At 31.4% G+C, this 72,089-nt stretch overlaps 1 protein-coding gene and 1 long non-coding RNA gene across 3 annotated transcripts; one reads left to right on the top strand and one right to left on the bottom strand.

The window, feature by feature from the left end:
• The first annotated feature begins 34,658 nt into the window (after positions 1-34,658).
• LOC124420117 (ras-related protein Rab-2A-like) lies at positions 34,659-35,454 on the top strand. The gene has a single exon (XM_046952081.1). It carries the CDS (start codon positions 34,717-34,719, stop codon positions 35,353-35,355), a length of 639 nt encoding a protein of 212 aa, XP_046808037.1. The 5' UTR covers positions 34,659-34,716; the 3' UTR covers positions 35,356-35,454.
• Positions 35,455-36,834: 1,380 nt separating this feature from the next.
• LOC124420324 lies at positions 36,835-55,197 on the bottom strand. 2 transcript variants are annotated; one of them, XR_006941118.1, is made up of 3 exons: positions 55,143-55,197; positions 54,606-55,087; positions 36,835-37,084 (listed from the first exon to the last, which is right to left on the bottom strand). It is a non-coding gene; the product is annotated as an uncharacterized LOC124420324 (long non-coding RNA). The 2 variants fall into 2 exon arrangements; XR_006941117.1 differs by lacking the exon at positions 36,835-37,084 and having other exon boundaries at positions 54,471-55,087.
• Between the last annotated feature and the right edge of the window lie 16,892 nt (positions 55,198-72,089).

The raw sequence follows: 72,089 nt of genomic DNA, 5'->3' as shown, positions 1-72,089 counted from the left end.
GTGATTCCTTTGTGATAATAAAAACGAGAGAAAACGGTCAGAGTATTAGTACACTTCGACCTAATTACTCTGGTTTCCTAAACCAAACCAGTTTGTCGCACAAATATAGGATATGGATGTCGATCTCCAAAAGATCCGCTAAATCATACAAGAAGAAGACTCATACTATGATTTGCTAGAGGGGGACAATGACAAAGGAAGTGTGTTGTAATCTTTTCTTCCTCTTTTTCACTGGGTTATTTAAGTCTGCTTGCATGGAGCCGGAAAAGCCAGAAGCCAGTCACCAGCGCCGTTATCTATGTGGGTCAAATGATGCCCACATTATCTTTGTCAGTCTTCAAGTCGACCTTCTGCATTGCACAAGCTCATATAGTTTTCCCTGTATAGATCGTTTGCAGGTTGAAAGCCTTATGCTGATGAAAGAGTCGATATGCTTTCTTGCAACTGAGAACAACTTGGCAAGAAAGTCCACAATAGATTTACCAGGTTATTCGTTATGCCCTGGAATTCAGAACAGTTCTATTGTGAAATGTTTCTCCATCTCAATAAGAGATGCCCGGCATTCTAGGACTAAGTTTGATGTTGTAAAGACACCACTAAGAACCTTAAGGGCTGTCTGGCTATCGGTATATACTCGAATATTAACACCGTATATATTTGGTAAAACCTGAGCTAGTTTGCAGCCCGTTTTGTTTCCATCACATTTGAATCATGTTTGATAGTCACTGAAAAGTTTCTAACAAAAGATGGTTTGGCAATGCAGTAGTTAATATAATAAGGAGTTTCTCTCAGACAATTGAGAAATAAAGGTTAAACATGATTGTTTTTAACTCCTAGGTTTGTTGCCGTATTTAGGGAGGTCTTGAAATGTCTTCAAAATTCATTCGTCTATTGCATTGGGTCTATGAATTAAAAATTCGATCTTTATATTAAACATTGGTAAATATGACCTCTTCCTATATTTCCGGCAACAGATGGATTTCGCAGTCAGCAAAGACGTTTTCGTATACTCAGTTGCAATATATGTTTAAGGTTTTATCAAGTGTATTACAATTTTCTGTCATGGGTCATGTTACCATGACTAAATTTTCGTTTTGATTTTATTGCAATACGGAGGATCAGATGTGGTACAAATACCTCTAGTCATTAAACTTTTCATTATAAAATGTATCTTCGTTCTTTCCTTGGAATGATTTATTATGGTGTCTAATCAGAGAGCCAAGTGTTCTAGGACCAAGTGACCGCAGGACTCTGCGTATCTGGTCATTATTTAGGTTCCTTCGAAATTCACGTAACCAATCTCAAAACTGCGAAAAGAGTATGTTGGAATCTCTATCCAGTGCAGTTGCCATTTCAACAGATGACACTGGGTGATAAGCTGCATTCCTGAACCCGTTGAGTATACGTATTGTACCCTTCCCGTAGTAGGACGCCTATATATGTTAGGGTCTGTTACTCCGTAGATCACATCTTTATGATCTGAGAATAAAGGTGATGAAAATTAAAGAAAAATTTTGGGATTTTTCAATACAACTCTCATTGTCGAAATCTAAATTTTATCCACATCCGTCGTATAAAAGTTAACAAACGTGACAACGGATTGTTTACGTTATTGTTTTGTTTTATATATTATAAACACTTTGGTGTCAATTTGGTACCAGGCGTGTATATATCTTTTTCCCTCTGTGTACGATGTGATAAAATGAGACCTGAGGAAATCAACGATTGTACCGATTTTCTTTTTTATAGTTTTGAAAAATATTATTATCATTACTTTCGCTTTTTATTTTCCGAATTTCTTTGTGCCTAAGATGTCATTTCAACTCGATAAACTAATGTCAGGATTTTGATATAAGGAAATACTAAAATTTTCCAGTGATTACACTTTTAATATCCGTCGTTCCAGCCACCAGACATCAAACATTAATACATCATTTAAGCAATTATAAACTTTGTATACTTAATGTTGTATCCCAAACACTAGGATGCAGATGTATAAACGCGGATCTGTATTATTTGTTGTTTCTACACAATTGCGTAAAGCAAAACACAATTAAAGTGGTAGACACTTCACGCAGAACTACAATGTAAAACGCATCCGTGTTTAAACAATGCGCTATAAAACCCTCTGAGTTAAATCATCCGTGCCCAGTTAAAAATTTACGCAATCGAAATCAAAGTTTATCCAATTTTCTGTTTATTTTACTCGTATGAGTATTTTGTTTGGGTTTTCGCTATATATTTTTTTCTTTAATTAAATTTAATTGAGGTAAATAAAACCAAAAAGCAAAAGGTGTGTTAATTGCACATAAAACTCAAATACATTCATTTATTTTGTTCGCTTGCTCATTCGTTTATTCCTTCAATAATAGTTTGTGTGATTTGTTTGTCTGTCTGTCCATCCATTCGACCGTCCGTCTGTCATAAGTTTAAATGTAATTTTCTTTAGGCTGTGTATAGTAAACAGTACAGGGAACGTTGTAAGTACATGAGTGTGCTGCACAGTGGGTTAAAAAAAAACAAATTTATATTATTAATTACTTTTATTGAAAATATTTAATAATATTTTCTATTGATTTTTAAGTTTAACACTATTTATACTAAAAGAGATAATGAACAATACTTTGGCAACTTTTCACCATCGAGTGACAGCATTAAATTTTTAAGTTGTTACATTAAAGTTTTACATTATTTTAAATGTCTCCCACTGTACACTGTAAAAAAACAAATACATTAGTAGTCGCATACAACAAAAAAAAACTCTTTGACAAGCAAAACCACAATCGAGTGGAGAGCTGGAAACCAGTCACAGTGTATGAAAAAAATTTAATTCAAAACAAAGTATTGTAAAAAATGATTACTTAGGCAGTTTTCTAGCTTAAAGTATCATTTTACCAGAAATATATGTATGTTGTATGTGCATATATATCTATATAATGTTGACTGTTTTATTTGTTTAATGTTAAAGTTTTATTTTCTTTGCCTAGTAAGTAATATGTAAGCTTGTTGCTGTAGTTGTTGCTGTAGTTGTTGCACAGTTAACAGTAGTAGTACGACGAGCAACATGAAGTCTTGTTGCATTGCAAGAGTTTGTGCGATTGTAGTGTTGCACTTTTAGATTTAAATAGCTGAACATAAAGTGCCAGTGGCAGGCAACATTACAGAAAAGATGACGCTAAAAGGTAGTTTTGACAAAAAATCATTAATATAAACTTGTATAAAGATTTTGGATTATAATTGACTTATTTTGCCTCGATATGGCAGCGATCGGGAAAATTTTTTAAAAGGAGCACGACAGCTGACTAGCGAACACGAGAGCTGGGTTTAAGAAATGCTTTTGTGTGTAAAACGAAATGACTTTTTAAATTTCCTATTAGTAAAGACTTATTGTTAAGTAATCGTGGTAAGTATTTGCCAGTAATGTTATATTCCATTAAAATCAGTATTCTGAAAAACTTTATAGCTTAGAAAGCTCTTCGTGTAGTTTGCAAAGCTCGGTAATAGTTTTTCATTTCTAAATTGGAAATTAATCAGGGAATTTTTAATGCAAACTTTACATCCAAATAATAAATTCTTATTTTTTGGAAGAAATCTGGTCGCTCCTCTAGAAATTTTATCTAGCTACGATAATGCTGTTAAAACGCCCCAAAGTCTCGGAATAAAAACAAAACACAAACCAAACTAAATGCTATGGGTTTGTACTAGTTTTTGATTATGTATATATATTTTTGTGGCAATGCATTAAAACAACTTAAGTGAATAATAATGGAACTTACTTAATGTTAGCTGTGAACTCAAAATTAAGCACCACATAAAGAAAATTTTTAAAAAAATATATTAAAGAAATATGTTAGGACCCTGTTCTTAGTCTTAGATATACAAATATCTGCTCTTTGCATCTATGTCTAAAACACTTTACTCTATCGCAGCTTCGACAGGACCTTAGCAATCAATATACTGATAAAAGAAGATTAGGCAGAAAACTAATAACATATTTGACCACGCCTTATATATAGATCTTTACATTTGTTCTGGTTCCTAAAGCGATCGTAATATTTTTTCCTCCTGAAGTGCAGTTCTCTTACCACATTTCTAGGATTTATTTGCGATCATTTCTATGCCGATGTACAAACACTTTGCAATTTATTTCAAGACATAGGGAATAGATAGGGAGTTTCCAAGACGTCATCTTCTTTTCATGTATCGATACATTTATGGTATAGTATACGGATGGAGGGAGCCCTCATACCCCTTCATTCATTATATCGTATCCATTAAACACCAACTAATTTTAACCGACATGGTCTGTGGCCTCCGGCAGGAGATAGACCGGAGGTGATGGGTTCGATTCCCAACTGAGACATTGGTTAAGGAGCGCACAACAGGCCCGATAGAGGCCTAGGTGTATTTCTTCGGATTTGATGTATGTATCTCCTTTCAAACTAATTAACTAACAAACTAACTAACTATATAACTAACTAACTAACTATATAAGTAACTAACTAACCGACATGGTCTTGTGCCATTATGGATCCAACCATAGCCACTTGTAGTTCTAGGTAGTCCTTTGCAAACGTTATAGACCTACAAAAGCTTATTGTGATTTTCCTCATTCAACGGTTTACAGATCATCAAAACTAACTCCTCCTGGTATGTCTCCCAATAATTTAATCATGTAGTCAATTCGAATTAGCGCTTTATTCTCTTGAAAACTACAGGAATCATGAGATCGTTCAAAATATGTTCAAAATATGTCCGGTATTTCTATATGGGTATCATATACGTCTGTTCTGAATTCGAAAATTCAAACCTAATTAAACATTATATCAGCTAAGACTTAAGTAATTTTACCATATTATCACAGATGTAAAACTGATTATAAGTTACTATATTGTGTTAGTATTTGTAAGTATTGTGTGTGTAGTTGTGGATGTTAGAGCGGATAGTGGTATAAGCCAACAACCGCAAAAAGCGGCTTTTTGTAGTTCATGAACGGGCAGCGAACTTTTTATCGTATGACAAAAAGCTATAAGCAACAACATTCAAACATATGTATGTACATGAACACACTCATGCACAAATATAATAACACCACAGAGCTACTCCAAGCAACTCCAAGCTAGATTGTACCCATTTTTGTTTTTGTACGTATGTAAGTTACTCATAGATTGTAACTAACTAGCTGTGTGTAGAGCAACTTTTTTATGACTTCGTTGCACGGTACCGCCGCAACAATAGCATTGATTTTTTTTGCTTTGTTGTTTGTTCATGTTTTTTTTTTATAATGTTGCACGTCAGTTGTATTTTTCATACGTTTGTTCATTACTTTGTTTGTTGCACAGTTAGACTGACTGACTGGCTAGTTGGTGAAGAGACGATAGAACGAACGTTTGAACGGTTAGTCGAACTGACGAGTTAACTATCAGTCAGTTTTATATTTTTGCTGCTAGTTAGACATCATTAATTCAGTTACTGAATGCGAGGAGTATTTGAAGCAAATAAAATAACCCAACAGAAAAAGTGGCTTAAAACTTGTAGTCTTTGCTAAAAATGACTTAACCAGTACTCAACCAGTCTGTCAGTATTTTAGGCCCGTTTGTAAAGGGGTGTAGCAGCTATACATTTATGTGAATGCAACATCAACATAGATACTTATATATACATACAAACATATATACCTATATACTGCTTGTTTTATACGAATTGACTAAAAAGACTGTTGCATTATAGTTAAAGCAACAGCAACAAAAAAAATCTAAAATAAATTTTCCGTTGTTGCCTTAACCAACAACTAAAGTGGGTGTGTTTTCATGTGCATGCAAATCATAAAGCCGGCTTGTCTAACCTTTTCTCAAAACTCGAGTTGCATGACTGATTATATTTTTTTTGTTTTGTTTTTGTAAAACTATAAAACAAACTGACATTTAGGCAGTTTTAGAAAACCTTTCTTAATTCTATCATTATTGCAACTATGTATGTATTAAACTGTCAAGGGTTGCGCGATTAAATATTTTAAAGTCACTTTGACACCTACTAAAACGAAAAAACAAATGAAATTTGAAAATATTTTGACTAATTTTGTTTTAGCTTAATATGTATGTATTTGAAATATGACTGTTGTACTTGATAACGCTGAATCGTATAAATATACGCATCATCGGAACATGTGTTGGATTTAAAATAAATTAGAAAGTAAAGGCGATTTGAGTCAATTGCGAAACTTTTATGATGAATTTTACCTTAATTTTGATGTATTTAAGGAATGGTCAAATAAAATAAGGGGTTTGCTAAGGAATTTTCGATAGCTTCATGTAAATTTTCACATAGCGAATTCTCCTTAGCATAGTTAGTAATGGATTTAAAGTTACCGAAATTATCGTGTGCGCTAACCGAGATATTGGAGGTCAAAGATTACAAAAATCAGTCAATTTTGGACGTTTAAAATATATTTTTAGAGGAGGGTTTTATAATGGTCGGTAATTATAAAAATCGGTATGGTAATTTATGCAGAAAGTAGTTTATATGACGTAATTACAAATCCAAATGTTCGGTTGTATGGTGCCTAGGCTTGAGCACAAGTTTTCATGGAGAACTAGTCAACAGAGATGTCTTTATCGACTCAGAAAGTTATTATGAGTAGATCGGCATACTTTAATGTGGGGATATGGCCAATATTTGCGTGCGTTACAAATATCAGCACAAACGCATAATACCCTCTCCACTATGTAGGTGTAGAGTATAAAAAAGGCACAAAAAGTTGTTTATAAGTCTAAATGTTATTGCAGATTTTCGTAATGATTTGGCCTCATTTGAACCTAGTCCACAACAAATTTCTCTTCTGTCAGAAATTCTCTTATAAACACTAGTATCACGATCTGTATTTATACCCTACACCAGTTTAGTGGGGTGGGTATATTGGATTTGTGCTGATGTTTGTAACGCACAATAATATTGGTCATATACCCACCTTAAAGTATCGGCTCAGAATCATGTTCTGAGTCAGTTCATTATTTCACCTAGCCCCCATACAATTGAACCTCCCAATAGGGCTTTTAAAACTTGTAATCAACTACAGGTCGTAATTTTGAAGATAATTCAATGAAATTTGGCACATGATCTTTTATGGTACCGTAGACGAAGCCTATTGAATATAGTTAACATCGATTCATTATTTCACCTAGGCCCCATACAGCAGAACCCGGCAAGTAGGGCTTTTAAGTTCATAATTATGTTTAATATACTCGTATCTCAAAAAAAAAAGCTGCAACACCATGTTTTATACAAGCCTTGATGACCCTCATGAACTTTATAATTATAGGGCTTCATTTGACCCTAGCCCCTGTAAAAATCCCCCATCAAAATTTTACTTAAATATCCAGTTATATTAAAAAATAAATGGTAAAGTATAATTGCGGCAAGGTACAACACAACTATATTATTTATTATGAAAAATAAATCACATTTTATTCGTATGTGTGGTGTGGGGTATTATAAGGTCGGCCTCGCCCGACTATAACCTCTTACTTGTTTATATTTACCCTTGCCTTCATATAAACCATCTTTAAGAAAATCAATATTTGTCAACAAATTTCGGAATAATTTGCCCATGTTTGAATTTAAAATATCAGCGATGAAACTTAACACAAGTTTTATAGGAACTAAAATCTCTGAGTCAAATTTTATAAGAACAGATCTATAATTGAGCTTAAAGCTATGTATACACTGTTGTTAGATTTTACAACGTTGGCATTAAAATGTCTTGCAACATCGTCAGTAATGCCTATTATTACAACGTTACAAAAGAAAATTTGTAAGTTCACGCGATTTTTTGATATTTTCTGCACATTTCACTGACAACGTTGTAAGATCTGACAACCATGTATCATAGCTTTAACTCCCATGTAAGGTGCAAATCAGAACGCTCATAATTTTACTAAAAACAAATGCTGCAAAGAAATTCAACATAAACAAGTATAGAAATTAAAAATCTGTCCATACTCAATAAATCATTTAAGAAAAGTATGACGTTTATCGAATAAATCAAATAAACCCAGCACAATCTTTACTTACCCGGTAAGTAGGCAAGTACTATTGAAGAAGAGTGTAAGTAGTTACTTTTTGGCTGAATTTCCCGACTTTTCCGGATTTAAAACTGGTTTTACAGTTATTTTTTATGTTTGAAAATATAATTTCTTACTTAATGTCCCATTAAAAAATAATTATATCATTCTATCTGGTATGGTTTCCACAAATTTCTTGAAAGAACTTCCAAAATCGACTACGGTTAGAAACACTAACAAATTCCTTATTAGACATATGCAATAGACAATTGACTACAAATTCTATTCAAAAAAATAATTCAAGTTATTGAGAACGTCAACACATTACCAAGTAATATATGAAATAAGTACATTATCTACAATACTTCTTACCAAAATTTGAAAATATTTTACTGGGAATAATTAAATATGACAACAGATAACAATTGGATCGGTGCATTTAGCATGGTTCTACCTCAAAATTTTCGAATTATGAGTCAAATTTTCTGCAAAATAATTGTACAATAAATAAGAAACTCCCTAATATATATTTGAACTTAAATATGACAAAGTTTACATTTGGTCACGTAAGAACTTAGGTGAGAGAACATCTATTTTAAATCATCATAATTATAGTCATTATAAATGAATTTCATATTAACTAGACTTTACAATGCAAATACTCGCACAGCAATAGCAACATACATGCATATTTATGAACATCATAACCTTAAATATAAAACATGACACTAGGAAAAGACACACAAACATATTAAATTAGATAAATTTCTATTTAAAAAGTAGAAAATTTGCAAACTAAAAGCAAAATAAATCAAACCCTAATAAATATTGTTTGGCAAAAAAAAAGTACGAGAAAATATAAATATAAAACATCTGTAGAAATTTAAACATCAATGCAGATATGAAATTAATTGCTCTATTTAAATCTATTGTTGAATTTTGAAATATTTCTTATTTTTTTTGTTTTTTGTCATGTCATATCGCATTTGTCAATTGTCCAAAAGTTTAAATTGAGAACTCGTGCGAAAATAACTAATTTCTCATGAAAATTGCTTTGTTCTTGTTGCTGCTTCTTGAAATTGTAGAATGTTTGTAGGCGTTTAATACACGTGCCAAAATTGTTTATATGTAGTAAATAATGTTCGTTTGTTTGAATATACATACATACATATATTTGCTTATTTGTTCCTTATTATTTTATTTTAGAAAATGTCACTTTCACTGTTTTTTTTTGCGCGGAAATTAAAGATGTATGTCTTTAGACCAATACAGTGTGTTTTGTAAATATTCGTTTATTATTTGAAAATAAATTGCTGTTAAGCGTTTTACGATGACACTGGTTTCTTTCTAATCAATTTATATCCTTTAAATGATTTGTGCTCATATTATAAGTAATATTTAGCATATTAAAATGTACGATTACTTTTTTCGCATACTGTATTTAAATTTGTTTTTGCGGTTGTGTTTCTTTAATAAAAAAATCCCCCAAACGATATGTTGCATGTCACATTAATTGTGAAGTCTTTTTTGACAAGTGTGACATATGCGGCACATTTCTTAAGATGGTCTTTATTTATTTTGTTTTAACTATATATAGGAACCGAACCAGTTACAGCTTCCCTCAGTATGATTCTTTTAAAATTCTACGAACACTTTTATTATATTTTAAGGACCTTCTTTATATTATTATTTATATTTATTTCATAACAATATATATATATATATATATATATAAATCTATATATATATATATATATATATAATATATATAATATATATATATATATATATATATATATATATAATATATATATATAATATATATATATATATATATATATATATATATATAGAAATTTTCATTATCAGAATTTTTTTGTATAACTTCCGCCACTATAACAAGAAGTGTTTGTACTGATGTTTATAGCGCACAATAATATCGATTGTCATTTTCTTTGTCTAAGAGTTTTCCGTCTGTCCTTCGTCTATGTAAACAATATAAATTCAAAATTTCAAAATTTTGTATATAATTCGGTTTGACGAAAATCGGATGAAATCTGACTCTTTCAAAATAACTTAAACCTAAATAACACTGCCCAACAAAATTCGAAACCCATTTTAAAGTCGACACATTGGAGTTTTTCTATTTTAAGGACACGGTATCTGTTCCTTCTTATCTAACCGAGATTCTCATTAAATCAAAACTCTAATCTTAATCCTAATATGTTTCAAATTGTGTTTTAATCCAACTCTTTTCTAACCCAGTTTAACGACGACAAAATTAATGCAACTTATACTATTTGTAGAAAACAAAAAAAAAAGAACACGCATATCGATTTCATCATTCCGTTTATAACACTTAAAAAATATTTATCTAAGACCCATGGAGATATATATTCTGGGTCGTTATTAGGTTAAAGGACGATCTACACATGTCCGTTTGTACGTCTGTTAAAAGCACAACAAGCTAGAGAAGTCCAACAAGCTACTGAAACGAAATATCCACAAAATATTTCAAGTTGGTTTTGAAAATTGTCATTATATGTTCACGATTTCACTTAGCTCTCCATATAAGGTCATATTTAGAAATTTACCATAACGCTCATAACTGGTTTAAAAAATATGTACAGCTACCGAATCTGAAATCTTTTTATCGAAAGTCGATTTTTCGGCTTTTCGACTTTTTTTATTTAATTAAAAGTAGACTTTTAGTATTTTATAAATAATCGGCCTTTTCCGACTTTTCGGCTTCTTCCGACATTTTACGAATTTATTCGACTTTTCGATTTTTTGCGACTTTTTCCGATTTTCAACTATTTTAAACAGTTTTCGAAGTTTTCCGACTATTGTAGAGTTTTTGACTTTTTTCTTAAAATGTTTGTCCTGGAGTCAATATTTGGCGAGCTGGATCAAAAGATAAAAAGATATTTTTTGAGGTTTTTATGATTTTTTCGTATTTTTTCCAATGGAAAGAAATTTCAGACGGAAAGTATTGAGTTCAACCACAGCCTATATCGACTTTTTTTTAATATTCTATAAATAATAACTTAACTAACAAAACAACTTATTTCCAAACCAAACAATAATTTTTCGACTTTTTCCGATTTTTCGACTTTTTCTGGCCTTTTTCGACTTTTATTTACAAAGTCGACTTTTTTTTATAGACGATTGTCGATTTTTGGAACAAATTAGTCGACTTCGACTTTTCGACAAAAAGTCGATTGTTCGATTATTCTAAAGTCGATTTATATAACCCTACAATGAAGCACATAAGGGCTTACAAAAGCCCTTATTGTCAAATTGTATTGGGATCGATTTATATTTGACCCTACCTCCCCATATAAAGTTCTTCCCAGCAACAATATTCGACATAAACTATAGGAACCTAAATCTTCCTTTCATAATTACTTGAGCATTGTAAGTAATGTATACATTTACTTGCAAGAGCTGATTCTAACATGCCGACTGAAGTATTGCTTTCATTAGAAAGAAAATATATAATATATTTTGAAAGATATTGCAACGACAATATCTAACTTATTCTAGTTTTATTTTGAGCTTTTAACGTTACAAGTCAAGAAACAACTTTCAGGATAGTAAACATTTATTGTTTGTTCATAAAATCTTATTTATGATTGTCAAATATAATAAACACCTTCCCATAACCAATCCATACGATTAGATTATTTTGCTAGTATTTCGATAAACTCTGTTAACAGAGTACAATATACTACATTTGCAATTAAGTATGGATTTTATGATTTTAATTCTACGATTATATAGAGGTGATACAAGTAGACTAAGCAGAGGTGGTGGGTTAAATTCGGTTCATGTGTGTAACTAAGAACTATAACGAATAGTGTGAATACATATTTGTATAACTGAATAGGTGTGTGTGTTTGCGACACTTGAACCACTGGAAATAACCCCTCAAACAGCTGTTTGAATACAAGTAAAGTTGCTGTCGTTAATAAGGCGTTAAACCAAAGAGAAGTTGGAACAAAAAATCGTTACTAAAATAATTTACTTGGCAGCTGATGATATAAAAGATATGGAAAATTTTGTGTAGAATATTTCAGTTTTAGAAACATTTCATATTGTACGGTAGAATTGTTTAGGATTTTATTCATTCATATATATGCCAACAGAGAGGATGATATAAAGAGCATAGGTTTATTTGTTTCCCTGCAGTTAGGTATAAGTTACGATTCCTTTGACAACACTAGGTTTAGGTATAAACTCAATTTGAGTCTATCACTTGGATCCACCTGATTGTTGTCATGTGGAGCCAGTGCCTTACAGTTTGTAAGGAAATACCATTCCTTATGAGTTCGTCAGTTATACAGGTTACCTGACAGTTGTTATGTCAATAGATCCCTATTAGACTAGTCCTTCATAAAAAAGCGTTTATCGAAGTAAGGTTTCGTAATGCAACATTCAAATGCAAGGATTCGTATGTGTTTTATATTTTTACAACTAGACCACGAGCCAAATGCATTTAGTCTGATTGTAGAGGTTGGTTCTGCAGTCAGACATTCCTATAGTTAACAAAGCCTTCGTGATGTATCTGGTAACTATAGGATTAAAATGTTTTTTTAGTGTGCGTCCACAGTTCTACACAGTTAGAAGCGCTTTTCACTGCCTTTCACCGAACTGTTATACCATTAAACAATATGGACCAAACAACTCTCTTTAAGATCCAAGCTTGTCACAGATGGTACCAATCATTCTACTACATGTGTTGTCTTCATCCTATTTTGAATATTCTTATTCCAGGATATTTTATTGCCAAGTTGCATTCGCATGATCAGTATCAATACCACTACGTCGTCAGCCTAAGCGACTGTACAGACTTCCAGCAAGCTGTGCCGCGACCAACAATTTTGAGTTAGTTGATCAATTCCCAATCCATCAAGTGCAACAATGAAGGCTGTGGGTTCGACATTATTATTTCAATATGACCTACTAGATCCCTCCGAGATATTTGGCGAATGACCTTTATCTTGGTGTATTACAAAACCTCTAGTCTGTAGGGACTTTAATCTGGTTTGACGTGGTGTCGATCCAGAACACCAGTTGTCCTGGCTTAGTTGAGGTTTTTCGAGATCCACGTAGTGACTATTGTTTAAACCCAACAAGAGGGTTGTTGGTTAAATGATTGATACACTGTGAACTAATAATTTTCGGGAAAAGGCTACTAAATATTTTCTCACATCTGTATTTGTATGTACACATAGATATTCAAAACTCTGCAAGTTGCCCTCAAGTAGGTATGTATATATGTATGTATTATCGATCCTTTTATTAAGCAAATATACACGAGTCATGGTAATAGTGGAGTGTGTTCTCAAAATTCAGGATAAAAACAGCTGATGTGCTTGTGAAAAAGGGAAATAAACCATATGATTTTTACTTCAATTACTAACATCGCACTCGTGTACATATTACAGTTATTGGAGGGTTAATTTAGATTTGTAGGCATATGTAACATGTTTTGTTAGGATTTTTTTTTTCGTTAAAAATTTTCCATTTGACAATTTGTCACATGTCGTGTCCTCCGCCTAACACATTTTGTGTATAAGTATAATAAACATTCAAATTCTAACCGTTCATGTACAAGTGAGTATGTCTACTTTAATTTGTGAATTGTAGACAGAGTCTTGCACTTGTGCCAAAAATAACTTAAAAAAACAGCTGAAATTTATTTATATTCCAAAAGAAGTATTGAAAAAAAAAGAAATAGGAAAAGAAAAAATATAAACTAAATAATACAAAACCGGAACAAGCTACCGGAACTAGTTATGAATGAAAGGAAGTTAGTTTTTAAGCAAATACGTAACAACAAGAAGGAGTACTTTAAATATTTCATACACTACTACAACTGTAAGATATTGTTTGGTACATCATAATAACACATTAAATATTGAAAGGAATTTTTAACATAAATTTATTTATTCCTGTATAAATAACAAAAAAAAAAAACGTATTTTTTTGTTAAATTTTTTTTCCATATTTGTTTTAAACACGTACTTACCCAATTATATAAAACTTGTACATAACGATTCCTTTTTATTCCTTTTGTTTTGTTCTTTTTGTTGATTTTAAGGGCTTCATTTATTAAAAAAAAAGGAAATGTTGCTTGAATGTAAATTTATATACAAAAATGCCCAAAAATAAAAAATATCATAAAAATCTTTAACACATGATCGAATGTTTGTTAGTTTATGTTTATTTTTAGTTCATTGTGGCATAAATTGATCCTTTGCACGTTTTATGTTGTTCTTCCTATGTCTGTGTTTTTAGGGAAGTTATGTGTATGTTCGTTGTTTTTAGCAATTTAATAAAATTTATTGTATTTTTCTTCTTCTGCATATTTAACCGCAAGAACACAAGGTGTGTTCTAATTTTAAATTATGACATTCAAAAATGTCTGTCATTATTTACACTGATAAAATTTATACATTAATCGCCACCGTCTTGCAAGTACCCAGAAAGCTTAATTTTAAGTTCCGAAATTTACGCTTCATTATTTACCTAAACTCTTTTAGATATCGTCTTTAAAATATGGATTAAGTATTGATATCACAGAACGCTCAAAAGTTTTAAATTTACCACTTTCCTTAAACATCACAGAAGTAGATCCAGTGTCTACACTGGTGGTGATGTATGTTATATCCAGAATAATACCGCTCCCAAGATAATTTAATATAATTTTGACGAGTGCGCTCCGGTATGCTAGATGGTAGTGTATGTAGCCTGTCAGTCTCCTACCGGAGACCAAAAAATATATTGACGATAGTTCGTTGGTTGTTCTGGCTGCAATGCACACGTAAGTTCTTTTTAAAATACCTGTAAGTATATTAAAGGAAAGAAGAAATGGTATAAGAAGTTGAATAAAAGACAGCAGTAAAGAGGCATTAAATATGGGGATTAGGACAGTGATTAAAACGGACAAAGAGAGAAAATAAAGCCTTGGACTCAGAAAAAAACTACTTATTAGTACAAAAATGCCTGATGAAGCCGTTTAAGTTATCTATTCAAATCCCAGATAACTCTGAGGTGTGCTCCAGAATTCTGTGTCGGATGTTCCCTAAAGGAGGAGAGTGACTAAGAAGATGTTCGATTGACTCTTCTCATCTTGACAGCTTTTACAGTAGTCATTGAAAGGTAAGCCAAGTCTCATTGCGTGGTTACCTTTGATGACAGCTAAAGTTTTGCTGAGTTGGAATCGTCTATATTTAAGAAGATAGTCGGTACACTCCTTTTCAAGCTTTGGTTTGATTACTTCATCTTGCCTAAGAGAGTGTTCGCAGAACATGTTATCTATGAGTCTTTTGCATACACCGATAGGAGTACTACAGAAGTGGTCTATGTCCCATACGAATACAATGTTTGAATGTCTCACCATCCTATTTAAGGATATCCGACAATTCTTAACTAGTCGTGATATAGAGTATACACCTGTCAAAGACTTGATTGCAGCTTGACTGTCGGTAAAGATTAAGATATATCTGTTCGATATCTTATGTTACCAGGCCAGTTTGCCGTTCTCTTTATGGCTAATATTTCAGTCTGAATTGGCTTACAATCATTGCCCTTTCTGAAAGTAATCCTGATTCTAAATTCGTTCTCCTCATTTTGAGCCATAAGTATACACAGAAAGGCTCCTTCCTTCAGTCCCGTATTTTTTGAGATGATGAAACTGAAGTTTCTCTGGAAGGAGGACTTGGAGACGCAGTAACCAATATTTACCGGTAGAATAGTCTGTAGGACCATTCGTTTATTACATTCAGTCTAATTGCTGTTGATATTGACGATGTTATATATCTAAAATACATATTTCAGTCAAGTGCTTCGGCGATAGAACCGACAAATACAGCGCTGTTTCCAATGACAGTTTAAAGGATTTTGTTATAAAACGTTAATATATTTCTTGAATTCGTCAGAGATCAGTTCGTAACCGAAACCCCCAAAACTCTTTGTTTAGACTCTTAGAATCAACAAAAGTATCATTTTTTTAAGTGTAAAACAATTTCAAGGACACCAGTCAGCTGTTCGTTCTGGAAGATGTTGATGTGATGTGTTTCTAGTGAAGTAGTACGTTTATAAATAAATATGTAGAAACATGCAGTAAATATGTGTAACTCTGCCTTTGTCAAGAAGGTCTGTGGTGTCAGTTTTATGTTTCATTTCAATTTTATTTTTTTTTTTAAAGGTGCCGCCGCCTAGTTTATTATGTGTATTTTTCATTCTTTTCGTGACGTTTTCTGTTAAATGTCAAACAGGATTTGCTTAGTCACACAATTTGAAAAAAAGGATTATTTTCAAAGACCACAAATCAACACCCTTTTTTCAAAACATCTTCGTTTCCATTCTCCAATCAACCAACCAACCACACTGTCCATTGTTAGATGAAAATGTATTGCGCCACATAATTGCGGGTTTTTCTTTATTAATGTCAATCAAATATGAAAAAGGTGCAAAATTGATAAGAAATTAACTTAAAGTGTGTCGTCTCTTATTTATTTTTTTTAGGAAACTGGTTAGAAAAAAATACATGTTTTTAAAAAGGTTTAAAGGATACATGTATTATCCTTTGTCAACTTAATTTATACAATTAATGAAGTCAAATTTAAGTGAGTATATTGGTATTTCAAAATTTTTTTTAAAACATTTTTAGGAAAATTGCCGTTATTTATGGGGAAAATTTTACTTTTGAAAACTTTTCTCAAAGCTGTTTTTTTAAGTTAATTACAGCCAATCCATTGACCGCCTTATGCAAGGTACAAATAATACTAGTAATTTTCTTTTTACTTAAATGCATATTAAAACTAAAAAATACTTCTTTCTAACTTAAGTTCACAATAGAAATTGCTTTAAAAATCAATTCAGAAATATTATGCTTAAATTATAAATTTAATATCTACTTACTTACACCACTAGACACGACTTTATCAACAGCTTTAGAAAACAATCTTTGACAATAAACAATATTACAATATTGTTAATTTTAGATAACATTTCAGAACATTTGTTAATTAAAATTTGACACTTAGATTGTTATATGACACGCAATGTCATACAATTCTCGAAGGAGAAATTCAAACAAACAGTTCAAACGTAGCAGAAAAGAATAAACTAACAATGACACTTAAACTTTAACAACCGCAAAGCAGCGGCAACAACTGTAAAGAATGAATATGAAAATGGAAAAAAAGTTGACTATGAAAACTCATTGGTTTCTTTCCTTTTTTGGGGTTTAAAGTCATTGCAATATTTCTTCCTTTTTATTGTTAACGAACAAAGTCATGAAGAGTGTGTACCAGCACTGTAAAGAAAATACTTGTTACAGTAGTTGATATAGTTATAAGAATAGAGAAATTATATTTTATAGAAAAATTCATAAATATGAGTTATATCTCATTTTCATAATATTTTCGTAGGGATAAAGTAATTTTTACATGCCCAGAACGTAAAGACAAAATCACACAAAAATTTAAAAAAAATGTATTAGTCAGGAGAATCGATCTATAATTGACCCAAACCCCCTGTATAAAGTCACTTTATATAATAATCTATGAAGGTATTATGTTCCGATGTTCAGAAACTGTATTTCCTGGAAATAATTCCTAAAAGAAAAGTTTTGTAAATGTATTAGTCAGGAGACCCAACCACCTGTATAAAGTCACTGTATGAGAATTTATTGTAAATTACGGGTGGCCAGTTGCCCGCAGGACTACATCCTGGCTGGTCAGTTGGTTGAGGTTCCTTCGGGATCTACATAGTAGCTGTGGTTTAAACCCAAATTCGCGGGATGAGTAAGTGACTGTTAAAAGACTGATATAAGGTTAAGTCAATATTTTGGGATAAGTTCAGTGCTGTTGCCCCGAACCGAGGAGTGAATGTGGGACTAAGCGTTGGAAATGAGTTGGTATTAATTTTATATGGTACGGGATGAATGAGGTGTACGGCGGGCCTCACCCACCCGTCTACCTATAATAAATGTGTCATATGAATGATATTTGTGCTCGGTTGTATGATGATGGATGAAAGGTATCATATATAAATGATACCATTGAATTTTCCTTCATTGTCCAGATATGTTCAGAGTATACTTTGTTAATATCAGAATTACCACAGTGTGTCCCTGTGAGTAAGAACAAAGTCCTCGGCTTATTTGATGGATTCGTACTTCGGTCCACCGGTTAGGTCTTTAGGTGCTGTTGCCGAATCAACAGAGGCCATCTAATGGTCAGAGATTAGATAGCTCGAGTACTTCAGCAAAGTGCTTGTACATGGACCGGTCAAATCCACGTACAAAAATTGTCACCTGAGTTCTTTATTGAAGGAGAATCCAGTGTATGAAAAAGACCACCGTGGGGTAGAGCAACATGCCAGGTACTCACGAAAAACATTCGGCATTCATTCCTGAAAGTAATCCCTCAAAATGTCCCAATAAGTATTTGTAAAGTATGTTATATCTGGAATAATATCGATCTAAAAATAATTGAATCCACTTAGAATCATTTCAATTCTAACAAGTACGAATGTATAGTCGGTCTTAACAGACCAGTGAGTTTGCTAAAAATGGGGACTATTTAAAAAATAAAGCATTTGATTTTATACATTTTCAATAGACTTCGTCCTTGTTCCAAAAAAAAACGAAATGAAAACTGTTATCTAGGATGCAAAGTGTTGTTATTAAATATTGCTTTAGCTTTAAATTTATACTCGTACTTTGTTTTAATTCCAAATACTGTAATATTATTATAATATTTACAATATATTAGAATGCATGTGTATGGCGACGTTAGTTTACAAACAAAAAAGTTTATAAATTACCTGGTATCTGATTTTCACTAAAAAACAATTGTTTACTTTCTTATGTGTATGTATTGGGGTAGATCCGAACATTGTTGGTAATGTTATTAAAGAAAACCTTATTTATAGTAAAACGTTGCAACGAGCTAATGTTGTAGTAATCAGAAATCGTTGTATTTTTCATCAAAGAGCAGATTCTCACTGGTGTAAGCTCTAAGATTCTACTCGACTATGATCCTCTTTCTAGGATCTATATCTCGCAATTTTCGAAATTTCCTTTGTCTGTTATTTTTCTGATGATTGTGTACATATATACGAAGTGTAGGTCACATGTCTATAAATTTTTAACCTAGCGAACACAGAATGCTTTTCTATATGAATCTCAATCAGGACTCCGAATTATTCCATCACATATAGAATTTAAGGTATCTAAAGATAAATATCTCGAAAAAGAAGGAAGACACATAAGATGTTAAAGCTATGTATATACTGCTATCAGATATTACAATTTTGGCAGTGCAATAAAAGAACATATGCATCTAAAATAAGATCTATCAGCTTTCGTCTTGGAACAATCTGACGATAGTGTGAACTGACAATTTGTGTTGACATATGAATTTATTGTCCAACAATTGTCTGGCAATGAAATTGTTAAGTTTACTTACAATCGTTTGGACTGACAATTTACCTATTGCTAACCATTGTACATTGTCAGATGACACATAGGATAACGAGTACATCTATGCAAAATTGGACGTGCGGAGTCAGATGAATATAGAGCATGTGGAAAATACAGTAAAGCTCTGGGGCACTATCTTTGTCACTGCCAGGCCTCCGAAGTTAGATCCAAGTATCTTGGAAGTGATGTTATTCAGGAAATAACATTCCTGACTAACACTGATTGGAAGATTCTTAGAAACTACGTCCATGAAACTGAGTTTGTAAACACTGAAAAATAATAATTTTAGAAAATTTTTTCATAAGCCTTACCTAAGATTTGACAACCGTGTAAACTTAGCTTATAACTAGTTTGACAGAATGAAAAAAATTTCGTTTTTTCAGGACACGATATATCTCATATGTGTAAATCTGATTCGAATTCAGAATCAGGGATCCATAAAATGGATCCCTCTAATGTCAAATTATATATAAGTTGTACAATTTAATATAAAACTATTTTGTATGTATTTATTTAACAAATTTTCAGTTTTTTTCTTTAATGTTTAAACATGATGGTACCACTACAACTTGCAGCAATAACAACAACAACAACTATTTATGTATATACTTTATGTTGCATGACTAAATCACATTTTATTTAAATTTATTTTATTTTGTCATTGTATTTAACAATTTTCGTCGCTTTTAATAAGGTGGCAATGTTTATTTGTTTATGTTACGAGTATTTTCAGATTTTTTCTTCCGCATATATTTCCTCGTAATGACATTTTATTTTAACAAATATATTTTGTTAAAGTGTAACATAATATTGTTAAAGCATGATCAGTTTATTACATGATCGGAGTTTGTAGTCACAATTACATTTATCTTTGAAGTTTTTATTTTTATTTAAAAATCGTTAAACCATTCCATAATAATAAACAGCTAACTCATTAAAGCTCTTATTTGGAACTTTAACAGCTTCTCATTTATTCTATTGATGTCATTTAAAAAAAAAGCTGAATTACCCCTGGGTCCAGTTGCTATGTTACATTTATTACATAATCATGGTTAATGGTTTTTTATGAATTCTCTAATTCGACCGCAAGGACCTTTTTTCTTTGTATTGTGCGAATATAAACAAAAGCTTCATCGCACTTAACTTTAAGAATGCATGTATTTTTTTTCTAAATGTGGTGATAAGAAAATAATGTATTTTTTTATTTTTATTTTACTTTTCTTCTCTATATGTAATTTTGCTAAAATGTAAAGAAAAACTTAATGGCTTGAAAGGCAAAAGTTTAGGTCTATTATACAAGTATAAACATACAAATTTATATTTTGTTTAATTTTATGATACTTAGGATACTAAAATATACATACATACCATGCACACATTCTAATTTTACAAATACACATGTCGTTTGTACTTTACTTTTTCCTTTCATTTTTTTTATTTTGTTAAATTGACATAAACGCCTCTGGCAAATACACAAACTTACATAAATATTTAGCAATTCTATTACTATTTGTATGGAAATTTTCTTAAAAATTGACAATTTTCTAGAAAATTTTAAAAGAATGAGAGTATATATTTTTTGATATCTATCCTTTATTAGTCCTTGAAGCAAATTAAACTTTAAAATATCTTTTTGTGAGATACAGGCAAACAAACAGATACTTACGAGGATACATGCTTACATAAGTGTATTCATATGTATTTATTTACAGTGAACAAGAAAAATTTTTCTCATTTAATAATTTTAAATATTTGGATGAAAATTTCAAAAAAATATAGTTAAAAAGGTTCGTTCGTTTTCTATTAAAGGAGATGAGTTTACATATGTATATCTATGTATATAAATAAAAATAGTGTTGTTTGTATTATTTTTCAATGTTTGTATACTCTGTGTTAGTAAGGAATGTTATTTTCGAAATAAGTCCCACATAATTGGATCAAACTTCGACGAATGCCTGACAGTGACAAAAAAGTGCTCCAGAGTATCACTAATTCCCCACATGCTGTACATTCTTCTGAATCCGCACGTCCATATTCAAATAGAAGTTTGTGTTGTAATTATTGAGAATCGAGAGCCATCCATATAGGAACGTCCATTGCAACATGTGGCCAAAGATGGTCTTGCAAGATTTCAGCACGTTATTGTCCAAATGGCACTTTTTATGGAGCCTAGAAGCAAATGAGGGTGTATAAAAACTCAAACCCATAATACCCTTCCACAATAGTAAAGTAGGATGTAATCAATAGGCTTTAGTTTTTACAATCAACTTATAACTTATCTATAACTTTTTAAGTCCACTGTGGATACACAAATAATATACACACATGTATTAGCAGGGACCCATTTGAATCTCCAAAATTTCTACAAATTGTTTTTGTTAGTTATTCGTTATCTTTATTCCGGTTGCAATTTTTAATTTGACTAAAATTTTTAAGTATCTCAAACCGTTTACCATGCATACCATCGGATAAAATTACTTTAATTTTTATTATAAATTTCGAAAAATTTTTTTGGGGATATCCTTAATACACAAATACTTACACATAAAAGAGTATAAAGAAGTTTTATTTTAAATTATTTAACATTAAAATTTTCATTCATTTGTTGAGATCTTTTAGTGTGTGAGTCATACATATATTTTAAAGATTTTTGATATATTATTTATATTCTTATTATGTTGTACAACAAACATATGTATATTTTTATGTGCATAAATATAATTTTCTTTTGAATGAGATATGAAAAGGTGCTGCATTAAAGTTTGGTTTGTTAAGATCTATGCTTTAGTTCAGATCTCGTATCTATCTTATAGATGGATTTCAAGCATAATGCAGAATTTTATTTCAGACAAAAAAAAACTGACCTATGCGAAATTTTGTGGTATTTGCTTCATAAACAACGAATTTGTGAATATTTGAATTTCTTTATACAATATTCCGGGGGTACATTTGTATGGGGGTGAAATCGTTGACCGATTTTGCCCATTTTCAATACCAAACATTTCTGATCAATAAAATATATTTTGGGAAAATTTCATCTCAATATCTCTTATTTTGTGGACGCTATCGTGCCAACAACAAACAGACGGACGGACATAGATAGATCGTCTTAGAATCTTACGAGGTCCCAGAATATATATACTTTATGGGATCTTAGAGCAATATTTTGATGTGTTACAAACGGAATGATAAAATCAATATACCTCACATCTTTTTTGATGGTGGGTATAATAAAATAAAACTAATATATGACGAATATCAGCGAGATCCTAATATGTTATTTCAATATCATTGACGCTTACAAGATTATATCGAATTATCTACAAAATGGAGTGCCCCGGTTGGTTAAATAGTAATGGTATGCTAGCCCGTAAGTCTGGGGGTTGTGGGTTCGATTTCCCCCAGAGACTCTGGCCTGCTAGACTGCAACGCTCGGTAAATTAGGGTAGATTATAATTTGTAATTATATTCTAATGGGTAAAATATATAAAATAAAAATATCTCCAATTAACTTTACTTCGATTACAATGTTCACATTTATGTACGTACGGACATGTCTTAATAGATGATAGGTATTGGACTAATATTTTGTGATTAGCACTCGCCATTATAGTGTAATGGACTATAAACATCACATCGGCCTTTGTCGAATCAACACATTTTTGAAGTCTGTGAGAAGATTTAGATACATTTTGAAACTAAGTAAATAAATGACAAATGAAAATGCTAAAATCTGTCCCCCAAACGGCCAAACTGACAACACTGCTCCTTATACAAATACATTTGAATAACAAGTTTTTGCTAACCAATGAACAATATCAGAAGTATAAATGACCAGCAGTAAGCATTGTTTTTTTTTTTTTTTTTTTTTGGGAGTTCTACAATCTTGAAGCACTCTAATGTACATAGTAAACGGATAAAAACTTAAAAAAATTATAATAAATTGCAATATAAAGGAAATCACAGTAATAAACTTAACACCTGCCATCGGTTGTAGCTGCTGCAGTTGTTGTTGTTGATAAGAAATCGTTTTATTTTTCAAGTCTATTTAGTTACAGTTTTTATAGTGCAACAAACAAGTATTCTAGCAACAAATAAATGTAATCATAAAAATTAATTTGTTGCACTTCATCCATCCACTTGCCTTTAGCACCGAAACAACTTTACTTAAAAGATACAAATACCAAGCAAAGATACACACTAAGGCAATCTTTGTTTCTATGTATGTATGTTTGCTGTTATTGGTGCTAGATTTTCTTAGTTGGATTTTCATCGTCATCATTGTATAGTTGCCTTAAACTAACAGAATGGCTGCTCTCAAGACTATTTCTACTGATAAGAAATCTTTCATACTTCATCAACTTTTTGCAAAGACTTAAAGGAACAAATAATATAAATAAAAAATCTAAGTTCTATGTACAAGAAAAGCTCATACTGATATCCATAGAGGCATTTAAAAAAAATAAATAGATTTCATCTACTATTAAAGAAAAAAAAAACATAAAGCCCTACCCACATTCAATGTGCCGCATTTAGTCATACTCCATCAAAAACCACAATAGGGTACTGGTTTGTAGATAAAGGTATATTGTAGAATCTAGTACGATTATAATGCTTATAAACGTAAATTATATTTTATGTGCATAGTGGGGATTGAAATTTTAGGAACTTTTAAGTTTCATTTTAAATCATTCGATTTAGTTTGATTAGAACCTTTTATTCATAAAATTTGTATTTAGACAAAATATCAATTTCAATGTATTATTTACTTGTATTTATTAAATATTAAAATTTTGTCTGAAATCGATTGTTATTTCCCGACCATGTCGAAGTTAGAAAGCATGAATATCAAGAAGAAAAGATATTCATCTTCACTGATGGTTCTTGATTTCACTTTGATTGTGTCAGAAGTCGCCTATTGATTGATTGTTTAAGAGTCACTAAACACTCCGACCTAAGTTAAAATCATTATTAAAGTTTAAGTTCTCGTATGAATGTTTATGTTCTTAAGTATAAGAGTTTAAATACTTCATTAGGCGATACAAATACGCGTCCTAATTTATCCATTGGGTATACCAAGGAACGGTTCTGATCCAATAAATAGACACAGTTCGCCTCTGTTTGCCAGACAATCTACTCTTTCATTGCCATAGTGACCAACCCAACTCACACTACAACTTTATTATGTCTACATCATTCATTTAGAGATGACAAACAGTCAAGTACTACACCCAAAATGATTTCAAATAATAGACATTATAATTTCAATTGATAGTATTATGTGCCGCTTGACTATTCGACCTCACAAATACCTCTAGTCCCCTCACAGTGCTAGCATAAACCTATTTAAACTATATGTAAACCATACTTGATCAATATGTTCCAGCCATATGTTTGCCCATTGCAATGGTCCCATTTTTGTGTAAGAATATCAGAGGGTCAGAGTAGTTACAAAACTGTTGATTCACAGTCAGGAATCCATACATGTAGATCCATTATATATAGCTTTAAAACTGGTTAGTTCTGGTAGGCGAAGTGCAGAATTGTGCCTTTATCCTTTATGAAGATGTGTAATGATTGGTCGTAAAGAATATCACCAAGACCATATGTGGGGCACTTGTAATTCCCCCTTTATGGAGATACAAATGAGATGATAATTATATCTAGTGGTGCGGTTATCGTAATCTGTTCTACCTTATTCCACCAAGCCAATGAAGGTTAGTATGGGTTTTTATTTTAACCCTCTGAATCCGCTTTAGGTCGATGCAGTATGTACATATGTATTATCAATTACAAAAGATAGAAATTTGTAAGACTTCTTATTCACATATATAATGAGCACTGCATAATTGAATGCAAGTCTGATCTTCAAGAACGTAAAAAGCACAAGCCTCTCTCATAATCTGGAAAGTCTCAAGATGTGTCCCTAACGATTCACCAACCGAATTTTAAAATTTAGTTAATTTTAATATACCGATTTCAAATGTTGCTCGTAACTTCAAAGAGATATATTTGTCGAATTCAAAAACGGTGTTTTATGGTTGTATAGTAGTATGTCGTATTTTTTTTACTATTTTGTTTTTAATTGCAAAACTTTTGTTTAAAAAATGTTTATGATTTACAACGATATTACATAGATCGTAAATTGATTGAGTCATTAGCAAATATTAAACAGATCTTATTTGTTCGTCCATCTATGTATTTGTGTTTTGTGAGCGATGGTGAACATAATGAACAAAATAAAAAATAATTGTCCCCAAAATTCATCAAATTAGATGTTCGTTTCAAACCAATTAAAACAGCATAGAATACAAAAGTATTACGATACCCATCATCTTTTTGCTAATCCCCAAGTTCTAGTGTTGAAAGTGAAAAAAACCGACCCACCCGAAAAAAGTTTAGAACAACTATGGGCGAGAGTTATGAATTTAAATATTGGAAATCGTAGTTCAGATAAGAGAGAGATATATGTGTAGCTGTTATTATTAGTGTTGAATAACATATCAAATGTGTTACCACTTATGTATAGTTTGATGTGCTATTTAGCTGTTCTCAACTATTCACTTGAATTAAAATACAGCAAAAGCAACAAAAATAGCTGCTAATTTTTTTAATAGTCAAGTCGTGGTCAAACAGCATGATAAAGCAAAAAAAACTAAAGTAACAAAATAAAATACTTTGTATTGATATATGTATGTACAGGAGTATGTCTTAAAACGACAATAGGTATAAAAACTACATGGAAACAAAATCATAATAACAACAATGGCAACAAGAAAATAACAAAATCGAAAAAAATAAGTTAAAACTACAATACAAAATCTAGACAATAGTTTAACTGACAACATAACATTATCATAACCACAAGAGTCAGGTAATTTTCTCATTCTTTTGTCTTACTAACCATTAATGCACCTTACTGTAACTTCTTACCACACCATAGCAACATCACCAACGTTACCTTAACTCTTGCCTGCTGTAACGTTCTCAAAAACGACTCCTAACATAGGAGCTGACAAACGACTCGAACTATCTAACCACAATAAAACCAACTATTCGAAAAGTATAGAATAGAATACATACAATGTGTATGTATTCTATTCTATAGATTATAGTGCTTGTAGAATACATTTGTATGTAACTATTTTACCTTATTTGGTGAATTACGTAGGCAGTCTAGAAAATCATTAAGATTTTTACACAAGTTAAGGTCCTTCAGAAAATTATCTTATCGTCCACAATAGACTTATAAATACTGCGTAAAGCGTAAATCCTGAAGAATTTTCTGTAGAGGCTTAGAGTATACTTCGTGGCGAAATCGTCTCGTGCTCCTGCAAAGACATGCAGTTTTCAGATCTCCTAGTTGATATCAAATTATGCATATGTGATAATAGGATCAACTGTGCGTTCAACAGCTTTTATCCTAATAAATTTCGTGTCCAGAAGGAAACACCTGTGGGTTTGTAATACAACATTGCCTTAAATGCTAGTATATACCCGAAACATGAACCGAATGAAAGTGGTCTTTAAGGAAGGAAAGTCCTGTCATACGAAACTAAGGAACTTTAAATCGATTAGTCTATCCTCTTTTCTTCTCAAAACATTGGAATGTATTATTGACACGATCTTTGAAAAAATATCAAGCCTAACCTCTTTTCAGCGTCCCCACATGGCTACTTGACGGGGTATTCTGTTAAGACTGCCCCACACACGCTATTGGGTCACATAAGAAAGAGCACTTTTTGCCGGGTCTATTATATCGGCTGTAAGTTTTAGGTATAAAATAGCTGGTCGCTGCATTCATCAAAAGACTAATGACCAAACGGGATGTTATATCAGAATTGGGAGCAACAAAGGTGGAAAATCATAGACCTCCACAAGAAGGTTTCTTTTACACTGTACTAAAGACAAAAACAATTGTTACAAAAAAGAACGTAATCAGGAGGAACATTTGAACAAACATCTGTTGAAATACATATGTATTTAAACTGGGCCTTATAAGAAAACCATCTTCCGGGCGGAAATCCGTTATATCATAAGATTTAATATAATCTCATATAATTATAAATAAGAGAGTTTAATATTTATATCGATTTCAAAAATAATCTATTCAAAAAATCGCTCAAAAAATTATACAATTGCCCTCCTAGATTAAGAGTGTATGTGTGAATCTGTTTTTTATACCTCCTTGAGCCTCTTCAGCACTTGTTGTTCTAACAGTTTTGGTTCATGATGTTGTTGTTTTACATTAGTGACTGTGGTAACTTGTTGTTGTTGTTTTAATCCATAACTTTGTGGCATTTACTACTATTGAACAACAAAAACAAACATTCAATTGAACGTGCGTTTAATACAAACATACACACACATATACAACCTACGCACCTTATTTTTTCCAATTTTGATTTTGTATTATATTTCTATAATTTAATTTCTATTTTTCCAATTCCTGCCTTTTCTCTAACCATCATTACTTTAATGGCCATAAAGACGAAAGAGTTATGGAACGAAGAAAGAGAAAAAAGTTAATAACAGAGGAAAATTACAGATTTGTTAACACGATTTGAAAGGAAGAGTTATTAACATTTTTATATTATGGAGAAAGGTTGGGGAAATTAAATTGGTGGGTTGAACTCTTTTTATATTGTATTAAAATATAATTCATAAACTTAATGCATTTCTAACATAAATATCGTTTTAAATAGTAACAGAGTTTGTTTACTTATATGATTTTTTTATTATTATTATTATTTTATATTTTCTTTTTATTTCTTTCCATTTTGATTTAAAATTATAATCACACTCACGATTTTGAGGCAATATTAAGTTGGGTTTGGCTGGGATCAGTTTTATATGTGGCAACTAGTCAAGTATCTACGACAAGACTTTATTATAGAGTCGTAAAAAAATAGAAATTGTGCATCACGTCATGGTGACGTTTATTAATAAATACTACACTCAATTTAGGATAATTATATGATATTTATGATTCAACATTTTATCGAATAAAAAGAAATTTTATTATCATAAACATATTTTATAAAAACAAGACATTTTTACCTTAGGTGAATCTAATGTTACTACTAAAGTTATGTTGTTGTGTATTTAGACTATTATGTGTCATAATGGGTCTAAGGCCCAAGATCAATGGTCCTTCTACATTATGCCCAGCATCGATGTGCCTAGTTAATCTATGTAATGTTTTTATTTTAATTTTCGTTCAAGGTTTTCATCTAACGGTCCTCGATTCAGGGCCTGTTCAATGCTTGTACAAAAATAATTTAGATCTTTTCTATTTAGAAGTATTACGACCTGTCCATTCTCGGTTAGGGCTCGGTAAAAATAATAATATCGTTTCATTCCTTCACAAAATGACTTTAACGCAAATATATAAATTATATTTTTATATAATTTAACAAGTAAGAAAGTTTAGTCGGGCATGACCGACCATATGATACCCTACACCAGTTACGAATATTAAATGTGATTTATTTTTTATAATAAAGCATTTATCTTTAATATTACATTGTTCCGATACATTTAAGCAATTTATTGATGAAAAACTAATTATACCCTACACCACTATGGTGTAGAAAGTATTATACGTTTGTGCTGATGTTTGTAACATACAAAAATATTGGTCCAATACTCACCTTAAAGTATACCGATCGATACGGAATCATTTTTTGAGTCGATTAAGACATGTCCGCCCGTCCGTCTTTCCGGCTATCTGGCTGGCTGTCCATGTGAACATTGTGCGCATGGTATAGCCCGCAATTTTCAAGATAATTTGATGAAATTTAAACCAAGCATGTTTTTTGGCACAGGGACGAGGCCTATTGAAAATGGTTGAAAACGGTTCATTATTTCACCTAGCCCCCATACAACCGTACCTCCCAATTTTAACTTTTTATACCATAATTACGTCAAATATTCTACTATTGGCACAAATAAGTTTTATATACTTAAGTATAAATGACACAGCAGATTTTCGAAAGGATCGGCCCTTATTTGACCCTAGCCCCCATACAAACCACCCTTCAAAAAATGTCTTAAACGTCTAAAATTGATTTGTAACCATTTGTATCGCAATGAAACTCAACAAAACTAACTGTTATTTCGAAATATATCCTTTTCCCAAATTTAGATGAATATTTCTTGGTGTTACACACGGAACGACAAACTTATATATACCCTCTATCACCACTGATAATGGTGAGGGTATAAAAATATTATATGTTTATAACAGTTAATAGATACAAATATTTATGTATATTTTAAAAATAGGTGCAATTCATCAGATTTTTTATAATGTGGTTATTAATATGTATTTGTAGAGCACACGTAGAGGCTTAAATGTAATAAAAAAATCGTACGAACTTACCTCTATATATTCTCAAACAAACATTTACATTATGAATAAATAAAATAAACGTTTATTTATCATAAATTACTAAATAATACTTATTGTAACTTCAAAATATATAGGTGCTACTTAAAATATACATTAAACCTCCCTTAAAACATATTTTTCTTATAAAAATATTAAAACCCCTTCACAAAATTACTTTAACGCCCATAACTTCTTTTAGGATCAATAAAATTCGGCATAAACAAGTTGTATATGAACTAAAACGTTTTTGACATGAACATATGTATATTTTAGGAATCCAATCTATAATTATTTATCCAATCCATAAGATGTCCCGTTTAGAAATCAACGTTTATAGCTTAAAAAACAGCAGTGAAATTCAACATAATTATGTTCTGTAGGAACTAAAATCATTTTCGAAAATGTAAAGAGAATGTGTCCATAATAGAACCTTTCTTTAATAGAAAATCATCTTCAGAAAATAACTTTAACAATCATTATAAGTTGAAAACAAGTATGAATTTATTGTCGGACATTGCCGACCATTTGATACCCTACATCAGTCAGTATGTTAAAATTGTGGATTATGTTTTAAAAAATAAAGCATTTAATTTGTTTTATTGTGGAATATTTTTACTTATTGTTGACAATAAAAGAGATTTTCTACTAGAGGGTTATTAGGGGAGAAGGGGTAAATATGGGCCAATCCTTATGAATTTTGGTAGATGAATTTACGTCTACATTTAACTACATTATAAAACATTTAACGGGCCTAAAGTCCCGATTCGGGGAATACAGTTGTATGGGGGCTAGGAGAAATAATTTACCGATTTTAACCATTTTAGCGTTCGTCCTTGAACGAAATTGCCGTCCTTGGACCAAATTGAAAATTGCGACATGTATCGTGCACACAAGGTTTACATGGACACACAGACGAACGGACATAGTTAAATCGATTCGGAAAGTGATTCTGAGGCGATTGGTAAGGTGGGTCTAGAACCAATATTTTTTGGTGTTACAAACTTCAGCTCAAACGCATAATACACTCCCCCCTATAGTGGTGTAGGGTATAAATACAAACTAATTTTATAGGAATACAAATATCTCTATTAAATATTAAGGAATCGGTCGATATTAGATCAAAACCCCATCGAAGAAGGCTTTTAAAAAATGAAATTAATACTAATAAGATTGGCCAATGATTGGCCTTACACCCATATTAAACACCTTTGAAAAATGCTTTAACTTTAGTAAAATTATTTAACAAAATTATACGAGGATCGTTCCATAATTTATTATATTTTCCATATAACTCTTTTTAAAAAAAATCAATGAATATTTAAAAAATAATTCAAAAATCTGTTCATATACCATAATACAATTTAAAACAAGCAATATTTCTATATTCGGCTGTGACAAATCTTATATACCCTTCACCAAGTATGCTTTAAAAAACATTTTTTATTTATTTTGTATCTCTGCACACATGTCACACAAACAAATATAAACTGTAGCAGAAAGAAATATTAACCGTTGTACTGTAATACCACCGTCAAACTGTATTACCACCCTCAAACAAATATGAGCTGTATTACCAACATATTACTGCTTTATCTCCTTGTTCTTGTTATGCCCTTCACCTTCGTGAGAACAGAACAGCATCCAAACATACAAAAAATATACACAGCTAATTAAAACCAAATACATCTCCACACGCACATGTAAATCTTTATCCAATTCACAGTGTTGTTGTTGCTTTTTTAACAAAGCATGAAAAAATGTGGCTTTTTTTTTTTTTGATGAAATTTTCAGAGGTTGTCTCGGATTTTTGCTCATATCTCCTTAATTTATAGACCGATTTTGCTGATTTTAAATAGCGATCTTCTCGAAAGCATGTCTAACTGAATTATTAAAGACTCGGATCTCGCCGATATCTGGTGACGTCTAAAAACTGATTTTTACAGACAGACGGACATTACTTAATCGACTCCGCTATCTATAAGAATCCAGAATATATATACTTTATAGGGTCGGAAAATTATATTATAGAAATTACAAACGGAATGACAAACTTATATATACCCTTCTCACGAAGGTGAAGGGTATTATTAATCTAATAAAATCTATTAATCTAATTATATAGGATAGGTAAATCTGTTAAATTTGATTAACTGAGTCCTTTTTAAAATATCTTGTTATAATTCTAACAAATACAACAAAAAAATATATTTATAAGATATGTACGACTTTATTATAAAAATGATAAATAAATGATTAAAATTTAAGGTTTCTATATTATGATTAATAAATTCATAGATTTATTTATAGGCCTTATATGTATGATATCTATGAGATACACATATTTGTTAACATATATTTTTGTAGTTTGTTTGACAGTAGGTAACTGATGGCCTCATATTTATGTACATACATATGTATTATGTATATTTATGTGTTGTATATCTCCGTAGGTGGAGGCACGATTATAGATTATATACACTATATATTTGTATGTATATTTTACAAACTTTTTGAAGAGCATATATAACAAACATTTGAATCTAATTTTATACAATCAATATTCATAGATAATTATTTTCACTCTTATTTTAACATGAAATCATATCAGAAACTGGTTAAATATGATGTTTGTAGTTTTAATGATAATTATGTATGTTTGTATTGATGTATGTATGTTAAACAATATTTTATTTTGTACACGTGCGTAATTTATTACTAAAATCCATAAATGCGTCTAATAATAAATGTATCTATGTTTATATATACATATATTTATGCATCTACATATAGACATACACACAGTAAAAACGCTTAGAAAACAAACTTTTTATATAATTTAAAAAAAATATTATAGGTTTATAACAGTTAATAGATACAAATATTTATGTATATATTACAAAAAGGTACAATTCATCAGATTATTTATAATGTGGTTATTAATATGTATTTGTAGGGCACACTTAGGGGCTTAAATGTGATAAAACAAAAATCATACGAACTACCTCCATATATTCTTCAACAAACATATACTTTATGAAAAAATGAAGTAAAAGTTTATTTATGATAAATTACTAAATAATACTTATTGTAAGTTAAATTTTAAAACATACATTAAACCTCCCTTCAAACTTTTTTCCCTGTTTCGATAAAAAAATAAATATTTTTTATGGAAACATTTCAGTATTGACATAAAAAATGGTTCATTTGTATGCCCAACTTCAAAAAATTCTGAAGATTTTGTTATTCCATTTGTAATACACCGAAATATTTGTGATCCTTTATGGTATTTTTTTTTTTGATCTTTAAGAAATTTTTATAGTCAAGCGGAACATTGGAGCAAATATCGGTAGGAATACGTTGCAACCCGGATTGCAATAAATTTGGAAGAAAAAGCAGACTTGTTATATATACCAGGAACAGAACCCAATCACAATACTAGCTTTTCATCTTTTTCAGTAAATATAAAATATTTCACTTTGCGTAATAGAATTTCAAACAAAATTTCGCTTGTTTGGAAGCTCTAAGTTAAAAGAATAAACAGCAAAAAGAAGAGATGGATTCATTAACGTTATTTCGAAACAGACGAAATCGAAGATCATATCGTCACGTGTTGCATTTTTTGTGCTCGCTACTGTATACCGACAGCCAGAAGGTAACTAGGGCAATCAAATGATTAAGTTAAATACAAGAGCTGCCGTGTTGGCCTTATTACAAGTGTTTGCCCTTTATGATTCTGCTGGTCCATTTACAAGTATCTTGCTAAAATACTAGACCTTTGTAATTTCAGACCATTGCTCCAACGTTGCAAAAGCATCAATCCCATTTACAACCACAGTAGACCTAAACACGAATTCATCAAATAAGCCAACAACTTATTCTTACACACAGAGAACACACTGTGGTATTAACAGAGTAAACCCTGAATATATCTGGATAAGGATGTAAAATTGAATAGTATATCAAGTACATCATCCATTCCCATTCAACTCAACACCATTTCTCATTCATTCGACTCACACATAGTGACTAACATCCGAAATCTTACTCTGGATATTTGGGTGGGTAAGTTCCTTAAACATTCATTCTATATCATATACACTAAACACCATCCATTTTTAACGCGAAGTTCCACAGCCACTCTTCTGTGGGCTATCTTTAAATTGCACCAAACCGGAACAAGACCAAATCCAAAGCTGCAGGTTCCCTTGGCACCACATTAAGTGATTCTCTGGTTTGACCCCATGTCAAATCATTCCAAGAAAAGAGGATATATTTGATCATTACCAGTTTATAAACAAGGCAGAGATAGATGTGTTACCAGGACAACAATTTTTCTCCGAGAAAAATACTCCCCTGGGGGAGTATAAGACTGTTAACAACATTTAACCGAATACTCTCCTAGAGGTAAGCGAATACTAGCTTTAAAGATAAGGAATTTCTTGATAGTTATTCTGATGAACTCAAATCGTTTAAAAACATTAATGAGATTATCCAATAAGGCCTCTCGGAATAATGAACCGTTCGGTAAAATAACAAAGACCCTATGATTATATTCTAAGTGGACTCACTAGATGACGGGTAAAGCTATAGAAAATTTCGACGTTCAAATCCAGACAAATGTAGAGCATGGAAATATGAGTAATGGAACTCTGAATCACTTTCATTGAATTTTGTCGAAATTAGATGCAAATGTAATGAGAGTGATAAATATTTAATTATTATATTTAACGACTGAAAGTTAAAAAACAACTCAAATTTAAAAGATGTCTTACGCCTATTTATTCAAATATATTATAATTGGTGATACAGGTGTTGGTAAATCATGTCTCTTACTACAATTTACGGACAAACGTTTCCAACCTGTACACGATCTTACCATTGGCGTTGAATTTGGTGCCCGCATGATAACCATCGATGGCAAACAAATCAAATTACAAATATGGGATACCGCTGGTCAAGAAGCATTCAGATCAATAACACGTTCATATTATAGTGGTGCTGCTGGTGCTTTATTGGTATATGACATAACCAGACGTGAAACATTTAACCATTTGACAACATGGTTAGAAGATGCCAGACAACATTCAAATTCCAATATGGTTATAATGTTGATAGGAAATAAAAGCGATTTAGAGTCAAGGCGTGAAGTTAAAAAGGAAGAGGGTGAAGCTTTCGCTCGTGAACATGGTTTAGTATTTATGGAAACATCAGCACGTACAGCGGCCAACGTTGAGGAAGCCTTTATTAATACAGCCAAAGAAATTTATGTAAAAATTCAAGAAGGTGTTTTCGATATCAATAATGAGGCCAACGGTATTAAAATTGGTCAACAGCATTCCTCCACAAATCCTTCACTGCCCGGTTCGGGCAATCAAGCTGGGTCAGCAAGTAGCGGTTGTTAAAAGTTGCTCGACTAAACAAATATAACAAAACCGACATCAAACTAACAGTGAATAGAAAAACATGTATTTTATTTTTTACACCATCTTTACGATGAAAAATAAAAAAAACTAAAAAATATAACGGATACAACATTTTTCACGAACACTGGTTGGAATGTTCTTAGGAATTTCGTTCTGGAAATTTAGTTTCTGAACTTCGGATGATAATACCTTCAGTGAATCCAATGTGATTGCAACACTACGGTGGATACGTATATGTCACACAACCACCGATAAAGCCAGACAACTTAACCGGATAATATTAAGAAATTCTGTTGTAAATTTAATGGACCGGTCATGCGATAGAGTGTAAATATAAAGAACCAATGAAGATAAAGATTTAAAAATTAAATAAAACTTAACAAATTAAAGACCCTACAAACTACTAAATCGATTTAAAAAAATTGTATATTAAATAAAGCCAAAAATGTTAAGCTTCAAAAGCTTAAAAGGGCACAATTAGTAATTAAAGACCGCCTATGGTAAAGTAAAATAAAAAAGAATTTCCTTTCCAATCAATTTCAAATACTGACCATGTCAATACGGAACATGTCATCTGTCATTATCCAGCCTTTAAAAACGAATTAATTTTAATTAATCAAGTACTTAACGAAATTGCCATTGGTTGTTACGGTTGAGTAAAACAATTAACTATTATTTCACAAAAGAAATATATGTCAGACATTTATATGGATAAATTGCAGAGGCATTTGCATTAACATTGAAATGAAATTATTTTTTCCAATAAACCAATGGACCAAAAAAACACATGCATACACAGTTCGTGAACAGAAATTATAAAGGAAATTTATAGAGAATAAAAAAAATAGTTGGTAAAAATTATTTATCATTAAACAAATTGTATATTTAATATCATAAATATGATTGAAAATGAAAAGGAAATCCTGTAGTTGAGATTTAATTAATTAAATAAAACACAAAACGTATTTATGGCAATAATTTTACAGTGAAATTTAACAAAAGTGGACAGTTTAGTAAATAATTTGTTTATATATATTATTGAAATTAATTTCATAAATTGGCTGTACGATAATGGTAGACATTACAGTGTCACTACATATGTGTGTAGTTTATTCATGTCTATAGTAAAAAATACCATCTTGGTATAAGTATCTTTCGTCTATAGGCCAAGAAACAAAAACTGAAACACACTAAAGTGAAAATTTATAATTGATAATGTGTTGACACATTATATCTAGATTCAAGTCTAACCTGAATTGTACAAAACCAACACCTGAACAAAAAATATTAATGAAAAATACAAAAAAAAAAAAAAAACACACAAATTCAAGTTGTGTGTCAATGACTGACAAGATACCAATCGCAGACCTGAGAAATCAGAGATGGAAATTTGTGTATTTCTACTATTGAAAATAATATTTAACGCCCGCGTAAAAGATAATTTATACTTTTTAATAACTTGTTTTTATTTTAATGGTTTTGTTGTTTTCTAAGTACATTGAACTCCAAATCTTGTAGTTATTGAAAATTTTAAGTTTCCATTCCTGCAACACATATTTATGCACCTCAGACACACTCTCATTCAATCGCAAGACTTTTAGAACTCTTGCACTCGTTCCATAAATCAGCAACAGTACGAGCAAACAGCAGCAACAATGTTTTCTACTTGTACAATTGTATCTGTGATCACAACTAATCAATCATTGGCCTAATTAAAAAAATAAATGAAAATAATAAAAAAACTGGGAAAAACATTATTAATAAAAAATGTAATGTTTGTTCGTAACCGATAAACTCTAGAACAACACCACTTAAGGGAACAAATTTTCAAATATATACCGCTGAACCAAAAACCTTAACATTTTCGGAGTGCTAGATTTTAAGTTAAACTGAAAAATTATTTTTTAATATTGGATTGTAAGAAAGCTTTAGATGAATACTTTTCCAGAGGTAAGGTTCACATCATATGGGTACCAGCCTATTCGGGAGTAGTAGGTAACCAAAGGGCGAATATAATAGTTTTAAAGGGAAGGGAGCTCGAGGCAGTTAACAGTTATCCTGACAAACGCAAAACCATTTGAAGCAACAAAAGATAACTAAAAATATGGGTGAGGGAATCCCATAAAACCTTTTGAAATAATGAAACAGTGGGTAGAACCACGAACCATGATGAGAGCAAAACGAAAAATCTTCTCAAAATGAGCAAGTCTGAAGTTAGTATATAGTTCGTATTCTTTAGGAAACTGAATTTCTGAACACTGAAAAATAATTCATTCAGTTCCGTTTTTTATTTCGTTTTTCTCATGATAAGGAGCGCACAACAGGTCGGATTGTTTCCTAGGTATATTTCTTCTGAATCGATAATGCCCATTTTCAATACCAAACATTGAATATTAGCAATAGAAGCAATAGTTGAATGTTCCTTCGGGCTGCATTGTGTCTTCTGAGGTGTACATGACTAAATCAACTTATAATTGTACAAAGATCCAGAATTCGTGTATGTACTATATGAATTCGTATATATACTATATTTAACGTATTACAAGCGGAATAACAAAGTCAATATACTTTAATTTTTTGTTGACGATATAGCACATAGATGTCCAAAAAATATATAAGTACATTGGATAAAGTCACATTGGTATTCAGAGAAGTGGACTTAGGAAGAAATAAAAACTTCCAAACTATTCTTTGACTTAAATTTTAGCTTGATATTGATTCCATTTCTATCATTTTCTTTTCTATGGTTTCAAAGCATTGCCTATAGACGCTTAAATACATATTTGTAAATATTCCGGGTTTTGTAAACTTCTAAGACTATCTATACATGAAAGTAAGACTGATAGGCACATTGAAACTCAAAAAGTGGACTTAGAAGATAAAGATAGATAAAAAAAAACTTCTAAATTATTCTCAGACTGTAAAGTTTGTTTGATATGGACAATATTGGTACTTAACCTAGCACGTATACCATTTTTTCTCCAAACATGAACCCTGTCCGTAATTTGTTTAAATTAACAGATTTTATGAGAATCGACCCATGATTGATTAGTGGCGTGTCATAATGTCCGTTTTGACACAATTATATCACAAACATGTCATAATGCCCATGGACTTTGTGACACATTTCACCGTGGTAGAAGTTAAGATATGTTGATAGGTGGATGTTTACTATATTAAATCTGAAGAAATGCACCTAAGCCATTAGGCCTGTTGTGCGATCCTTTCAATGTTCAGAGACTCAGTTTTCTGGACGTAATTCCAAAGAATTTTCCTATTAGCAAGAAATGTTATTTTTAAGAATAACATCACTCCCAATATACTTGGATCTTACTTTGAAGAATGCCTGACAGTGACAAAGAAAGTGCTTCAGGGTTTCAGCGTCCTCTCCGCATGCTCTACTTTCGTCAGAATACGTACGTCCAATTTGTATAGCTGTGCCCGTAATCCTGTGTGTCCACTTAAAATACTCACTATAATACTAACTTCATACTTGCAAATTTTGAGGAGATTTCTCGTCTTGTTCTCATCAGATTCACCCCATAGGATGTTTTGTTGTTCCACCCAACGTTTCATTATTCCAAGCCTTTTCGTTGGCGACTACTTCCTAGTACCGGTACCCATATAATGGAAAACGTAACTCTGACAGAGTATTTAGTTAGTGATTTCTAAAACAATCCAATACGGACATAGGTTTATAAGAAGCTCTTTTGGAGCCATATTCTAATCCAATTTACATATTCCGTTATTTCTCGGACTTCTGCTTGGAAGCTTGTATAATGATTAGAAAAACGTTGTTTTATTTCTGGTTCGGGGTCTTCGATATATAATCGCGGACCACTTTGTTCAACAATTTAGAGCCACTCGTGTAGCAACGTGTCCTATAACCGCTTTCAGCCAGTTCGCATAAAGTTGTGAGCCGTTCAGTTGTAAGTGCCGCCATGCTTGGCGTAGTAACCTTGGCAGCACTTATAACCAAGCATCATGTATGCTGAACTCAGGTTAGTAGTTAGATATTATATTTGCTGTTCAAATAAGTCCGCCAGATTATTAAAGCATAATCTGAAATTGGTCCAATTACACCTACTATTGGTCCCTTATGTGGTACTCTATTTTAATTTCCGGTCAAGAATTACATCAAGGACTTTACTTTGTCTGTTTTCATGTCCAGGAAGCAGTGTTCAGTACACGTAGACATTTTTACCTTTCTTGTGAAAAGACAGATTTCCGTAAGTTTCGTTCTAAATAAAATCAAACCACAAAAAACGAACCGATCGATTTGGTAAAGTTATGGACCTATATATCACATCTGCTCCTGTTCTGTAATCTAATTCTAGACTCAGAAATACTGGTATATAGATGTTAATATTTAACTAAGCCAGAATGTCTACTGTACCCATATTATACATTATCATGTTACGCGTAACACGCTTATTTAAATAAATGTATGTGTGTGTCTGTATGTAAGTAATATACAATCAAACACTAACAATATTTGAAATAAGTAAAATTTTGTACGTAAATAAAACATTCGCATGTATAACTGCGTTTAAAAACAACATTATCATTATCTGTCAATGGCAGGCCTGCCTGTCTGCATGCCCTCCATTAGTCTCACGCCTCCAAACACTATTTCATCCATTAGCTTTTTGGACAACTTATTCGACGTATTTCAAAGGCAACAAAAAAACTAAGAATTGTTTTAGAATAAACAATTTCGTAACGATTTTTTCTGTGATTAAAAATTTGATATGTATATTGAATTTGTCATTTCATTTGCTACATATTGAAATTTTTGTAGACTTTAAGATAAGTACGAATAACAACAATATTTGATTACAAATAAGCTTTAAAATGCCAGGCTTAAACATTTCAGATTAATAATTGGATTGGATTAATAACCCTATACCTACAGCAAATCAGTTAGTATGAAGATAAAAATAAAAAATCCAGATAAAACTATGTCCTTATATTGGACTACTATTGATGGTAGTGGGTATATAACATTCGACATAGCCGAATATGACATTCTAACTTGTTTTAGTACTTTTTTACATAAAGCCAATATTGGGAGAAAAAAAAAAGTATTTTAATAAAATAGACTACATTATGTCTGGCGCACATATTCAACAGACAAATAATATAAAGAAAATATATAGAAATAAATTAATGAAGTCATCGATATATCAAAATAATAAACAGCATGTGTAGACTAAAAACATTTAGTAATAAACAAAATTTACAATTTAAGAACAACTTAAGTAGCAAATATTACTTAGAATAGATAAATTACTGTGTATATAATGAATAAGGCACTGTGATGGTTAATACCTATATCAAACTACAAGTTGATTCAGGATTACTTTTCAATCCAGAGTGGTTTAAAGGTACAATAAGTACGGTTTACCTTAAAACATGTACAAAATACTCGATTCAAGTACGGATCAGTTAAATCATTACTTTAACATGATAATGTCATTGAAGGCAAGTGCTTACCGCAATAGTTTATAAGTAATTAGAAAAATTAGTCATGTAAATTTTATGAAAAAAAACCTATATAACATCTGGAGCTTGAAGAAGAAAGTATATTGAACACATTATTAATTAGAAGTTATAAGACTACTTTTATGTAAAACTATATGTAATAGTCATTGAAAAGTATGTAAATAGGTAAGTAGTTGCAATTGAAAGTCATTACCAAGTTTTTCTGGGTATGTATGTACGAGTTAGAACTATCATCCAAGACTTACATGAGTTTAGTGAAATGTGTAGTCAATTTGCGATTACGAATAAACTATATGAAACCCTTAGCTGTTAAATTTTATCTTACTCTTAGGTCTCCACACCTGTTTTTATTATGCTATCACTAAATACATATTTCTCAATTCTGCCAAGAAAATAAACAATGAAATTATATTCGCTACCTTTATTTTAAAATCTATATAAGTATGTATATAAATATTAATGTGTGTTTGTATGTTCGTATGTATTTTCACAGCGTATTCCTGTATGTCTGTAATAGGTAATAAGCCACTTTTTGTTTTGAAATTTCAAGTGGGCGAGGAGCCACGCACATATTAAGAATATAAAAAAATATTTAAGATAATATAACAGTTACGAGTCCTCAAATTTTGACGGAGCCACTGTAGTGTCAATATGAATACTTAGGACAAAAAGTATGCGGGTAGCATTAAGGGGCTACCGATCTTAAAGTTTCGTTTATCTGGAAAACTAATAGAACTAAATTCTTTAAATTTTGCACTAAGAACTTAAATAGTCATATGAACATTTTAGAGGAAAAATAGCGGACTTTCATCTGGGGGCTTGGACCCCCTATCGTACTTGGTACCTCCCATATGAATTAAATACAAAATTTCGTTTAACAGGGAACCTAATAGAACTAGATTTTTCCAATATTGCACAAATTACTTTTATATTCATCTGAACATTTTGGAGGAAAAAGAACGGACTTTCATCTGGGGAGCTTAAAGCCTCAATATGAATTAAATAGAAAAATTCGTATATCTAAAAAACTATTGGAGTTAGAATCTTTAAATTTTACTAGAAGAACTTTGACATTCATGTGAACATTTAGAGAATGTCGGGGGACTTTCAATATATGAATTTAATAGATAGAAATTGGTGAACTTGCAATAATTTGCTAGGCTGCTCACTCCTATGTTATATATTGTAAATGTGAAAAACTATTGTAGTTAGAATCTTCTAAATCGTTAGCAAAGCACACTGGGTATATCTAATTATTCTATAAATTAAAATAAATATTTTAATTTTATATATCTTTGAATACAACAACCTGCATTTGTACACTCGCATATCTCTATAAATCAATTTGACAAATTCTTTTATTTGCAAACAAATATTTATTTGTCTTTGCCAAAAATGCATTATCTTGCCAAGAAATCGTAATTTTGTGGCATATTTATTATAAAGTCAAAGACTTTATTAATATGTTTTGTGTATTTATATTGTTTAAATGTTTAATAAATATTAATAATATCTGTTAGATGCTACTTGTACTAAATACAATAAACAATTGCTGCGATAAGGCCTTTTTTACCCCCAAGTGATTAATTAACTGATAAACGTAAATTTCTTTGCTCAATAAATGTGAATTTAAGCAGACGTTTAAGTCAATTACTGATAAGATGACTATATATAGATTGTTACAAAATGTAATCTCCAGGAAATTGATTATTTCAATAATGATAACAATTTATCTACGATCGGTTATGAGATCAGATAAGAGCAAAAAAAATCTATTTTATATAGAGAATGTTTTAATAATCCCAGCAAAATCTTTAGTTACACGGTAAGCATGCAAGTTGACTAATTTATTTTCTTACTTAATTGACAAAGAGTCAATGCATACGAAAAAGACAGTAATTTCCACTAATAGTTACCCACCTGGATGATTGTAATTCGTATGTTTTGGGTCATTCTTCACGAATGTACCTTTAGTAATCGAGAATGAATACAGTCGTCACTTTAGTGTCCTCTTTGTAAGCGGGAGCGGAGACAGTCGTCTCTTTACTGTCCTCAAGTAACCTAGAGATGACACTGTTAAAAGTTGTTTTCTGTTGTACTTCCGAAAGTAGTTATTTTACCCATCTTTTGGGGAAACGATTATTACTATTTACTCAAACTTATATCTTTTGGTTCAATCGTCACATTATTATCAGATAGTATTCTAGAGAGTATACAGTTGAAATTTTTAAATTTTAGTTCCATTAATATCTTACCATCTGGCTCCAATTCCTATGTTTTTGGTCTTTCGTCACAAATAAACTCTTTGTAATCGAGAATGAAGACAGTCGTCACTTTAGTGCCCCTTTGTAAGCGAGAGCGGAGGAAATCGTCTTTTTACTGTCTCTTTGAAGGGTGTAGGGTGACGATTGACTTCCTCGTAGGACAAGCCCATGTTAAAATGGTCGGTCACCTGGGTAGTCAGGTGGCTAGCGGCCACCACAAGTGGTAAGTTAAGTGGTCAGTTCGGGACTGTCACGTCGAACTGCTGGGTATATATCAACATTTCTAAGACTAGAACCACTAACTAATACCTTTTTATTGAAATTTTATTGAAAACGGCCACTCATTACCAAGTAATGTATGAAATAACTACATTACCTACAATATTCATTACGCAAAATTTGTAAATATTTTACTGGGATGTTATTCTTATGTAGAAATTATATTTTAGAATTAAGATTTTATTACAATTTTATAACAATAATTTTATTAAAATTAATGTTTATTTTTACGACACAAAACAGATGCTGGAACAATCATGTATGTATGTATTGATAATTTCTAAAATCAACATTTACACACGAGTTGCAAATGACCATTTTATGAAGAAATGTGCAATTTAAATAAAATAAATATAAATATTTTAAAAACACTAAAATGACCTAAGTGAAAAATGAAAAATATTTATACTACAAGCTTTTAAATCACTTTGGGTTGAATTGGGTCCATCAGGTTGTCATCATCATCGATAGAAAAATAAGAATAGGCAACAATTTGATTATGACTATAGACTCGTCTGTAAACTGAACTATAGACTTGTCCATAAATTAATAGATTAAAAAAATTGCCTAAAATTACCTTTTTTAATACACTAAACAATATACATACTTGCATAAAAACTCTCTAGATACAGGTTTAAACAGTCACCTATGGACTAGTGTACAGAGGACTGTGAAACTCTAGAGCTTTCGTCGAAGTTAGATCCAAGTATCTAAGAAGTCATGTTATTCCGGAAATAACATTTCTGACTAGCACTGATTGGAAGATTCTCAGGAATTGCGTTCAGGAAATTGAGTTTCTGAACACTGAAAAATAATTCATTCAGTTTTTTTTTCTCATGATAAGAAGCGCACAACATGTCCCATTGTGACCTACGGGTATTTCTTCGGATTTGATGTAGTATACATACTCGACTCGACTAAACATTCCCTTATAGATTCGTTTGGACACTCGTCTAAACTCTCGCTAATATATGTACCTGTCTAAGACTCGTTTAAAAACTCGCCCATAGACTCGTCGATATATTCGCATATATATTTTTAAACAAACACTCTTATAGGCTCGTCTAAACATATTGAAAAAAAAACTTCATGATCCATAGAAGTAACTCCAGAACTACTCTTCTGTAAACATTATTGCAGTATATGATCCTATGTAAAGCAGGAATGATTCATGTTTGTTAAAAAAAACTTGATCAATAGCCTGTTTTACATGGGACCGACTTGCTCATTACTACCATAATTTTAGCAAGGGACACCATGATTATAAATGGAATAGGCATTTTTATATATTTAGATAAGTTTTGGAACTGTTATTATCTTTTGAGAAAAACTCTTTATATGCGTTTGCGAACTCATCTAAACTTTCGCCTTTAACACACATTCGTCCAACTGCAGACCCATAACTGCATTCGTCTAACTGCAGACCCATAACTGCATTCGTCTAACTGCAGACCCATAACTGCAGACGTCCAACTGCAGACGAATAACAAGTTGAGGAGGTACTGCCGCGAAATACAATGAAAGCAAATATGTATAGTAAGGAAATCTATCCACAGAATTATGTACTCATTGATCGCCATATAACAAAGTTCACTCTTAAGGTATAACAACAGTTTACATCACATGTACTCATTGATCGCCATATAACAAAGTTAACTCTTAAGGTATAATAACAGTTTACATCATTTGGAAAGCTCTTTATTTAACGGAAAAACTTAGATGCTCCATGGGCATTACTCGCTGAGTTAGGCAGTCTTTTTATTCCTATGGTCCCCGAAAAAACTCTCTAATAATTGTAACAAATTTTAAAATAGACTTGTACCCAAATATTTCAATATATAGCTGTTAAAAAGTGAATTAAATAAGAATTGTTTTCGGATTTTGGTTTTTAATATTTGCAAAAATTAACCCTTAAAAACCCAAAATTTAATATATTGTAAGATAAGTTATTTTCGCTGTTATGGTTTAACAAATACATTCATAAGCACAAATTCTCAAATATTTATTTAAATATTTGTAAAAAAATATTTTATAACAAGGGGCGATAGACATACATACATATGTTCAGACAGACATGATCGTACATGAACTTATAAAAAGGGTACAGACAGATGCTCATTTATTCATGTACAGATAAACGAAATCGAAAAGTAACATTTATGAAAACTGCGCAATTGATTGAATTGACTTATTCAATTACATGTGTATAATAAAAAATTAACACAAAATAATATTTAATAAATAGTAGAACATATTTACTTATTTAAAATATATATAGCTATTCGAATATATAAAAAATACTTACTATTCGTATACATGTGTTAATAAAAAATTAAAATAGAAATAAACTATTTCACAGTGAACTGTCGAATAACATAAGTACATGCAAATAATTAAAGATGGCAACATGAAAGTTAAAGAGGTGTGGGGGTTCCACTTGGAGCTGCTAATTAAAATTTAGCATCTTTTCGCATTATAACATATATAATGTCTAACCGTCTACATATTCAATAATTTGATCAGCTTATTATTGAGTGATACTATGTATTTATTAATTGTTTAAGCGACTTCACACCTTTTTATCTGATTATAGTCGAGCAATGATCCAGGAATTGTTAGACATAATAACCCAGAAAAAACTTACATTGAAAAGTAATTATTTAAAAAGCTAATAAAACCTAATTTCACTACTTCTTCAATAGCATTTCAACTGATTATTTCAACACGGTGGTGACATTGGAAGCAAAGCCCGCTCTCTTACAAAGTTGTTGAGTAAGTTGTCTTATTTTTGAGATTAAAAAGAGTTAACTAGAATACGGTGCAGGGACTTCGGTTAGTCAAACGAAAAATGACATTTAGAATATTTTGGGCAGGAAAGTTTTTAAATTCGTTAAATTTTAATTGATGACATCTGATCAGTATGATGTCTTTAAAGGAACTTAACAGCCTGTAGAATTCTGAACCAATAATATATATATCAAATAATCTATCTATCTATCTATCTATCTATCTATCTATCTATCTATCTATCTATCTATCTATCTATCTATCTATCTATCTATCTATCAATCTATATATCTATCTATCTATCTATCTATCTATCTAAATATCTATCTATCTATCTATATATCTATCTAAATATCTATCTATCTATCTATCTATCTATCTATCTATCTATCTATCTATCTATCTATCTATCTATCTATCTATCTATCTATCTATCTATTTATCTATCTATCTATCTATCTATCTATCTATCTATCTATCTATCTATCTATCTATCTATCTATCTATCTATCTATCTATCTATCTATCTATCTATCTATCTTTCTATCTATCTATCTATCTATCTATCTATCTATCTATCTATCTATTTATCTATCTATTTATCTATCTATCTATCTATCTATCTATCTATCTATCTATCTATCTATCTATCTATCTATCTATCTATCTATCTATATATCTATCTATCTATCTATCTATCTATCTATCTATCTATCTATCTATCTATCTATCTATCTATCTATCTATATATCTCTCTATCTATCTATCTATCTATCTATCTATCTATCTATCTATCTATCTATCTATCTATTTATCTATCTACCTATCTATCTATCTATCTAAATATCTATCTATTTATCTATCTACCTACCTACCTACCTACCTATCTATCTATCTATCTATCTATCTATCTATCTATCTATCTATCTATCTATATATCTATCTATCTATCTATCTATCTATCTATCTATCTATCTATCTATCTATCTATCTATCTATCTATCTATATATATATATATATATATATATTATATATATATATATATATATATATATAATAATATATTATATATTAATATATATATATATAATATATATATATATATATATATATTATATAATATATATATATATAATCTATATATCTATCGATATCTTTGACTATTATAGCGAAGCCATATATCTTCCCTTAAGATATTATAAAGGAGTCCTCAATGATCAAGAATAGCATCATGACCGAAAATCTATCAAAACAACTTATACCAACACATCGATTGTGTTTATTAAGAAACCTATAAATAATTCGTTGTCACAACCGTCGAGCCTTCTAAAGTCTGCAACTCCCTCTTAGAAATTATTTATTTTAAACACAATATTCATTAGTTAAATCACTGAACGCAAAAGTATCTGTTAAATCTATTCATATCTAAGCACTTTGTCGAATTAGTTTTGTATTTTAATATTTATTGCAAATAAAACTATCAGTCAAAATGTCTTGCTCGAATAATAATTTGCGATTACCATCTATACATTAAATGTTTGAAGAAATAATAATATTCGTAATTAGAGACCTTCGTTTATTTTTAAAACACACATTCAAAAATGGCACGTTTTTTAAAACGTTTTCACACACACTTGTATAATAAAATAAAAACTATTATACTTTTTATTTGATGTACTCGCTCTAAGTTGTCTGTCTAATGGAGAATTTTATTTTTCAAATTTGGAACTCGTCAGTCATACAGTCTGTCCATCTGACTGGTTTGTGTTATCATAGGCTATATATATTCAGAGTAATAGTTATAAGCGGATGGTTGTTATTTTCTTATGTATGTATATTATTTTCAATTTCAACAAATATTTGTATAATCATTTCAAAATTATCTTTTGGATTCGTAGACATTAAAGTTTTTGTTATGCATACAAAATATATGAATATTCTTTACGTATAGTGAATTTTTTATATAAATTTGTTCCTATAAACATATAAAATTATTATCTACTTATCATAAGCAAATAGAACTCCTCGGTTTATTTTTTTTTTTTTTACACATACATATATAAGTAGAAAATCGCTCTATCGTTTATAATACCTTTTGATCTTTGTCAGTTAGTAGCAACTGTCTAATTGAAGTTACATATTTCGAATTTGTTGACATTTATACAGTTTGTTTTGCCAAATCACCATAGATGAATAGAGAGTACTATAATGATAATAGCAATGCATCCCCATGAAGTTACTGTGTGTTTCAAATTTACAATCCAACTTCCTTTGACAGATATTGGGTGACACGGGTGTCAACATCATGTGTAGGATGTCGATACATGTCACACACTTTGGACAATTTACGATTTATGGACAGGATCGTTTCGAGTGGAGGTGCTGTTGAATGACAGCCGTGCAATTTGATTTATTCGACTTTTCTTTTTGGAGGTTTCTTCATTTATAGGTATATACGAATAAGATACAAACTGTAGATGCACACCTACATATGTATATAAATATCCAATGGTCGAGATTTATGTGACTTATGTAAGAAGCCGTTTCGGATAATTGTACGATGTTATACCTCAAATGGAATAAATATGGCGTAAACAGCGTTTAACATACTTACTGACTTCCAGAAAACTATCAATGTGATATCAAGTTGAATTTAAGACCGTATTAGACTATAATCGGACCTTAACGAATACTCTTCTAGGCGTAAGCTTTGCATCATATGGGTATCAGACTACTTGGGAATAATCAGCAAGATTATTTCGGGCATTATTACTTATAGCGAATGAACTTGCTAGAAGGGAAAGTGAACTCGAGGCTGTTAACTTAATGACGCTTGGAATAATGAGGAGGACCAGAATACCGACAAGGAAATAATGGAGCGCTTACTCTATACCGATGGTTCAAAGATAGAAAGAGGCGTGGGCTTAGGAGTTTTCTCTGAAATAACTGGATTTTCTGCGAAATGAATCCGGGTATTGAATCTCGAAAATCTATATCATATCTACTTGAACAACATTGCATCAATCAATCCTCTTAACACTATCGTTATTGAGTTGAAATGTCTTCTCAATTGTATCCAATTTATGTCGCAATTGATACATCATGATATCGAGGGAAATGAGCGTTCAACATAAAGGTCGTTCCTTGACTTAACTCTGGCTCAAAGGGATATTCACACTCCTTAGTGACCTTATCGATATTGAATGACAACTGGGCTTTGAACGGAACGGAGCTCAGGCGGTTAAATATCACCACTTGTAGAACATCTGACTCACTCCATCAACGAATAGCCCTAGGACTCTCTTATCTTTCAGTAAGTACTCGATTAGTCTTGGACATAGTTATGGCGAAACATATGTGCTACCAACTTAATAGCTATTTTAGAAGTAGTTTGTATGTGGATGAATAGAAATCGGTACAACATATTCTATGTAACAACCAAACCTTAGAAGAGCACATAATATAGCTCCTTTCCACAATCTGGATTGTATCAGATATGCGTCACAAGAAAACATGATGGGATTAATTAAAAGTATTGGCTTGTTCTCATGAGGTCCATAGTTGACAAAACTAAAAAGTCCAAGAAATTAATCAGGAAAACTATTCTCCCTTATGTATAAACTTTAGACATAACAGAATGGTAATTCTAAGGCGACCACAATGGGCTACAAGGCCTCCAATTTTTACATGAAATGTATAGGGTATCTTATAGATATAACTGAGTTGTATTTTTAATGTTCATATACATATATATATATGTATATATTTTTGTTCATGTTCATCATGTTAAATCATGCAAACAACAACAAAAAAAAATAGTTCACACATATGTTCAAAAATAATAATCATTAATTTGTATATAATACTCGCACGAATGACTATGAAAAAAAAAATAAATAAAATATAAAAACTAAATAGTCGCAGAACAAATGTCTGTCAGTCTATCTAACTGCTAACTACTACTGGTCTTATCAGTCTGTCATAGGGAGTATCTGTATCTGTAACTATAAAAATAAAAATAAACTACAAGTATAATTAAATTCTACAACAACAACGACAAGAACAACAAATATTTGCACTATAGAAATACAAATATCTACTTATATATATGTAAAAATGTATGTATTTATTACTTTAAGTAGTTATAAAATTAACGACTACTTTAAAGTACTTACATACACATATACATACATACTTACACTTACAATTAAAATTACAGTATTGCCATTTGCTCAGTAACTATACGGAAGAAATACATAAAATTTAATCCCTTCAATTAAGTTTTTAATTAATTAGAACATAGTTTTAATGTTTTGTTTCTTTATTGCTAAGAAGTTAATCAATTAATGGAAAATTAATAAATATGGTCGAGGATGACACATACATATGTAGGTATATATCTAAAAGAAATTTATAATTTGTTACTAGGTATATATACACAGATTGTCGAAGATTCACTGTCCTAGCAACTTCCCCCCGGGGGCACGTTACCTTGGCGAGACCTACGCCTTGGTGTTATTCCAATCCCGGGGTATAAAGAGGTGGCCAATACAATCTGACCGGGATTGAAAAATTGGTTACAGTCTACTGCTTGACATAGTCCTTGCATAGATTGCCAGAGGTCAGACCAGAGCACCACATAATCTGGTACTACGGGTGGCCAGTTGACCGCAGGGCTATGTCCTGGCTGGTCAGTTGGTTGAGATTCCTTCGGGATCCACGTAGTGGCTGTGGTTTAAACGCAAATTCGCAGGGAGAGTAAGTGGCGCTTAAAAGACTAATGCATGATAATAGTCAATATTTCGGGATAAGTTCGGTAGAGTGACTGTGAGACTAAGCGATGGAAATGAGTTGGTATTAATTGTTTATGGTACGGGATGAATGTGAGGTTCGGCGGGCCTTACCCTACCCGTCTACCTCATGAATGTGTCGTATGTTTTTCTCTTAAGAATGTGTCGTATAAATGAGATGTGTGCTGGGTTAAATGATGATGGATGAAAGGTATCATATACATTTGATACCATTGAATTTTCCTTCCTTGTCCAGATACTTTCAGGGTTTACTCTGTTCAAATCAGAATTACCCCAGTGTGTCCCTGTGAGTAAGAACAATGTCTACGGCTTATTGATGATCGTACTTCGATCTACCGGTTACGTCTCCAGGTGCTGTTGCCGAATCAACAGAGGCCATCCAATGGTCAAGAAATTAGATAGCTCGAGTACTCCAGCAAATTACTTGTGCATAGACCTATCAGAACCAATGTAGAAAAATTGTCACCGGCGTTCTTCATTGAAGAACAAAGGGGTGATGGTAGACCGTTCTCAAGTCTACCCAGTGGTTGAATAAGACCACCATCAAGGCAGATGCTCACGTTAAACTCTCGACATTCCTGTCCTAGCAACTTGAAAGGAATGTCTCTAAGAGTAGGACAAATAGAAGGTTATTTGATTTCTCCTCCAAATCGCCATGATAACTTCTGAAGAAATCGGTTTACAGTACCTGGTAATGACAAAAAATATTTTGCTGACTGGGTCAATTTAGTTTCAGGAGATATCGCATATATAGATATATATTTGTTTTTCCTGGTTTTAATTCAGGTTTTTACATTACTCCACTTTATTTGAGAAAGTTCACAAAACATTTTTTTCTCTGTTGTCTGTACACTTTAATATATTTTCAACACAGTTCCTTATTGAACTCCACTGTCCCCGTACCTGTTTAAGAATAAAGTTTGACTACACAGAAATTTGATCTGTTATTGCATTACACTTCTGTTCGATATTGTGTAATACCAGAAACAATTTACTGCACTCCTATATACTATACCTAAATTATTCTGAATCAAAAAAGTTTTTCTCTATATGGACCTATTACCTCCTACTCGCTCGTTTAGATATCAAATTAGTCACAAAATTACACCTTATTTATATAAAGAGCTAAACATTGGGACCAGTGTGAGACAATATTATCACAATATTTTCCATCCGATTTAGAAGATTATTCAGTTACATATACATTATTACAAGATATTAAGTAGTAAGTATATATCACATTACCACCCTTGTCTGGTAATAACGGACCCCCGTAATTTTCCGATTGTTTTTAAACTTACTTTTAGGTCTTTCGGTGAATTTTTGAATCCCGCTAAAAGCCTATTGTCTGTTATATATAAATTATGTCAATAATTTTTTTAAAAAGTGTATGTACATTTTTTTAACTCAGTGTACATAATACTATATTGTATGTGAAAGTGTCTGTATATATGTTACGATTCTGAGTTAAATATGGAAGACACTTCATCTAATTGTTAATATAAATATCAAGTGTGTATGCATACAAATATTTACTTTTGTCATTTTGCAAAAAAAAAAAAAAATGAACAAAAAAAATTAAAATAATAAACAATAAATAAATAAAAAGAAGGCCTCCATTGTATCAGACTGTTTGTCAGCCACTTAGAGTCTCAACGCTCTATACGTTGGGTTGTGCACGTTTTCCCCAAGTCTCATTTAATTTAACAGTCAAGTTGTTAATTTTTTTTTTCTTACTTCAACTTATTTTTCTTTTTTTTCACAACTGGTACTTTATTATTATATAGACTTTTTATATATACTTACAACTGATAACGCAGTTATAAATATATTGTATGTGTATATATGAATATATAAAAATATATATATAGCAATTTAGCAATTATGTATACAACGGACGGACATTCAGACAGACATTGCTATACTGGTTGTGTTGGAATGGTTGTATATACCCAGTAATAAAGAAAACGAAATTTATTAGAACACAGAGACTAGGAATATTGAAAAGAAGGGAATGAGCATAAGGATCAACCATAAGGCGATCGGATTCTAACGAAACTAAAGCATGTATAGAAGACAGTGAATCAGCTATATTATTCTAGATTTTTTATCACTCTGAAACCAGGAAACTGTGTTTTTCAACATCGGACAATAATTTGTTTTATGAATCACTTCATGCGGTTTTTCGATCGTAACTTTCCTTATAGAATAACGCACAGCAGATGAAGTAGTATATATCATCCATCCAAGCTAAAAATGTGATTGGACTTCATCAGATCCTCCAATGTTTGCATTATTATCAGCCTAAAATTTACACATTCGATATTGTCGTAAGAAGAATCCGGGGATCGAATTGGTATTAATTTCTAAGTAGACAATCTTGCAATCACTAGAGAATCACAAATCAAACCGAAATATCGTTTTAAATGAATTTAGATAATTGTCATAACTGAGTTAATATTTGGTAGAATTAATATGGGTTTCAAAATTTTTATGATATTCGGGGAAATGAAATTACTAACATAATTCGGCAGGAATGGATCAACCTTGAAGCAAATTGAAACTGAAGCATGTTTTGGTTCTTCTTTAAGTATTTTCGCACATTTGTCGATCACTTTCCATGCCATGATCGAGTCGTCGCAAAATCGCTGAAATTTATAATTTTTTAGCTGCAAAGTTTCAAAATTTTCTTTAAAAATCAAACATCTCTTGTGTCAAATGATTGGCATGGACCCGAGCGATATATGGTTTTAACAGCATAAAATACACGTAAACATTTTAAGATACAAAGTTGGAACTAACTTGATTTCAAAAAATGGACTTACGGATTGGCTTCGGCAGATGATTTCCTGTAGCGTAACGTCAAGCTACTAGTTTATGCAGATAAACCAAGAAAAACTAATTTCTTGGAGGAATTATGCTCGAAAAACTTTCAAAAATTAGAAGTTCTGAAAGCACTGATTTGATCCGTTACAGTTAAGGAATATTTTTTGTCACTAGGTATATGCAATTATTATTATGCATAAAGCAATGGGTTAAAATTAAATATAATCAAACGAATGCAATCAAACATACATACAAACACAAATATATGAATGTGAATGTTTGTATATTATTATACTTTGAATAAATTTTAACAGATCATCAAACTGGTTCGAACTAGTTCATATTTTCAAACAAGGTTTTCATACCAGTTCCATACAGTTTTCATCGTTCTGTTGTGTTCTGCTGTCTTATCAACTGAGAAGTAAATGGCTTCAATACAATTTGTCTATTTAATACAATAAAAGGGAATTGCACACCAAAAAAAAATACACACACAACAAAAAATACATATAATAAAATTAATAACATTTAATAAATCAAATTTCGTATTCAACTAAATTTAGAAATTTCAATACTTTTTTTTTATTTTGTTCTATTTAAGAAAAACATCTTGAACGCAAATAAAAGAGAAACGAATTTTTATTAATTAAATAAAAACCATAAACAAAAAGCACATTTTCACACATCTAAATTATTGCCATTAAATTATTTATTTTCCTTATAGTATTTTTTGGGTGATAATAATGAATAACGTACGTAAATCGTATTAATTATTTTCAATTTGCCGTAACAATTTATTTATTTACGTGTAAATATTTAAATTTTCTAAAAACACACAACATTTTCATCAGGATGAAGAGAATAAACAACTTTGAACTTAAATGCAAAGTTTTCCTACAAAAATATATAAAAAGAAAATATATTATTAACAAAAAGAGTGTTCTTAATAAATATGAAAATCTCAATGTAAATAGATAATCTCGAACGTGTAATCTTTTTTTTCAGTATTTTCACAATTTATCACCAAATGTAAATGAACCATAGACACACTTGTCGACCAATGAATGAGTTTTTTTTTCTCTTCTTGTTAAATTTATTTTAAAGAAGATGCAGTCACTGACAGTCAACGTGCAATGCGTACGTAAGAACAACAACAGACGACAGTCCGCTATAAATACCGTCATCGTCATTTTTACCCAAAAAAATAAAAATAAGAAGAAAATACTCGTTAAGTGACCCTGAAAGATGTGATATTTATTTTTGGTGATAATGTTTGACAATGTTCATACTTACATGTAAATAAGTATTTTTCACCGGAATTAAATTTTTATTTTGAATTTAGAAATAGTAAATAATAAATAGAGTTAAGTAGTGGAAACAAATATGACTACAAATTTATCTGGACGATGCAGCGAACACTTTTTTTGAAAATTCAAGAAAAATTATATTTGTTATATCTAAAAGGTGTAATACACGGTTGTCAGATCTTACAACGTTGTCAGTAAACTGTTCAGAAAATGTTTAATAATCGTCTGAACTTAAATTTTTTCTTTTGCAACATTGTCCGAAAAAGCATTACCGAAAATATTGCAAAACAAAATTGGTAAGTTGACAGTTTTATTAGACATTTTCTGCATATTTTACTGCCAACGTTGTAAGATCTATCAACCGTGTACACATAACATAAGTCTACATATTAGTTTGAGACAAGAAGTCTACACTGTAGAGATACAAGCCGAAACGGCTCAAATCAGCGGCAGCTGGCTGCCGGTAATATTTTTCAAGCCGCGCCGCCGCCGTCTTCTTTTGTCTCAAAAGCTAAGCCGGCTTAAACGTAGCCGCTGATAAAGATTGGAATCACACATGTATTTCGGAAAAAAAATTCACCAATTTGAACGGAGTTGCCCATATTTTAAATTATTATTGCAAATTCCAAATTGTTGCCACACAATATTGATCTAATATTAAAATTGTGAAAACTACTATAAATGTTCATTTTTCTGCAGAAAAAAATTATATAGTGACAATATATAACAGACTATTATGCAGAGATTTTTCAATATAATAAACGCTTATAAGGTCAATTTCTGAAGAAAAGTTTAAATTGAACTGACAATTTAGCCGCCGCCGATATTTTCTGTAATAAGCCGCCGCCGACCTAAAATGATAGCGCCGCCGCCTATCATTTTACATCATCTTGTATCTCTGGTCTACAGTCATATGTCTATGACACATGAAATACATCTCTGCTAAATCAGCTTTTACAAACAGAGGGATTATCGCATTGCCCATGGACCAGAAAACCGACAAGAGAACATCAAATTGCAAACACTGACCTTCGTGGTAGCGTGATCTTAATCTGTAATAATATATAACAATCTAAGCCCGGTACTGGCTCAGCTATTTTCCATATTTTAAGGCTAACAAACAATGGATCTGGTTTACAACTTTCAATAGACTAATTAGACTCGGAGAATATTTCATAGCCCATCTAAATCCTCAACTTTTATTATCTAAGAACAGATTATCTTAATGTAGATGATATAGAAAGTTAGCTGGTATTTGTGAGAATTCTATATAGTTGCAGTTTCGATATCCATACTTCTAAACATTCTTTGAAGTTTAGTGACCCTTATTTACTAGGTTTTTCGGTTGATAAAAATCAGTTACTGCTGTTACTATGATAGGATTGTGGCAATCTGCCATATAAAATATTATTATACTTGGTATATTACACCACTCGTACCCCTTTAAACTGCAAAGATAGTTATAGTTTTTCTCCACCTCTGGTCACTAACGATGAGACATTTTTATACCCTTCACCTTCGTGAGAAGGGTATATATAAGTTTGTCATTCCGTTTGTAATTTCTATAATATAATTTTCCGACCCTATAAAGTATATATATTCTTGATCCTTATAGATAGCGGAGTCGATTAAGCCATGTCCGTCTGTCTGTCTGTTGAAATCAGTTTTTAGAGGACCCCAGATATCGGCGAAATCCGAATCTTCAATAATTCTATTAGACATGCTTTCGAGAAGATCGCTATTTAAAATCAGCAAAATCGGTCGGTAAATAACGGAGATATGAACAAAAATCCGAGACAACCTCTGAAAATTTCATCAAAAAATTGTTATAAAAGCAACAACAACACTGAATATAGAAAAAGATTTACATGTGCGTGTGTAGATGTATTTGGTTTTATTCAGCTGTGTATTTTTTTGTTTTGTTTGGAATCCAAACATACAAAAATTACACAGCAAAAAAATATGATTTGCATTTTTTGTTAAAATAAAATAATATTCCCTTTGGTATTGCAAATATATTTTTTAATGAATAGAAAAAAGTATTTAAAACGTTTTCAATTATATGAGAGTAGATTGTGAGTTATTGTACAATAATTTTTATGCGAATAATGTAAGTTTGAAATTTAAAACTAACACAAATTTTTCCCAAGTGCTTTTGAAAACAATTTTTTTTACGATAAACAAAAACAAAATCTACGTCTCATCAATGTTTACCAGCAATGAATCAGAGGTCGAAGTCGACCGGCTTCTAGTCGGAGCTTAGCCGCCGCCGAACTATATTTAGTTGCTTGAGCCGCCGCCGAAACATTCGGCTTAAATCGACTCAAATTTTTTTAATGTTTTTATTAACAAGACTGTAAGATCAATTATGTTTAAAATACACTATGGTGAAGGGTATATAAGATTCGGCACAGCCGAATATAGCACTTTTACTTGTTAATTCTATTGTTAGATTTGCATGACTCCAAATTATTTAAGAGTAAGACTGATAAAGATTAAGATGAGATCACAGAAGAAAATATAGGGATTAAATAAGACATTAGTTCCCGATGACTTTGATAGCAAACTGGTATTAAAATGTGCGCTATGTATGAAAATATAGACTTGAAAGTCCTATTAAGAAACCAAGGCTTTATAAAGACGTGAAGTTAAAAATCAAATTAAAGAAAGTAGTTCAGCGTACATGACTCTATAAACCTTGCTTGATATTCCACACAGCGACATTTTCGAACGGCTTTTAAATTCAGGCAAACTGTCATCAATGTATAGTGGTCACATTGGAAGGTTATACACAAACATCAGACGTGTCTATTCGAACACTAATCGCATATAAAATGTCATGATCAAGATGAACATACCAGTAGGAGTATGCTGCTACACAGATGGTTATAAACTGAGCGACCTGAGGTTCTGTATTGAAAAAACAAAAACAGGAATATACTACCAGCTTACAGGCAGAAGCCCAAAAAGTAATCTACTGAGACATATTGAGACAAATAAGCTAAGACAAACCCGGCAAAAACTTTCATTACCATGTAAGGGGTTAAAAATTTACTTACACAATAGTATGATGACGAAGTATTTACATAACACATAATTAATAAGACGTTCCCTGGCTACTTCTATGCAATCAGGACAATCAGTAGTAGTCATCGAAAAGTAATGTAATACGTAGGTGGTTGAAATTGCAAGCCATTACCAAGCTTTTGCTGGGTAGTAACTTTCTAACAAGTATACAATCACATCTTATACGTGTGTGGTTGAAACCAGAATATCGATCTTAGCTTATAATACTGTTGAAATTACAGATGACAAACAAATGAACGTTGTGGAAAAAAGAGATTAAAGATGATCCTAGATTAACTATTTATAATTACTTGATCACTTTAAAAATCGATATTTTATTTTAAATCGTATGTTTTCCTCAATTTTTCTTTTTCAATCAAAATAAAAAACAATTTTATTTTCAATTTCTATTTTGATTACATTTTCAAGGCATTTATCAATATGTTATTTTTTATTTAAACAAATAAACAAAAATAAATAAACAAAGTAATAAATTACAAGACTTTCATAATGTTTATTTAATGATCGATCATATTGAGAAAAAAAAAAACATCGATATGTAAAATTGTATTAATATTTTGATTGCATTTGTCACTCACTGTATAGAAAATTGCTCAAGACCTACCCCTAACTAAACTGCCTTTGTTCCTGTCAATATTGTTTGCTTTTCTTGTTTTTTTTCGCTTTTTATTTAATATTTGCTAAATATAGATTTTTTTGCAATTGTAATGATAATTATTAATCGTTATATTGTATTTATTTAATTGCTTCACTGTTTGTATGTGTATGTCTGTACTGTATGTAATATAGTGCTTTCTTTGGTTGTTATTACAACAACAGCAATACAGTCATATAACAATAACAATTAATTTCTTTTAATAATTTTATTTTTGTTCTGTTTTACTTTTTCCAATACAAATTATCTTATCAATAAACAATAATTGATATTATGTCGAGAATTTATAATAATTTTTTTTTGTTTTTAATTTGTTTGTTTTATTCACTCAATGCTATTTTGAAATTGTAAATAGCAGTTAATGTAATGAATAATCTGAATTAAACGAAATTGCTTTTTTCATCGTCTTTTTCGCAAAGGCTTCATCTCGTGATCGTGTAGATGAAGATACAACAGTCCAAAATATCATCTTAATTAGAGAACTTTTTCTTTTCAATATTGTTTCGAATTTTGAAATTGAAAACATATCGTCCAGATAGATCAGTTCTTATATCTTCAAAGATTTAATCTGGATATTACCTCGTGATTGATGATGAGTATAGGGTAGAAGGGGGATTATTCGCCATAGGGGCACATCTCGGTTTTCAATGCGAATAACTTGAAAACCGAGTAATCGATTTTATCACATTATCAAATTTTGTTTTTGTTTATCGATTATCTATCATCCCTGAAAACTTGAAACATTAACTTTACATATGATGGGAGGTAGACTTGATTAATTGTTTTTCAAAGGGTTGTGAAAATATTTCAATGTGTGAACTTTTTGTGCTAACTTTTTTAGTTTTTGTGATAAAAAAAATATATTGGCCAGTAATAGAACGTCAATAGTAGTGAATAATAAGACATAATAATATTTTCGATAATATAATTTGAAGCCCGAAAAAATTGAAACTAAACCCCAGAACTGCTCGTGGGGCACATGTGCCAAATATATGTAATGCTTGTGATGTAGAAGAAAATTTGGTTAAAATATAGAAAAAATCAGTAATAATTTGTTTTAATTTTTTTCGTTAAGTTTTATGAAATAAACAATAAATGTCTGGATTATTATACTTTGTTTAATGAATTAAAGTATAAAACAGCAAAATAAGTTTTCATTTTTGTATTTTTATACCCTTCACCTTCGTGAGAAGGGTATATATAAGTTTGTCATTCCGTTTGTAATTTCTATAATATAATTTTCCGACCCTATAAAGTATATATATTCTGGATCCTTATAGGTAGCGGAGATGATTAAGCCATGTCCGTCTGTCTGTCTGTCCGTCTGCCTGTCTGTCTGTCTGTCTGTCTGTCTGTCTGTCTGTCTGTCTGTCTGTATGTTTGTTGAAATCAGTTTTTAGAAGACCCCAGATATCTGCAAGATCCGAATCTTCCATAATTCTATCAGACATACGACCGGCAAGAACGCTATTTAAAATCAGCAAAATCGGTCCATAAATAACGGAGATATGAGCAAAAAACCGAGACAACCTCTGAAAATTTCATATAAAATTTAGATTTTGTTATTCATGCTCAGACAGAAACTGCAAAAAACAAAAACAAAATACATAACAATACGGTAAATATTGTTATTGTAATTTGTTTATAAAAGCAAAGCAGAGCAAGAGCAGCAGAGCAAGAGTAGCAGAGCGAGAGCAGCACTAATGTTTTGTTATTGGCTAGAAATATGAAATTAAGTATGTAGAGCCTGGATTAAGTGAGAACCTATAAAAGGGGACTTTCTGGTACTTTTTCGTTCTTCAAAAGGTATTTTTTGAAATTTCTATAATATTGAACCTAGAAACATGAAATTAAGTATGCATGGCCGGATTAAGTGAGGACCCAAACAAGGGGAGTTTTTGGTACTTTTTCGTTTTTCAAAAGGTACTTTTTGCAATTTCTACAATATTGAACCTAGAAACATGTAATTAAGTATGTATGGGCCGGATTAAGTGAGGACCCATAAAAGGGGACTTTTTCGTTGTTCAAAAGGTACTTTTTGCAATTTCTACAATATTGAACCTAGAAACATGTAATTAAGTATGTATGGCCCGGATTAAGTGAGGACCCATAAAAGGGGACTTTTTGGTACTTTTTCGTTCTTCAAAAGGTACTTTTTGCAATTTCTACAATATTGAACCTAGAAACATGTAATTAAGTATGTATGGCCCGGATTAAGTGAGGACCCATACAAGGGGACTTTTTGGTACTTTTTCGTTGTTCAAAAGGTACTTTTTGCAATTTCTACAATATTGAACCTAGAAACATGTAATTAAGTATGTATGGCCCGGATTAAGTGAGGACCCATACAAGGGGACTTTTTGGTACTTTTTCGTTTTTCAAAAGGTACTTTTTGCAATTTCTACGATATTAAACCTAGAAACATGTAATTATGTATGTATGGCCCGGATTAAGTAAGGACTCATAAAAGGGGACTTATTGGTACTTTTGCGTTTTTCAAAAGGTACTTTTTGCAATTTCTACGATATTAAACCTAGAAACATGTAATTAAGTATGTATGGCCAGGATTAAGTAAGGACCCATGAAAGGGTACTTTTTCATTCTTCAAAAGGTACTTTTTGAAATTTCTATAATATTAAACCTAGAAACATGTTATTAAGTTCGTATATCCCGTTCTTCAAAAGGTACTTTTTACAATTTCTACAATATTGAACCTAGGAACATGTAATTAAGTTTGTATGGCCCGGATTAACTGAGGCCCATAGATGGGGACTTTTTGGTACTTTTTCGTTCTTCAAAAGGTACAAAAGGCTTTAAACACATCATGGTGAAGGGTATATAAGATTCGGCACAACCGAATATAGAACTCTTACTTGTTTTCTTTTATTTTACTAATGACAAATCTGCCCCATCCCTTTGGCGCATTTACCCCATGGATGAGGCGGTATCGCCGTTTTTGGTCAGTGCATAAAAGTTAAAAAAATATGTACATGAGGATGACTTAGGAAAGGTTGAAAGGAATAAAACTAAAGCCAACATATCTAAGTATCTGAATCAAGAAAAAAAAAGGAATATATATTATGGTTTTAATTTGAGGCCGCCTAAAAAAAGTGGCGTATGGTCCCCCTTCTACCCTATGTGAGTTTCCAAAAATTTATGTTTTTTAGATAACATTTTCAAGGAGTCAGTTCCTATTTGAATTCTTGGTTTTATTTATCATTCTCGGAATGTCTTATCTTAATATCACATTCGATATTTTAAAATGATGAGTCCATATCTAGAAGTCATATTGATATACTTGCCACAGGTGTATAATAACTAATGATCATAGTGTCTTGCCTAAATTCATTATACAATCAACTTTAACTTTATATTAACTTTCTCGTTTAACTTTGATGGTCCACAACATATCATTTTAACCTCCCATTATAAAATCACTAAGCTATAATATACAATCATGTCGAGATTCATATGAGTGTATGTGTATTAGAGTTCTTTCTAAAAAAACTTTTACAACATAACCTAACAATTTCGTTTATTATAAGGAAACGTTAAATCCTAGGCTCTTACAAAAATTCCCTATTATTAAGAGGTAAAAGAAAAACTCTATCTTTTCTATAAGTAAATATAATTTTATACAGTAAATGTAGATGCCTTTGTTAAACACTGTCATATACTACGTACTGATAACGTTTTAAACTGCAAAAAATATACATGAAGCTGCCTCCTCCTATAAAACTTTTAATCTGAAATTTTAATTTGTATTTATTAATTTTTTTATATGTAATGTTGTTGTGCTTGATGTTTTTGTTGTTGTTACTGTAATAATAAGTAATAATTATAGTTTACTATCAGGTCTAGTTTTTGTAATGATGTTATTGTTGTTGCTGTTTTATATGCAAATTACAAATCTCGTGCCTATCTGGAAATTATAAGTTTGCTTTTGTTTTGTTTGTTTATACAATAAAGTACAGTATGAGTAAAAATTATTTTACTTATGAATTTTTTAAATTACTTGAATAATTAAAACTTTAGTTTTTAGCAAGAGTTAAGAAAGTGTGTGGATAATAGACACCGCAGTTACTGTTGTCCTGTAAAATTCGGCGAAATTTACAGCGAAGGCAGTTAACGATCATCCAAATCACCAGGAAAATGAAAATTATGTGAAATTATCAGATGATCGACACCATGACCTTGATAACTAACAAAAAAGATTTGAAAATCCTGGGCTCATAGAATAGAGTCCCATTGAATTCCTGAAATCTAATGTACAATTTGTTCCTATGTGCTACACAAAACGGGCCTCTCAGGGTAACCAGATGTTCAAGTCCGATATATTTAGTGTTGAACAAAACGGAGAACAGAAAGTCTAGATCTCACTATCTACATATCTCCATTCTAAACAGCGACAGACACAGTGCCATTAAGCAGTTAATTCCTATTCAGGATCAATACATATATATGCAACCACAGCTACCAACAGTCGTAATCGCACTTTCGACAATCATCCCTGCAGTTCGACGGGACAGTCCCGAACTGACCACTTAACCTACCACTTGTTGTAGCCTCTAGCCACCTGACTACCTAGGTGACCAACCATTTTAACATGGGCTTGTCATACGAGGAATTCAATCGTCACTCTACACCCTACAAAGAGACAGTCAAAAGACGGTCAAAAATAATCAAAGGATGGTAATCTCCAAATGGGTTCTTGGAAGTCAGTTACATTACTAGCTATTTATATGGCGCTACTTTTCTTGCTATAAAACTAGGACATGGACGTGTTCTAGGATAGTGACGATATACTTTTATTCTTGATGAATGGCCCAAAACATGCGATTTGGAGACAACAGGTGGTAAGATATTAATGGAAATAAAGGTTAAAGATTTCAATTATCTACTCTCTACAATACTATGGGACATCAATGTGACGATTGATCCGAAAGATATAAATTTGAGTCAACCAGATGGTGGCATATTAGTAGAAAGTAACAATCATTTCTCCAAAAAATGGGTAAAATAATTACTTTTGGAAGTTCAATAAAACGAAAACAACTTTTAAGAGTCTAATCTCTAGATTACTTGGATACAGTAAAGAGACGATTGCCTCTCAAAGGGAACACTAAAGTGACGACTGTCTTCATTCTCGATTACAAAGAGTTTATTTGTGACGAAAGACCAAAAACATACGAACTGGAGTCAGCCAGGTGGTAATGGAATTAAAATTTAAAAATTTCAAGTGTCTCTCTCTAGAATACTATGGGACAATAATGTGACGATTGACCCGAAAGATATAAATTTGAGTCAACCAGATGGTGGTATATTAGTAGAAAGTAATAATCATTTCTCCAAAAGATGGCTAAAATAACTACTTTCGGAAGTACAACAAAAAAAAAAACAAGTATGAATATATAGTCGAGCGTAGCCGACCATATGATACCCTACACCAGTCAGTATGTATGTTAAAAAAATAAAGCATTTGATTTGTTTTTTTAACTTTATTTCGGAATATTTTTATTTTTTTCAAAAAAAGAGATTTTTTACAAGAGGGCTCAAAAGGGGAATAGGGCAAAATATGGCCCTATCCTTATAAATGTTGGTAGGGGGAGCTAAGTCTACTTCAATATTATTTATGTAGAATTTAAAAGTGTCATTAGTGTTTGTAAGTGAATTTTGACCTTTAAGTCATTTTCTGAATGAAGGGTCAAATGAAGCCCGATCATTACAAAAATCTCTAGTGTCATTTAAAGTTCTATATAACTAAGTTTTGTCGATTTTTGTTGACATAATAGATCATTTAAATTAATTATAAGCCCAAAGGCCCTATTTGGAAGTGCGGTTGTATGGAGGCTAGTCAAAATAATGGACCGATTTTAACCAATTTTAATAGGCTTCGTCCTTGGTCCAAAAGAAGCATGTGTGCCAAATTTTATTCAATTATCTTGAAAATTGCTGCCTGTACCTTGCGCACAAGGTTTACATGGACATCCAGACAGACGGACGGACGGACATAGCTTAATCGACTCAGAAAATGAAGTATACCGATTGGTATACTTTAAGGTGGGTATAGGACGAATATTTTTGTATGTTACAAACATCAGCACAAACCCAATATACCCTCCCCACTAAAGTGGTGTAGGGTATAACAACTTTTAGCAGTATAATCTCTAGGTTACTTGAGGACACTAAGCTCCCGCTTACAAAGAGTTAGTGTCCTCTTTGTGACGACTGTCTTCATTTCCGACAAAGGTTACATTCGTGACGAATGACCCAAAAAATACGAATTACAATCATCCAGGTGGTTAACTGTTAGTGGAAATTACTGTCTTTTTCGTATGCATTGACACTTTGTCGAACTGCTGGGATATAGTAGCCTTGATATTGAGTATGCAATCAAAGGTGATCCAGATCCAGCTAAATTCAGTTCATGCCAGGTTGAAAGACAAACATCAAAATCCATAATTTTTTAAATTCCTCATTTTTTATGGTTAAGACATTGGAAAGACATAGGCTTATGCCTGCCAACTTGACAAAACGCCTACCTTAATATTCAATCTAAAAAGGTAGCTCAACATGAGTTGATCGGAGTTAAAAAACGAACTAAATATTTGTCGCAGCATATGAGTTGTTGTCGATGACCAAGCAAAACTTCTTTCATTAAACTATTACACTACCAATTCCCTATCACACAAAGGATCTGTGAATACTCGGTCGGCTGTCTTAAATTACTCAAATTTGGCAGATGATCCGCATTGAATATCCAAAGCCGTTTCAATAGCAACTCCTTTGAGATTTCTCTACTTTTAATTGAGAAACATAATAAGCACCTTATAGCCCAAAGCACACCAGATATATTGAGATTGCTGACATCAACCCTGGGTGGTGGATAGACATACAAATCGGCTTGGGCTACCCTTTATGAAATTTGTTCACAGCTCCAATGGTATTAAAAAGGAGACTGTCTTTCACCTTTTTTGCGAATGTTTTGCCCTTCCTGTCAAGAGAAATGTACTCCTAGTTATCTGATTTTATAGTCAACAACCTATTGAAATATCTCACTACTATAGAAAGGATCTTATAATGTACTCGTAATAAGTTATAACTTTAATCAACCAACAGCAAGATCGTCCAAAATAAGAGTAAAGCTGGGTAAAACTGTCTATATTCCGAATCGAAAAATACAAAATAAACAAGTGAATACCCTAAATTTGTTGAAAATCGATGACTGTTAGCACCATGTTAAGATAAATTTACCTAAATCGGTGCGAATCGAAACAAATGAACAAATTTTTCTTTGAAATTAAAAACCTATGAAGTTGCAGCATTTCAATCATAAATCAAAGTTCGACCAGTCTCCAAGCTATAGCTTTGTGTCAAAAATGACAGCAGAAAGAAAAAATTATCAAAATTCCTCGAATTGTCACTTCTTTGACATACTGTAATTTTATATGTAGGTATGTACTTATTGTAGCTGTACTTATTTACAAATGCATTTTTTTATATTATTATATGTTTAGTTACTAACATGAACAATGTAGGTATATATTGTATATATATAATTACGAGACTTGCAATTAGATCATCACAAGATTCATAATGCCATTGGAGGTCTTAAGGTTAATAGTGATAGTATTTTATGTTTTACATTTTTTTGTTTGTATAACAAAAATATTAATAATAGTTGAAATGTTATCAATTAAATGTTTCTTTAAAATATTTTATTAATAATTCGACATCTGTTTGTAAAAAGTTTAATCGCAACTATTAATTGAAGTGAAAATATGCCTAAACCATTACAATCATTAAAACTTATTTCCCAAATTTAAGAATTTTCGAATTGTTGCAGTTTTTGTCAACACCTATCTTCTATCGTGCGAGATCCATATATGCTTTCAGCAAGCATATTCCCTGCAGATCGACAAAGAGTCAATGCATACGAAAAAGACAGTAATTTCCACTAATAGTTGTTACGATCATCCAGGTGGTTACCTGGATGATCGTAATTCGTATGTTTTGAGTCATTCGTAACGAATGTACGTACCCTTTGTAATCGAGAATGAAGACAGTCGTCACTTTAGTGTCCCTTTGTAAGCGAGAGCGGAGGCAATCGTCCCTTTACAGTCTCTTTGTAGGGTGTAGAGTGACGATTGACTTCCTCGTAGGACAAGCCCATGTTAAAATGGTCGGTCACCTGGGTAGTCAGGTGGCTAGGGGCCACCACAAGTGGTAGGTTAAGTGGTCAGTTCGGAACTGTCCCGTCGAACTGCTGGGTTTCAATGTAAGTATCTAACTTTTATCTTCCTATGTCATATCTTATAAATGATATTTTTGTTTTAAACAAGTAGGTATATAAGAAGATAAATCACCACATCCTACATCATTTTGAAAATAAAATTATCAATAATTTGTAACTACTGCAATTTAACAAAATTCTAGTTAATATATTTACGTAAATAATTTAATGTTTGTATTCGATAAGTAGGGGCAAGTTTTCTAAATTTACAAGATAAAACAAAACATCTGATTACAAGTTAATGCACCAGTGCACTTAAACAAAAACTCTCACAACCAGTATCGCAGAAAAAAAAGCTGGTAGGATGTATATTTAACTGATAATAGATTCGCATATATTGTTTTACTTAATTATATTTATTAAATATTTAAGAAATGAAAAGTGAACCCAAACAAAAACATCATAAATAATGACGTAGATAAAATTAGCATTATCATAATCACCACAGGTTTTCATATAATCAAGTACATACTCGTAATGGAGTGACATTTTAATATCCACCTAAATTAATACAATATTTACAACTTAAATTGCAACAAATAAATACTTAAATATGATAAACAGATTAATTGATATTAATTCTTCCATGCGATTAAATACTACATACATACATACATATGTTGGCAGTAGTCGTTTCTACGGATAGCTACAGTTTATTTCAACAAATTTACACTAGCATTAAATATATAAATATTTGCATTTTAATTAAAAATAAAATTTAATTAAAATTATCATAAATTCTCAAGTCTACACATACATACATATAAAAGTATTTAAAAATACAATGTTGCAAATCATACCATAAACTTATTTAATTTATTTAATGTTTATTTAATTAATAAATGTTAAAGTGCTTAATTTTAATCATTGCAAACTTTATGATTTAAATTTTTATATAGAAAAATATGATTTTTTTCCAAGTTTTAAATTGATAAAGACAAAAGACTTACTTACGACTTGCATGAATAAAATGTATACAATTTCATTTGACCGCAACTGGCGGTAGTTGATCAGTGTTGTCTATATTTAAATTAAATTACGTAAAATATGTATGTATGTGTTTTATTTAAAATGGGATATGTCTACCGAAAAATATTTTCTGTTTTGCTTTTTAGAGAGATTACTCCTAATGCCCTATCTAAGTCCAAAACATAGTACCCCTGGCTATTTCAGTATAAAACCACAATATACCTATGTATATAGAATACTGCGTATTATTCAATCTATGCGATAAACGACAGAGGAACTCTTATTTAGACACTTCACATCGCTCTATATATTTATACTATGTATGTATTAATCACAATTGTGGAACCTTCAATCTAACTGCTCAGAATCATTATCAAAATATAGGTCTTATAAATAACAATATTTTTAAAAAATTTGGCACATTTACAGAGTTGTCCAAAGCACAAATATTATTCTAAATCATATCGTGATATAACACTAATAATACCTCGGGATTCTCAAGCACTCGAACTATATAATCACTTCGACAATATTTACCCCATATCTGAGGCCTTCATCCACAACATACACACAACTACACTGCTGGAATCGCATTGTTATTTCGGTAACAGCACCTAGAAACGTATTTAACCACCATTCAACATTTTACACAGATCTCTCTACCGACACACTCACTCGTCTGCTCCCATCCTTTTGATATTAACTCTTTCCCAATATATAGTCACTATCTGTTTTTTTAAAAGAGTTTTCTTAACGCGTTTTGCATTTTAACCACAATGAGAAAGAGCATCCCTACGGTATTTCGCCAAAAACCATAAGAAGTCTATGTTCCGTAGTACCGGCTGGGATAGGTTTTCAAATCAGACTGCGAGTCAAAATTACTGACCCAGTTTATAGTTACGTCAGTCTAGAAGGATTGCAATAATGCCATAATGCCAGTAATTTTTGTACAGGGTTCTGCCAGTCCATGTGCAAGCACCTTGCTCAGGCTACCTATCGTTGACCACTGCTGCCATGTTGCGTAACTTCTAAAATGCCAAAACTTCATTTTAACTTTCAATCACGTAGATCGTATCGATCCTTTATCATATATGCTTAACAGCAACTCATTTCCAACGCTTAGTCCGTAAGTCACTTCTCTGTGGGCTGTTGACTTCGACAATTGCATCGTACACATCCAAAATTATGGACATAACCGTGCATCCGTTTTTTAACCGAAAATCTTTTCCCGCGAATTGGGATTTAAACCACAAACACCATGTGCACTCCGATGGGACCTCTCCAATAACAAGTTTAGGTTAGTCAGGCTGTAAAGATGCACACCTGGGTCTTGTTGGTCCCTTTGTGATACATGTAAAGATAAAAAAGAAAGAAAGTTGAAAATAGTTTTGGGGTTGAGTCATAATAGCAGTGTATAGAATGAAATACTGAGTGTAAAGAAGAATTGAGATAGAAGTAAAGGAAGAGATAGAAGGTTTTGCCCTTGTGGATAAATAAGTGCCTTAATCAGGTATAACTTGGTGATCCTAAAACCAATTACTGTGCCTGATAAATCCATTAATAATATTAATAGTTTTCCTATATATACCATTCGAATATCTGCTAGCGCAGGGAACAGAAAAGTTCTTCAATGATTCTTTTTTCCTTCTCGTCTTGACAACTTCTACAGAAGTCGTTGTGTGGTATACCAAGTCTTCTTGCACAGTTTCCAAATAAGCTATGTCCCTTGATGACAGCAACTAAAATTGCTGATGATGAGGTTTAGACGCAGAAGATATGTTGTGCGTTTACTGTCCAAATTTGGCTATTTCTTCTTTGTGCTCATACAAGTTGGTTTATTAAGCTGTACATGTCCCTATCGGACACTGTGGCTCCTATTTTCGCTAATTCATCAGCAGTACAGTTGCCAATCAAATCTTCGTGTTAAATGTCTCGCCATCCTGCTTGATGATGGCCAGCATTCCTGGACTAGTTTGGATCAGGGATTTGGCAGCAGCTTGTCTATCGGTACAAATTTTAATATCTCTGTTTGATATTCTGTGGTACCAAAGCCAATTTGCTGATCTTTTATTCACTGATAGTTCAGCATGTAGTTGACTACAATTATTCTGTACTAGACAAAGTCCGAAGCTGTGCCAGCGGGATATCGGTTCCCTTAGTTACAGATTATTTAGTTCTCTGGTTCTACCCCATGTCAAATCATTCCACGGAAGAGTGGAATGTCCCCGAGTTTCTAAAAACACAAAGATGGGTAATATAAAGGCAACGTGGTTCTACCACAAGTTAAATCATGCCAAGGAAAGGTCAAGTATACTACAATCCCTTCAGACTAGTCGTGCTAGTAGCACCTCTTGTCCCCGAGTTTCTAAAAACACAATGATGGATAACCCGATTCAGAAATACTCCAACGTATAATTGAATGAAACCATTTCTGAAGGATGTAGTTAGTATGAAAATCCAAGACAGTCGTTGTATGGTTTTACTGAGCAATATTTCGACAACGGAATATAAGATAGAATAGAAAAGAGTGAACTAATCATTAGACTTATAGATAAGAGACAATTTAGTAGAAATCACTGATCAGCATTATGAAAAACACTAAACAATTCTAGTCGAATTACGGAAAAATTATTAAAATTTCAATGGAACTCAAACAAAAATCTAGGTTTTAAATTAAACAACTTATAACTTGAAAGGCCTACGTTATAAATTAACTACATATATTATTAGAAAATATTTGTATATTTTGTAAAAGGTTAGTAGAAAGTGATTATCATAAAAATAAGCCAATAAAAAGATACAAATGATAAAAACAAAAGCTAAAAAAATATATTTTTTTTTTATAAAATGAGCAATAACTGAAACGAAATGATCGGTAACAGCAAGAGTGGGAGAGTGGGACTGTATAATTAAAGCTCTGAAGAAACTTCTTGGTCAATTAATGAGTAAATAATAAAAAGAAACACAAAATCAAAACAAAAAACCAGAGAGAATTATTGCAATTACAATAAAACGTTAATTTATGAAAAGCTTTTGTAATCAAGCCAGTTATTTTATATTTTTTTCTTTTTATTACTTTTTACCATAAAAAAAAACTCTTTTTCTAAAGATTTGTTTATATTCGTTGACTGTGGTTGTTTTTGTACGTTTTATTTTTTGTTTTTTTATTCTGCCTTTTTTATATTTATTTGTTATTCAAATGCAGAAAAACAACTACTGGTTTTTAGATGTTGTTTTTTTATTTTTTGTATAAAATTTACACATTCATACATACATACTTATAGACAAACATACAAGCATATCAACATACATATATATTTTTTGGTACTCTCAGTTTGTAATTTTTGTTTTTTACTCTTTTTTTATTATTTGTTTTCATTTTTAGCTTTCAACCAAAAAAAAAACACATCTCTGTGTACAATTAAATGGAGGAATATGAAAACAAACCAATATTAAGACAAGCGTTCATATCGTCATTACATCAGACGACCATTCAGTCTGTCAGTCAGCAAGGCAGCCAGCGAGCCAGCCAGTCAACTTGCCAGATGTGTTAAAGAGAATAGTTGTTGTATTAGCAGTGGAAGTAGTTGTGATCCATCCTTAAAAGGCAAACAAACAAAATCAAAACAAGTACCACACATTCAACTTCACTCTATAGTTTTTCTATAAGAGAAAAACATGCATAAATAACTAAGTAAGTGCGTATGCCTATATGTATGTATAAGTTTGAATACCCTATAGTGGGTAGTAATGTCGGGTAAGATTGATCGTAATTTTTCATTTTTAGATGTCTGACATTATATAAAGGAGCTTTTCCAATCAAGTAAATCACTAAAATTCTGATTCTAAAGACTTTACTTTAACGATCATTTATTCGTTCTGAAATCCTTTAAAACACCTAAGCCCAAACTGTAATCCACCGTTGTAAT

Source organism: Lucilia cuprina, chromosome 5, assembly GCF_022045245.1.
Source record: "Lucilia cuprina isolate Lc7/37 chromosome 5, ASM2204524v1, whole genome shotgun sequence".
Lineage (NCBI taxonomy): Eukaryota > Metazoa > Arthropoda > Insecta > Diptera > Calliphoridae > Lucilia > Lucilia cuprina.
Note: the sequence above shows the minus strand (reverse complement) of the source record. Positions and strands in the feature narration are given on the sequence as shown.

Bases quoted from the DNA above. Each gene is read 5' to 3' on its own strand.
- LOC124420117 (XM_046952081.1), top strand. From the start codon at position 34,717: ATGTCTTACGCCTATTTATTCAAATATATTATAATTGGTGATACAGGT.